Source organism: Rhyacophila brunnea, unplaced genomic scaffold (assembly GCF_057557595.1).
Source record: "Rhyacophila brunnea isolate RB1 unplaced genomic scaffold, BYU_Rbru_1.0 scaffold_44, whole genome shotgun sequence".
Lineage (NCBI taxonomy): Eukaryota > Metazoa > Arthropoda > Insecta > Trichoptera > Rhyacophilidae > Rhyacophila > Rhyacophila brunnea.
In genome coordinates, this window is record NW_028233109.1 from 956162 (window position 1) to 1028250 (window position 72089).

Below are 72089 nucleotides of genomic sequence, written 5' to 3' on the forward strand. Positions count from 1 at the left end.
ATATGCATCACTGTTCAAGAAATGATGTTTTAATTTATGATTTGAATATTGGATTTAAATAAACATTTACTTTGTCTGATACTTCAACGTGACAAATACATTTTTTAGATCAAATGTTTTTTTTAGCGATATGGATTACCGATCTTCAACAAATATTTTAAAAATATCATTTTAACCGTCTTCAAAAAAAAATTTACTTAAAAAATTTTAATTACTATTGCAAGCACAAAGAAAATTTCATATTGCAATATATTTGGCTTTATTATAGCCTGAAATAATATGTTTGAACGGTTTATTTACCCAAATTGTCAAAAAAATTTAATAGTAAAGTCTCTTTCTTTTTTTAACAAAATACTTATCTTATATTTTTTCTTAAAAAATGGGTTGCTTTATAGCAGAAAAATTTTATATTCATTATCTTTTTGTCAATATTAATACGATTATTTTTTAAAGTGGATTTTTTATATTATTTTGGCAGTAAAATTGTATATTTTGATAGTAACCAGAATAATGTGAATACAGACCCTAAAACACTAAATTATATCAAAATAAAAGGTGATTTACCCAAATATAAATGAAAATATATTTCATTTTATCTCAATGAGGATTCTAACGAGCACGAAAAATTATTTTTTACAATTTAAATGTTTCAGCAGGTTTTCTATATGAAAATATGTTTTAAAGTTATAATCTCGAACATAATTATAGTTTCTGTTTTTTCTCTCAAACATGGTTAAAATATGTTTTTAGTTGTTAAAATTTCATCTAAACATTTTTTGGTTCTAATATACTTCTATATTTTTAACTCTGCGCCCTCATTTAATATTTATTTGAAAATAGTGTATATGTTTAGTATCTTTTTTTTTGATCTAAACCTATATATTCCATGTTTTCTACTTTATTAAATTTAAACGTCCTTTTGTGATGTTTGTAAATGTTATTAAATAGTATAGTGCTACTAAACTGTCTAGATGTTTCCGTTCTTGATTCGATTTTTTATAATTATCCGAACCCATTAAAAATGTAAATGTCAAAATTTATAACTATTTGAAATCTTATAAAGTTATGTTGTATTGTTTTTTATGTTTTTATTTTAAGATTTATAATATCATTGTTTCTCATTTTATGTATATTTTTGTGTTTATGCATGGCTTTTTTTTGTATTTATAGTGATCTTTCGCTGCAGTTAACAAAATATAAAATTGTTTTAAAGGTTTATTTTTGTACAATTGTTGTTTTTTTCAAGACAATTTCTTCTTTCGCTTTTTATCTAGCTAAAGTTTAAATTGCTCTTTAGAACAGGTATGGCTAATAATTTTTCAACTGCATCCTTATTACAACTTTTTTCCAATAATTTTGAAATTCACGGTTTTTCTCGATCTTTATTTTGGTATATGCTTCCGCTGACTTGAGAACACCTTAATATAAAACATAATGTTTAAGCGACAAAAAAATATTTGTATTTAAAAAAAAATAGGGAAATACGGAATCAAATAAAAAAACATATATGAAATTAAACAACTATTAGATTTACATATAATTATAATATGTATTCTAATCTTAGAGGCATATTTTTTATCTATATGCGCCTTACAATCGTGTATCACGTTAAAATCACAATAAATTTGACTTAATAAGATTTATCATAAAATACGCGATAAAACTAGAGTTTTCGGTTTTATATAGCATATTAGGTAGTTGAGAATAATTCAAGAAAAATAAATAGTAATTAATACTTATGGATATAACAACTAGGAATATAAAATGTCTCTATGGTTAAAACCCACGTGGTAAAAAAACATATGATTATTTCAAATTTGTTTATTAGATGATTTTTTAGTTTTAACATATTAAATAAAAAATCCATAAATGTTAAGTGTTCAGATTTAAAGCACCCAATAATACGAATATTTATTTTTCATCAAGATAATGGTCTAATTAAAAATTAAATATCTAGATTACAATTTAATTTTTAAAAAAAACATTTAAATATATTGTGATATATATTTAACTGTTTTATCATTCATTTCTTGTAAAGTGTTTTCTCGTCTATTTTTTTCAGGGCCCACCATAATAAACGCTAGTGCTATCAATTGAGATTTATATGATAAATCTACACGATATCTCGTAAAATTTTTGTTGTTTCATGTTTAAGATGAAACTATATAAATTTAAAATTATAATTAAAGTTATTATAAATAAATATTCTATTTTGTAAAAAACACTTTATTTTTTATTTGAATTTCTAGATGTTTTTTTAAATCTCGTCGAAAAAACAAATTCTATGCATGAGAGAATACATGGCTGAGTGATGTAAATATTAAACAAACAGACTTCAATTTAAATGATTCAAGGTTTCAATCCTTAACACACAAGGACATTGATAGATTACCAAAATTACAATTAATACCTCGTAGCTGTAAGGGGTACAGCAAACACTTTAAGGCCGACCCTCAGTAATTAAAATATTTCGGCTTTATGAATACAATCGATTATGGCGTTTAAATAACTTGACTCAATTCTCGAATACAAGGCTAAGTATCAAAACCAGTATTGGTATGATGAGGATGTTTCCCCGTAGCGGTGACCCGATTGATTTAGTTAAACACCGTTAATTTATACATTGAGAATATTATTAAAATTTCATTTTTAAGATCCGAGAAGTTGATTTTTTCACATACTGGGGTGTCTATAAAAAAATAAAATTTAAACAGCGGAATATGTTCCTCCGAATTTTTAAATGTATGCTATTTACTAAATAGGGGATTGTATGGTTCTACAGTATCATAAAAGGCACCTGAAAGATTTTGAAGTCACGAACAAGGCGGTGCGTATATACAGACCTTAATATTGAGAAACCCCCCTTGAATTTATAGGTCCGAAAGAAGGAGAGATATTGAAGAAGGTTTCGGAGAGGAGAAGATAGCCAAAAGATTATAAACGTAGTGTGCACGGGAAATCAAGCAAGTTGGGCTGCATAAAAAAAACCAAAATGATAAATATGAATTGATCCTGTAAATAAAAAAAAATTATTTTACTTATTGGAAATATATAATTTAAAAATAGTTTGCATGACTTAAATTAAAATAAAAAAACATTTTGGCTCCATCAACCAATGAATAATAGATGAGAGACAAAAATTAAAAATAAATAACACATATTGCATTGTAATGTATAATCTAATCGATTCCAAAAAATACATTGATAATATATTAAGATTTCTTATCATTTATAAAATATCTATTCGATTAAAAGAGAATTGCTGTATCTTTTATAACAAACAAATAATATGGAAAATCTAGGAAAAACAATATAAAATTGAAAAGTATTGCGAAACTTAATAAGGCTGCATAATAATTTAAAACATAAAAATGATTAATAAATAGTTTCAATAGATATAAAAGAGCAGGCATAATTTTAGAAAACATAAAATACGAGCAATACAGTGATAAAAAATTTATGATGCGATGCTTCTGTACTTAGTTACAATAAAATAAAATATATTCCCTAATAATAAGCATAAAGATGATTATAAGCATCCCTTTTTGTTAAAATTGTTATTGGTTCAAAATACAGATCTTTGGTTATATATGCACCTATTTATATGTAATATTTGTCGATATTCCAGCTTTTAATACAGGTATACAGAATAATAGAAGTTTGGGCAATTTTTACTTCGATATAGGATTATATCGTCAGTGTTATCGAAATAAAAGTTATGATAAAATTTTGTATGCAATTATCTTTGGATATTATATTTGAGTTTACAGTAAAAAACTTAAGAAGAACAAAACCACAATATTACAAACAAAAAAGAATTGTAATTATTCTTCTTTATGTTGATTTTCTTGTTTTTTATCAACGTTTTATTTGCTATTGATTTCTCGGCTGGATTTTAGTTCAGAACAAAGAAATAATGTATACAGTTATTTTAAAAAGGATTTTTGGGCAATTACATCTAAATATTGATATATGTTTTTTTACTGTATTCACCCACATTTAGTTATTATATCAAACTTTATTTAAAGTCAATAAAAATTTAGTGGGACAAAAATCACATTCATATCAATGAATCTATTTACTTTTTTTAGAAAATTCATCTTCGGAACTATAAAATGGGTACATATTTATAAATAAATTTACTTTCCTTAATATATATAAAAATCTATATTTAAAAATATTTTAAATTTTATTTTCTTGGAAAAAAATGTAATCTTTTGGTGTATATTCACTTTATTTTGATGCTAAAATGTAACATAAAAGTGCTTTATGCATTTTAAAATATCATCATAAAATATTTAAAAGGAACTATTTTATAAAAAATATACGGTGAGACTCGCTTTTTTACAGAATCGCTTAAATATTTAGGTTTTCTTTGTTATTTTATGATAATAAATTTTAAGCCTAATTAAAATAATATAGATTAATAATAAGTCGAACTATAAAATTTAAATATATTTTTTCTATGTAATTTGGCATAAATAATTCGCTAAATATTTGTAAAAATGGCTTTAGTTACATTTAAAAATAGTAATACTGTTATTCTATTTTAGCCCCTTCTCTATAAACACATTTAATTATATCGGGAGTAAAAAAAATTTAATAGAAAATTATCGCTTTTTTAGAATAAAAATAAGTATAAAAGGAAATTTTTACTAAAATTATTTATGGTAGCTTTAAATTAAGTGTTAAAGGTTAAAATTTTATATCAAATATGTAAAAGAACTTAAATTAATAAATATATTTTTGTGATTTTCTGAACTATAGGTTCTTTTAAATGCTTTTTTCATATTGTTCGGCCTATATTAATTCCACCCACCTCTAATAAACGCCAGATTTATTATAATAAAATTTATTTACTAAGTTAGCACATTAAAAAAAAAATAGAACATTTAAAATTATATAATTAGTCATGATAAAAACGTTAAAAATAAATAGGGCTACAAAAGTAGTCAAATAAATACAGACAAAAATAGTTATATTTTAGACAAATTAAAACTAATATCTTAAGTTTATGGGTAAATTGAAGGTGAGATGGCATGCAAAAATAGAATATTATATCGAGTAATTCTAAAACAAGAACAAAGCGAAAAAACAAATAAAATTGAAATATGATATGAAAAAAGTTCAGTAAAATACTTGAAAGAATATATTCATATTATATGTATTTGAACCTCAATTTTAATTATATTTATTTCAACTCATTAAAAAAAGATTTATTTCTAGGGATCTTATGAAAAAATATTATAAATAAATTTATATGATCATTTTTGCATCTATATTCTAGGGGTTTTTATTATTTCGCATTGTCCTATATTTTTCCTTTTGGGTACTATAATGGTGAAAGATGTTGTTTCTCATGTATAGACACCAGGAAAGGGAATATTATCGGTTATATTTTTTTTTTAGATCAACCACATTTTCTCTTAGTTTACAATCAATATTTTTTCTCTTAAAAACATTTTATGGATACTAGTTAAAATTCCACATCAAAAAAACACCTGTATTATTATTTCGATTTCACAGTTAATATATTTTTTCCCGAATGAATTTTAATGCCAAATATTGGTTAATAAAAGGTAGCACGCATTTTTTTTGTGATGAGAAATCCGTAAAACTTTCAATATATTCTATAAGAACTGCAGGACTGTATGAAATTGTATTTATTCAGTAATTTGCATTTGGCTAGGATTCTGTAAGCAACTTTATCGCATTTTACACGTATTTTATTCTCTATTTTTTTATAATATCTATCACCATATCATTACACACCCTTTATTAATATGGTCTGCATGGGCAGTTATATAACATGAATCTTTAAAAGTTACTCAAAAATAAACCTATTTTCAGTTTGTATTTTTAAGCGATCTATTTGAATTACTTCATTACGGGGGAAAACATGGGTTAAAAAAAAACAAATTTATAAACATATATTGCAGTAAAATTTGTCTGCCGCTATTATTGCAAAATATTAGTTTTTTTATGTAAATTTTTAAAACCATCAATATTGTCTAATCTGAATCGACAAATATATCATATTTTCTAATCTAGTTGTTGTATAAACAGATAGATCTTATAATTCGACGCATCAATCAAGTCATTGGTTCTGGATAACCCCCTATAATACCAATTATGACTTTCCCTTGAGTATAGGTATTGATTCGGTTGATTAAGTGTCACAAGTTACTGTATCTTAGAAGCTTAGAGCATTCTTTTGTCCAGAGTCGGTCTACATTTTTGTTTTATTTCTCGTAGCTAGGCGGCATTAATTCCTTTTCAATCGATTTGATAAAATCTTTGCGTGAATATGATTTGAACTTTCAGTCATTTTAATTAAAGATTCTAGTTTGTTGTTATCAAATACGTAAACCATCATAAATATTTTTTTTTGAAATGGGAGAATAGGCATTGCTATATACATAATTAAGAATAGATATGCTCTTTATTATATACTTGCGTTTTATAAAAAAAATATGGCAAATATATCACTTTTTACCCATCAAAAGCCCTTATCGGGAAGTTTACACACACGCTCTTATATTAAGCAGTGGTTCACGTTGAGCTTAACATCCTACGAATAAATATAGAAAATATTGGAAACTTCTATAAGATACCATGATTATTAAACATTATAACGGAAATAAGACAGTTTCATAACTTTTATAAGAGGCCATGATTATTATAAATTATAACTAGAAATGAAAAGGTTTTTTAACTTTTATAAGAGACCATGAATATTAAACATTATGTCTGGTTATAAGAAGGCTTAATGTTATTTAATTGCTGTAGGTTTACGACAAAAATATTACAAGCTTTATATTATAAACCAAGGATTACCTTTGGTGATATTTTCTGAGCATAAATAAAAAAAAGAGGCTATACTCTTCATTAGACCAGAGCCAAGTAATTAAAAGTGTATAAATGATAGATTTTATTTTACTTTAACCGAATATTTCAATTTTTTTACAACAAAGCTCTAGCAGAAGTAATTCCGTGGAACATCCAGCTACAGCCTGTCCTTCGAGCTTTGACAAAACGAGGCCGAGACGAGCTTTTACCGGATCACCCAATTTTAAATTATTTATCTGGTACAAGAATTGCAAAAATCCGTATCCCATTCTAATAAAATCAGCGACAAATCCTTTAAAGCTTTTTTGGTTCACCGCAATAAAATCATCAACGACATTTTTGGGAACGATACCGATGAATTCATCTATTGATTCCAATTCTCCAACAAAAGGTGAAACACCTTGTAATATATTTAGACTTCTTCGTAAATCTCTATTACATTTTAGAAACAGATCTTTATAAAACCGTTCATCAGCAATCAACCCTTCCTTTTCACCAACATCTTTTAGATAAATATAATTTAATTCTAGACATTCAAATTTAATTTTAAATAACCTTGATTTTAATGGTCCAATTGTTTTCGATAAGTAATTAGTAATAAAAATAAATCGTGTCGTTTCACTAAAATCTTCAATAATTCTACGAAGGCATTGTTGTGCATCGCTCGTTAAATTATCACACTCATCCAATATTATTGTTTTGTTTTTATTTATTCCGGATGCAAATACCTTTATTTTGTTTCGTACTGTTGATATTCCTCGCTCATCACTTGCATTTAGTTCAAGAATTGATGTATCTTTTGCTATTATATGCGCAAAAGTCGTCTTACCAGTTCCGGGTGGACCATATAATAACAGATGCTGCTTAGATGGCTTTGATAAGAATCCTTTGATATTATCCGCTGCTTGGAATGTTTTCGGATCTTTTGGTCGGTATTTCTCGGTCCATAGGGTACTCATTTAAAATTGAAGGGAAATAAAATTATCAATAACAAGCTCGAACATATTAAGATAACATCATTATGACTCAAATTTTACAAAATAAAATTATCAACAACAAACTCGAAAATATTAAGATACTATCATTACAAAATTATGTCCCGAAATTTACAAAATAAAATTATCAATAACAAACTCGAACATATTAAGATGCAAAATTATGACTTAAACTTTATAAAAAAAATCTTCAATAACACTTCGGCGAATGCGCAAATGATGCTATCCTTACAAATTTATTAGATAATCAACATATTCCATGCATTTAAGCAATATAAATAGGAAAATTAATATGTTTGTGGGGTTTTTTTGCTCCTTTTTATAACATTGCGTTTCTTAAGTCGTTTACTCCCCAAAATAATGCCTATATAGATTTCTGTCATGATGTCGACGCAAAACAGAGCCATCGCAGCTTTTTACATCAGTCATTTGTGTATATACATACTTTATATTAGCCTGAACAGTGAGAAAACCCCCCTTCTGTAATCAAATCCCTTGATAAACTACTTCGGGTTTGTTTATTTATATTTTTATTATGGCTGAACAAAAACTACCTTGGGTGTGTTCATATATCATTTTATTATGGCTGAACAACTGATCATTATACTTAACGTATTCACACTCTATAAATTAAGTGCATTAAATAAATTCAATAATAAAAAATCACTTCTTTATAATTGAATCAAATCGCTTTCTATCAACTTTAAAAATTTAATATTCTAGTTTAGCTAGCTATGCCTTCAAAAAATTATTAATATCGCAAAAACTATTTAAATTGGTTTCTAAATTTATTTATGTAAAATCTTTTTGACTGATTTTTTTGTTGATTTAGCTCTACATTCCTGTAAATATTATTCAATTTTGTTTTCTTTCACACGAATGCCCCTATAATTATAAGTTTAGATTATTTCTTAAATATATTCTTTTTTTTCTTGTTCTATATAAAAATATTTTGACAACTGTACACATATTATTTGTTATTTATAAAAACTTGAAATTTATTTCCATAATATACATCAAAATACGAAATTCGAATGCTTAAAAATTTGAAAAATACATAAAATTAAATATAAACAGTATTTCTAATATTAGAAAATGAAAATGGACATATAATCAATTGTTTTTTATTCTCAAATATGTGATATATAAATGAATGAGAGTATATCAATATACTATGTATAATAACCATTTATTTACCAAAAATAATAAAAAAATTGCAGTTATTTTCTTATATTTATTTAAGAATAAAACACTCTATAATTATCTAGTAAAGGGTATAAAATCATTCTAAAGTGGGATGATTTTTATATATTTTTCCATGTATTTAAATTTTTTTCGGACTTAAAATGAAGGATATTTTCATTTCAATCTTCTAACAAGGCAATTTCTTTTTATATTTATTTCTTTGTACCTCTTAACTGAAAATAGGGTCTAATGTTAATTTTCACTGATTTTACCAATTTAATGCGCCATATACTTTTAGTTATCAATTATGTATGATGCTATAATTCTTATATACTTGCGGTAAATTGATTAAAGGACTTCTAATCTAAAGATGAAATTTTCATCATAAATTGCATTAGCTATTTTTGGCTAGCCCAAAAAAATTATCTTTAAATATATAAAAATTCATGATTGTTGTTAAATTTCGCTAATTTGATACATGTATAAAACATTTATTTTGACGAAAAATTAGGCCCGATTCACCCCCACAATGACCATGCATTATGACCTAGCTTATAAAAAAACATAGAATATGTCCTATTTCATGTTGAAGAAACCTTTAATATACCGTTGAATCGAATGATTAAGATAATAAGTAATTACGTTTGATAGACAGATCTGAAATTCTCCATTAGTATTAAGTATAAGCATAAAACTTATAAATACATGGGCCTAGGATGGCTAGAAATGAAGTGAATATGCATAAATAGATAAATAAACAAAGTTTGTTAGTACATAATTGATTTATATTAAAAAAGGGGGTTTTTTAGCCATAAAAAATCCTTATCTTTTTTTCTGGAATCATTTGTTATATAAAAATGAATATTTGATTTCGAATTTCTATTATCATAAGAAATATACTATAAAACTTTATAACTAAACAAATCTGATAAGAATGCTTTATTTCGAAACGAAATACTTTATTTATTTGTTAATAAATGATCATAAAAGACGATTTGTCGTATCTATAGAGAAATATGCCTAAAAATCAATAATTATAAAACATTTTGGAATCTAAATTAAAACTTCATGAGAAAATTAAGCTTTTTTTAGAAATTTCAATCGTATTTTATTAATTTAAGATATATTATAACCATTTACTTCTTGAATTCGATGTCCCTTATATTTTTTTTGCAATGTGTATAAATTGCAATATTATTCAAGATATAATTTTTTTATTAAATATCATTTGACGAATAGCCACAAGGAAACCTTTTATGCGAATGATGGTGTGTTTAATTTATCTGCAGGTTTCTTATGGTTTCAAATCACGTAAGAACAACAAAATTATATGTATTCTTTAATTTTTTATCCATATTTTATTTTTTGTGATAAATAATAGTTTAATTTTATTTTTTAGGGAACCTAGCACTGATTTGGCTAATATAAGCTGTAAAAATATTGTCATAAACAATTATAAAATAGTTATTATTGTAAATATGCTTGTCATATATATATAACTTAAATAGAATATTAAAATAATCTTGAAAAATATTAGACTAATTTTAAAAGCCGATTCACAAATAAACGCTTTTTGTGATTTTCAAAATATTATAAGTTACATAATATGATAAAAATGGTAATATAAAGCCGATATTGATACCACCAGCTGTGACAAAACTACCGTGAAACATCCAACCATAACAATTTGGCTTTGATTACTTTCATAAGAGTTTGGGAATCAATCAAGTTGTTTCGTGCCACAATCAAATGTATATTAAAAAATGAAGCTATGGTTTTACTGTGAGTCGGTCTAAAACTATTGTATGCATCTCTTGCAGCTAAGAGTCATATGTTACAAGTTTGGTTGCTTATAAATCCCTTTACCTGATGAGTATTCAAACCTTACATCATTTAAATTGGAATTTCAGGTCGAATATTTCCACCACCGAACCATCGCTACTACAATAAAAATGGATAACATTGTGCGACTGTGTTTATTACAAAAAAAAGTATAACTTAATTAAAGATATTCAAATTTCTGAAATTATAATCATCAAATTATAGCATCGATACTGTGCCTAAAAAACAAACTTTATCATTCTTTGCTACAAAATATGCCAAAGTTCATATACTTAAAGATTTGACTTAATTTTTAGTACTAAAAAAAAGGTTTATTTAGTCATCTAAATTCATATTTCTTACCTTTCTACTGCTTCTGGAAATCTACTTGATTATTTAATTAAGATGAAGCATTCAAAATATTTTTTTTGTGCTATTCTCAAGCCATTTATCACCCGGTTATATTTTTACGAAATTAATGCTAAATACAAGAAAAAGTCCAAAAAAATGCTATTTGTACATATTCCAGTCATTTATTATCCTAGTTATAATTTTACGAAATCAATGCTAAATAAAAAATTATAACATAAAACAATAAAAGATGATTCCACAAGCTTCTAACTTTCTGTTATCGATCGCATCAATTCTATAATACCAATAAAATGTAAAAAACTTGGTATTTTTTTTAAAGTATAAGTAAACATTAATATAAGAATTTCATTGAAAGTTCGAAGTATTAGAACAAGTAATATTTTATTAAAAAGATAAATATGTGCGATATCGTATATTATTCATAGAAATATGTACCATCTAGCAATATACAATTAAAATGAATATTTTATTTAGTAAAATCCGGGGTTAGACTTTAATGATCTTGCAGGTGAAGATGTCTAGGTTGTTTCATTATTTAATATAAAATTATAGGGGGATATTATTGAATTTACTAATATGGTATTCAGGGAGCAGTGGTTCTTTTAACGGCAATATTTGTTCCAAAAATCCCAGAACGAATTATTTCACTTTGTATGTATACCCGATTCAGACCCAGATCAACGTAGATCTGATTTAAATACTATTGTTCAGATATAGAAATATATTTTTTAGTATTTCCCGAATATTTTACAGAGATGCAAATCCATTTTTGTGGTTTTAATATTTTAAATTTTCCTTTCTTTTCATATCCATAGACTTCTAAAACCTTTTGAAATTTAAATATAAATTTAGAAGAAAAAGAAAGCCAATGACGTATAACAACAATCACCGAATATCCCATTATTTTATAAGTTTTTATACTTTCAGGCATAATCTAAAAGGATAGAAATTCATCATTTCATAACAAAAATCAGATCAGTTCATTATCCCTCTTTAATCTCGGGGGAGATAATAAACACATATATTATTGGATTTAAAGGATTTATAGCTCGTTAGAAAATACTGAAGACTTCAAAAATAGAATTCAATGATATCCCATAAATCTTTATATGCATATTTTATATTGTCATATAAAACAACTAAATATTATTAAGAACCCTGTAAGGATAGTATAAAAATATAGGAATCGATAAAACAGAAAATAGCACAATATAAAACCAAATATATAAGAATAAGACAACATATTAAATTATGATAAATTAAAAATCCTTTTTTAAACCTACACAAATATCACATTATATTTTTAGTTTAAAATTTAGATAGCTTCCAATCTTGAATTAATATTTAGCTGTATTTTTATGGTTAAAAGGTTCAAAAACCAATTTTTGCAACTGAAATATTTTAAAGAAATATATCGATCAAAAACAAAAGATCATTTAAGATAACACATGAAAATTTGTGAATGCCATAGAAAGTTTTTGATTTACATCTTTTCCCGATTTTTGATAATATACATTGGTTTTAACTAGTATCTTTGTATAGTGGATCTCAATTCTAGTCTATCAATTGATTCGATGCTTAAACGATTAAATTCATATTAAGTAGCTTCATAAAACAAATAATAAATTTCTAATTAAATAGTTGACTAAACACATAGTCTGCCATTTCTGGAAAAATTAAAATTAAAACCCATCTATAAATTTTCATTATTAATTGCTAAATTCCTTGATATTATGACAAGTTTCCATATTAATGCGGTTAAACTGTTAAATAGTTAAAATAAAATAATATTTTTTTATTTTTAAATGAATTTTTGGTATTGATATTTTAATAGTCAGACAAATTTTCAAGATTTATTGGCTCAATTAAATATTCAATGATCATAAAGCTAATAGCTCGATGATTAAACTGCTAAATTACTAAAATATTTCGATAATTCAATGATATACATAAAAAACCCTCACCAAAAAATATAATTTATTTATTTGATTTTTTAAAGGGAGATTACATAGCATAAACCAGAATACCATAGATATATTATTGCAATATATATTTAAATAGAAAACGCATAGCTGATATACTGGAAACCAGTAAAATAATTATTGTAATAATACCTTAAATTATAAAAAAATGTTATCTAATTAAAAAACACTTCAATATATAATATGATCTTACCTTCAAATTAATCATATAATTATTATGGTAAAAAAAATGAATTAAAAAGCATAAAATTTAAAAAACAAGGAAATATGCTAACGTGTGTATAGTAGTGGTTTTTATTTAAGCCAAAATTTAATAATTGTCGAATTAAACCCAGAAATTTTTCTTTGAGGTATTCCTTTTGTGATAGTTTTTTTTATTAGCCTAATCTTTCATGTGAAATGTCGCATGATTATTTCAGAGATGTTAAAAAGGTTCGGTGTTGATTTTTGCTACATCATGATAAGCTGTTAATTGATATAAAAAGATGCTGTTTCTATAGTAAATTTGATTATATCTATCGAATTCGTTACTATACAACATATTTTTTTTATATTTGCCAACACTTGTAATTCTTTAGCACTGCTAACTTTATTAATATTACCATTCCGATAGTATTCTTATTTTTTTTATAATTTTATATTTTTTTCAATTTCAGCATCTACTCTATTACTTAGATTCACAGGATTTCCTTCAGTTTCATTATAAAATACATTAGTCGATACACATTCATAGATGTATCACGATAAGGGAAGCTTATTTTCAGATACGTTACTTGTAATAAGTAAAGTAATTATACATTGATAAAATAAGCAATTAATATTTACTTACATTATCAGTTCTTTTTATATTTTACAAATTACTTATTTTTACATATTATAGGCTTTATAAGTCAATTAGAAAAGTACAAAATTTCGCCGATCATATTCTGTAAATAATTTTATAATTTTCTTTTCGATTTTTTGGAATTTATCTAACTATTATTGAGCGATGATAAATATATTTAAATTTGTTTATAAAAACATCAAAAATCAACTATGGTAGTATTATGTATAAATTTAGTTTATTTATTAATTATAGAAAATTACATATTCAACCAAAAAATTCATGGTGTTTATTTTTCTTATTTTTTTCCATTAATAGCAACTTTTTTTTGTGAAACGATGGATTTGAAATATAATTTATTGATTTTTTTTTTCGTATTCTATCTCGTAATTCAATATAAGACCGCCTTAGTCATGTTTTTAATGTACTTCTAATTTCATAAAAATCCATAATTAATTTTATCCACTTGATTTTATGGACGATTAAATTTAATTATAATTTTGGATAGAACACATTTCTTTTATTTTTCATCTATTCAAATATAAATTGTTGTGATTCTCTCTAGCTTCATTTATTCTCATGGAATATATGAATTATATGTCTGTTATACTCACGAAATATTATTTAAGTTTTAATTAAACATAATAGAAGCACTTAATATTTATAAATTTTATAAAATTTATCTTCATACAAATTATTTTTGAATAATAATAAATAATATGCGTTATTAAGAGGAGATCAACAAAAATTATTCCGATTATGTATGTTATGATCATTGTAATAAAATGTAAAGAATCAATATAAAGAGAATATCCAATACAATTTAACCTATTGACGAGTCTAAAAAAAATTAGGAATGATATTTTGCAATCCAAAAAAATATGCTACGAATTATTTTCTATTAAAAAAACCTTTAAATACCCTAGAAAAATCGATAAAAAAGAATAATTATATTTCATAAAATTGCATGGTGAATAATTTTAATTTTTTCAAAATAAAATAACAGTCTAGATATTTTTAAGCAATAAATATCTAACCGCCTATTTTTGGTCATAAATAATTCTTTGATTCATAATATTCATGGATTGCTGGATTCACTATGGATTTATATCACAAAGGTTGATTTTTTATTATTTATTTTGGTGAATATTTGGGGACTAAAATGGGGTAATAAATTAAATCTGGTGTACTGTTGTGCGCATGAGTGCTTAAAAAGACAACAATTAGCTGTAAAAATACCTTAAAGACATATTTTAACGATTATATTCTGGAAATTTTTGTATAGATAATTTATAAAAAAATTAATCATGGATTAATTTTTATTTATAATTGAAATAGTAGCCAAAAACTCAAAAACTCAAAAACTCAAAAACTCAAAAACTCAATAAATCAAATCATTAAATACCTTAAGTTTATGCTCCATTTTAAAAAGACATCTAATTCGTTTTTTGGTTGTTTTTTTGTATAATTACTTTGTTGGTATTTCTAAATTATCATTATTTTTTTCCACATTCGTCTTGTTTGTATTAACATTTTTATGGCCATCTCTAAAACTCTTCGGTGATTTGCATTTTTTAAACTATCAAAGTATAGTCAATACCTTTGAAACGCTTTAATTCCTCTATATTACTGATTTATTTCTTTACATTCTTTTTCTTAAATTTATGCTATAATAGCAACATCACTTTTTAGTATTAAGTAAACCTGATTTAAGGAAATTTTGTTCCGTTTCGATGAAATACTTTGCGCTATCAGTACTATATCCGCTAATGAATTTTTATTCGAAGATAGAGTCTCTCAATATTCCCTATTATACTGTATAACAATTTTTTTCTTCATTATCCACTATCCCGAACAGATTCTATGGATAAATACGCACCATTTGCTGTCTATTAGCTTCGAAAAGCCGGCAATTTCGAAGATACTTGTCATTTATGTGTTTAATATAAGCAAGTAAATGGATGCTAATAGTCGGTTTATGACAGTTTAGCCTTAAAAATATGTAATGATATTTTTAGTGCCGTTCTGAATCTACATTTATTATTATACGTCCATCCATCCCCGTGAATAGATTAATTTTGTCATTTTATGTCATTTCTTGGATCTTTTCTTATTTTAAATTACATCTTTAGAAATTAAATATTTTATTGCACTCACTGCTTCATCAAAAACATGGCTTAATCCAGTTACTTTCATAAATTTAATAGGAGAAAAATTTAACTAAATAGTTATGTTTTACAATATTTGAAATGCAATAATCAAAAAAAAAATACAAAAAAAATATTTACTAATATTTCTGATTGTGAAATACACCTTTAGTAACGTGTATAGGTATTCATATTATGAAAATAAAAAATAATTGCAAGCTTTGTTTATACCCGGCTGTATTCACTTTCGAATCGCATTTATTAACGTGATTAAGTATTCATATTCTGAAAACGAAAAAAAATGCCTTTCTAACTTTTTAGAACAAGAACGACAAACAATAGAATATCAATTATAAATTTAAATTGTTTCTTAAAAAAAATAATATTATAAATAAATATAGCACAGGGATTTTTTTCAATATAAATATTTGAATTGTGCTCTTTTCCATCTTATTTATGAAATAAAATGACAAAATAAGTCTATATTGTGTTTATTAAGGTTTTCTTATTTATAAACCAAAAAATATTTTTGAATAGAAGATTAGAATAAAGCATTAAAGAAGAACAAAAAAATTTCTTGAAATCCAAACTTTATTGCAAATAATATTCATCGAAAGTTAACAAAATAATGATCATATTTTGTTTGAGAATCACAGGGAGTCATGATAATTGCCTCATCCACAAATTCTTTGTCGAAGTTTGAAGTGAAGGAAGTATCTGGTTTAAAGACGGGTTCATACACTTTTTCTTTTATTTTCTCCCAATCTATATAATCAAAGTAAGGGTGTTTTTGAATTTGTCTGTAGTCTTCCGTACCAAATCCGATTCTTTCTTCTGGATTTCTATTTAAGAGCTTTCTTATCAAATCCTTCGCATCCTCTGGTGTTCTTTCTGTAAACTCTATTGGCGCATTTTTTATTTGACTTGAGAGCTCTTCGTTTGTCGCACCTGTAAAAGGTGGTTCTGTTTCAAACATTTCATATAAAACGACACCATATGACCACCAATCTGTGTCTTTAGTGTATCCATCTTCTCCAAGAACCTCTGGTGCTATGGTATCTGGTGTTCCACAATAGGTGTAGGTTTTTTCCAATGGCCCGAAATTGTCTTTACATAATCCAAAGTCAGCTATCTTCACATGTCCATCTCCATCCAATAAAAGATTATCTAACTTCATGTCTCGATATATTATGTTATGATCATGTAGATGCCCGAGCCCAAGCAAAATCTCACAAGCGTACAGCTTTATCTGTTCATGTGAAAAGACACTTTTAGCAGCATGATGAAATAAATCACCACCGGGTAAAAATTCTGTCCCGAAAAAGATATGTCTAGGATTCTGAAAGCAATATTCCATTTTCATTAAAAATGGATGATTTTCACGCGAAGAAAAAGCCAACACCTTTCTTTCGAGCTCAATATATGAAACTTCATTTCCATTAACCAAGCTTTCTTTTTTCAAGATTTTCATTGCAACCATTTTATCATCTTTTATATGTTTTGCAAGCATAACTTTTCCAAAGCTACCTCTTCCAATCACCTTCATGAGTTTAAATTCTTCTATTTTTATTTTTGAACGAGCAACTAAGCTTTCTGGGGGTGGGGGATTAAATGTAGACATTTTTTTGCGAAACTCTTGATCTATTCCACACGAATCAAAAAGTAAACCTTTGCAATCACCATGTACATATACACCACATTTTTTACACTTATAACTTTCGGCACCCACATCTATGCGCACACCACAATGTGAGCACCAACTTAATCCTATTGCATATTTTTTATCTAATCTATGAGGAATATTGTACCCTTTTCTGTAAAAAAATCTCTCACGCTGTGCACAGGGACAATTAAACAGAATGTGCTCACAACATCTCTTGTGACATGTAAATTTGCATAACTTGCACCTATAGGCTTGACTGAAAAATGATATCATACAATTGCATATGCAGCAATAAAAAGGAGACATAATATTAAAATCTTCAAGAACATGTCCATATCTTATAATTTGTATAATTTGGGCATTCTTTCGAAGCAACTTAGCTTCTCTTACGATTTCAACAGTAGCTATAAAATACGCATGGTTGAATTGAAACCTTTGCTTGATACCGCCATCTTGATCTAAAAAATATTGACATGGAAAAAACATAATGGATAAAATTGATTCTCTCTTACCATGCATAATTATCTCAAATTCTTTACTTCTCTGTAAACGAATATTGATCTCCCCAGTAAACTTAGTATCAATGGTTTCTTTAACGACATCATCAACAATAAATTGTATCGATCTACAGTCGAAAGCGGGAGTTACACTTATTTCACTGATATCAAATCTGACAATTCCAGTGGTGTTCTGATATTCTAGTTCAATATTTGATTTTTCGGCGTTATTTAACTCTTGATTTAAGAAAAACAGCTTATTTTCAAGCATTGAAATTCTTGATTTTAGTTCTTCATGTTGTTCTTTATCAGCAGTGCTTCCCAATATATTTTCTAGCCCTCTTTTTATTGCCTCTTCTTTGAAAATTTTATCAGTTAGTCTTCTGTACGGAACTTTCGCATTGAACATTGCTTGTTGAGAAACTTGATCCTCCGTTTCGAGTTCTTTAATTTTATATAAGAGTGCATCTTTGTCTACACCAGAGCATCTGGAAGCTACTTCTTTTAACTTTTCTATGGTTTTTTGTTTGTCATTTCCTTTCATTTCTAAAATAGAATTGTGCGTGGCCTTTTAAGAGATCGAATGACCAATAATATTCGAGAATCCAGAATAGGAGAAATATCCATTAATATGTGATCTTTAAAAAATAAATAACCAATTAATAAATTGGATTTGATTGAATTAAAAATTTTTAGTTGAATTATTTACTAATATTTTCATATTTTTCTGTACATAGAGATAATCAGAATCGCTTGGAATTATTTTCATACAAAGGAATAAAAATTTTCTAAATCCCTAATGAATTGCGATAATTAGCCAATAATTTATTCGAATTACACTTGCATTAGGGAAAATTTAAATATATTCAATAATAGATTTTGAATATTTTGGATCAAATACGTCAGATAGACCTCTTAAATATAAATGTGTTTATGGTGATTTACCTATTAAAATTAGGTTCTTTTCATGAGTTTCAAATTTTAAACCTTTTTGCGCTGCAATAAAAACCAAATTCCTTTGAATAGGGGTTCTTATTGCTTTTTTATTTACTTGAACCTAAAAATATTTGTGATTTGATTTTAAATATTAAAATACATGCTAAATGCAACGCCTTTAAATAATATAAAAATTTGATCATAGCTTTTATTAAATTATAAGATGCCTATGTTTTATATATGATATTTTTCATTGTTTTTTTATTTACTGAACACAAAAATAATTCAGTTTTTTGATTTCAAATTTTAAAATGTATGCACACTATCAAATGTATTAAAAGTTACACAATAATATAAAACACTAAGCAATTTTTTTCATTAGTTTTGCAGAAATTACAAGGAAAAGTATGCTTAAACATAAACTATAAATTAATTATTTTGTATTTATCGTACATTTAAGTATAAGCATTATGATAATAAGAAAACTTAAGTAAAAATATATAAAATATAGGGTTTAATGAACAGTCTTAGATTTATAAATGAATTATTTTATAATAATAGGAATATAAAACCGCAAGTTATTTTATGGATTTTGTTAAAAGTCGCTGACATTCAATAATTTTTTTAATTCTAATTATTTCAAAAAGCTTAAACTAGGTACATACGATTATCTCTTATTTTTATATTCAATCAAGAAGTCAAAACGCGAATTTAGTAAGATTTTGAATCAATATATTGTCTTAAAAAATCCATTTTTTACTTATCCACAATTTTTTTTGAAAATTACGTCATTACTGACCAAATACAGTTAGATCTAGGAATTAATTTTTTATTTTAAAAATTCTGGATTAAATTAAACCTTAAACAAACGAGAAATTTTTTTACAAATTATGATTTAAAAGTTACAAATACTACAATATTTTTTTAGAAATTGCATTTAAATGGCTTTATATATTTACTTTTTTTTGGGGGGGGGTTTATAGACATATCATGCTGTAAAGGATATTCGGGTTAAAAGGTAAAATAATTTTGCACAAAAGAGTTTAAAAAAGGTAGTAAAAATGCTTCCATGACAATATGTTTCACAAAAAACTTATTTTGATTTATTGTGCTGTTATTATATACTTAGTTGATAAGACAAAGAAAAAAAACTTTGGATATAATAAAGTGTCTGGTATTTTAGATAAAAATACAAAATTTTAAATATTTTTGATTAAGTTACGTAATTTAATTTATTTATGGGCTAATTTGATTTCCAGCTATCAATCTTGTTCAAGCAAAACTTTATATTACTCTTTAGAACATGTTTGAATATTAGGTACTTCCACAACCACTTCTTTTAAAATTCCTACGTGCATGCTCTTCTTTCCAGAATTATTAATTCGAGGGTCTTCCACAATTCTATTGTTTGTGTGTATTATCTGCTTCTGTTGTAATTTCTAACTCCTTAATATACGACTTATGGTATTTTTTAACTAGTTCATCCGAAATTATGCTGTAAATAATAAATATAATTAATTTATGGCTAATTCTTATTTATTTTTTATTTTTGGGCTAAATTTATAGTTGTAATTTTAGTTTTTGTTCTCAGGCATAGTTTGCTTGATTCTCTGTGCGCACAGCGTATTTATAATTTCGGCTATCTTCTCCTCTCCAAAGTCTTCTTAATTACCCCACTTTTTTCTAGACATATTAATTAAAGGGTTTTTCTCAATCCCAAGTGAGTAATTCTTATATTATTATTTCAGTTTCAACCCAGTAAATCAATAGATGGCTCAATACATACATACAATATTTAAGGTTATTTCAAGCATATATTTTCTTTTTGGCATAATTATAAGCGTGTCTTCCGCAAGCAGAAGCTTGAGCGCACGTAACAGCTTTGGTTTTATTCATAGCTTCTTAATATACGACTTATGGCACTTTGTGTTCACAATAGAAACAATAAATATGAATTTATATCTAAATAACACATAAGCAGGGGAAAAGTAAAAGAACATTTTGTGAAGAAAATACAGTATTTTAATATTTAATTTCAGGATGAAATCCGATGCCTTCACAAATATCATATACAGCCTGAGCAACATTAACACAGAGAGCATCACATTCATCAGATCTTTTCCCTTCTGTAAAAACTCGCACAAGATCTTCGGTTCCACTTGGTCTTACGAAGGCCCTTCCTTTATATTTATTGCAAAGCTGTACAATCTTTTGCTGCAACTCTTTCGGTTCAACAACTTCGATTCCATTTTCGATTTGAATAATATTTTTGTCTTTAATTTTGACAGCTAACATTCTAGTAGGAAGTTTTTCATACATTTCAAGCATTTTTTTGTATGTCTCACGTTCAAAAAGCGTTTCAAATACAAGGAAATTAGCGATTGCGTCACCTACACAGGGATCAAAAAGACAGGACATGGTTTTTAATATTGAAGCAGCTTGAAAAGTTTCTTCATCTGTTTTTGAAATATTAGCAATCCGATCAAGCTCATTAATGATATGAGGCGAGAATGTAACTGATCCGTGACCATTTGGTTCAAAAAATACACCAATATCGAATTTTCGACTGAGCGCAATAAAATTTTTGACACCTGTTTGTGAAAGAACAACCTTTACTTTTTCCTTTAGTGCATTTACGGCTGCGGAATTCGAATAATGGCTAAGAACTGCACCAATGCATGCCGAATTAAGAATTTTACTAGAAACGTTGATGGTTATCTTTTTTAAAAGATCAAAAATAAAATTTGCTATGAACACTGCCATTCTGTCACCATCAATTATTGAAAATATGGGATCTGTAGAAAAATAAATGATTCGATCAGCATCTCCGTCAAAAGATGCACACCTTTTAATTTTATTTGATTCTACAGTAATATTTTCTGGTGGTCTTTCTTTGGTAACAATAAAATCGGTTCCGCATCTCACATTTAATAAATTCTGATCGGGTGCAAATTCGTTGTCGTCCTTTCTGTCATCGACCAAACTTGCCTCATTAATAATTAATATCTCTTTCCTTTCCAAATTCTTTCTTATTTCGTTTATTACTATTCCTCCAACACCGTGTGCACAATCTATATAAACAGGTAATTCTTCTTTTTTTCTTAACTGTATCAGTTTTTTGTAGTTATGAACGAGATGCTCTATATACTCTTCTTTTTGAACACATTTTCCATTCCTATTACCTTTTCTGACAATAAAGTGAAGTTGCGGTGTTGTCACAACTCCATACGTTATAACTGTGCAGGGTAATCTCTGTAATATATCATTTATTTCTCTCTCAAAGCTTTCACCACTTTCGCGCGTATCTCTTCCGATCGCAACAACACCAAGCGCCCCATCACCAAAATCCCTCATATTTCCCATTTTTCTATGTATCCTTGACAAAGTCTTAAGAAGATCCTTAGCAGGACAATTAACGATTTCATCACAGTACTTTTCTAGGGTCTTTTCAATATATTCCCCATTATGGTCAATTATTTTAATTCCATTATCAGATTTCGGATTATGTGAAGCTGTTATCATTATACCAATTGTTTTCCCACAAAATGTAGCCGATCGGATGTATGCTAGAAGTGATGCCCTACATATACAGTTCATCAGCGATGATGCTGTATCACGGTAACCAGCCGTTCCAAAGTAATATTTCTTTGGTGGATCGTTTAGGGTTTCAGGGAGAGATTCAAACATTTTACATATTTCGCGTTTCATTACGAGGGTATTGAAAATTATATTAATGGATCATTTGTTTACGTCATAACTTGGGATGGGGTGGTTATAAAATGCCATAACTTGTATATTAAGGAGTTAGGAATGCCAACCGAGGCAGAAGCATTTGGACAAACAATGGTATTTAGGAAGACAATTGAAGTAAGAAGTCTTGAGAGAATAAATTGTAAAGATGATGAGGTAGAAAGAAGTATCAGCCAAATCTGTTCTATAGAGCAATTTAAAGTCTTGTTAGAACAGATTTAAGTAGCTGAAAATCAATTTAACCTATTAGTAAGTATTTTAAATCCCATAAATAAATTTATTTATTTTGGCTAAGCGTACGAAATTAAATTATTCTTCACAACCAAGAAACAAAAAAAAATATTTTTGAGTTTTATTAGTCTCTTTATATACTATTAACAAAAGATTATAATACTGAGTAATATATATATAAATGATATTTTAAAGAGGAGCTATTCTGGACAGAGCAAGCAATATATTATTCTAACAACATTTTTTAAATCTATGAATATCATATTTTAATTTTTCATTCCAAGTTGGGAATTATAAAATTAAAAAAATGAATTTTTTTAATTATTTCAATGCAAAAACAGTGTGTTAATGTAATTAAATCAATATTTTATAGATCCAAGATATGCTATAATAGCCGAAAATTAAATAAATAAGATTTCATCATAAATTTCAATATGTCTAAAAAATTTTATGCGGGGATAAAAACATAAATTTCAGTTAATTATTTTTTTGTACCATAGGGTTATTTCTGTGTTGGTGTTTATATGTGAATAAATCGCTTTAGCACTAAAATCCCCATCAATAAACCATCATACAAAGTAGAAAAAGTATGAGTGTGGTGATTTGAAAAAAATTGCACATATCAAGGAAAAATTAATAAAATATAAATAGAGATCATAGATATTTATTAAGACTGTTTCACCCTAAAATGATTATGTTAATAGTTTTTCTAGATTTAATAATAAATGTTTAATGGTTTATTTTAGTAAAACCTTCGGAAAAAACACTTCTTGACTTTTTCATAAATTATATGTAAATTTATTTATATTTTAATAATATTTAAATATAGAGTCTGTTGTTTATCGGCTAAATTTCTTTGATTGAATAATCTACCTCACTAAGATGTGGTTTACCATCTAAAAAATATTTGAAAACATTATAATGAATCTTTGAACACTTCCTGGCTTTCACTTTAAAACAGCCCTTCTTCTCTCAAGGCATATTTGTTCAAATGTCTTGCGATATCTTAGAGATGCTTTTATGCCTCTACAACATATGTTTTTTTTCTAAATATTTTTAAAAGCATAATTTTAATGATTTATTATAGAAAATTTTATATACTATTCAATACACAATACATATGTACACTGCTGATTACAAGAAAATAAAATAAATTTAATTATACAAAAGCTTTATAAAGCCAAAAAAATTAAAAAAAAACGTAAGTAATTAATCTTTCCATATAAATGTTGGCATACGAACCAAATAATAGATGCTGCCATCACATCTTATTTTTATAAAATAAAAAACCTTCATATCTATAAATAATTTTAAAATATTTACTAAAGTTATTTTTAGGTTTTTATTCTACTTTTAGAGATCTTATAAAAATTAAAAAATAGACATAATCATAAATATTATTATCAAATTTACTTACGAAGAATGCGAAATAATTTGATGCTTATTATTTATCATTTCATTTAGCGGTTTTATAATCTAGTATTTAGCATAATTACGCCAAAAAACACTTGTTTTATGGGTATTAATAGGGCAAGTGCAAGGCTAAATTATTTGAAATTAAATTTTAGAATCTTAACTACAAAGACACATTTCTGAATTAAAATATCTCAGGGTACACGGAAAATTTTATAATAAATAGGTTTTTTCGTATCAAACATATAGGAGTCAATTTTTACCCATTTTTCAAAATAAAAATAATAATACGGAAAATTATCTTATTATTCAGAATATATTTATCTTCCATATTTTTTAATTCGATTTAATTGCTGGCTTTTTTTGTAGTTTATTCTAAAACTTCTTTTTTTATTTATGAATCACATATCTATGTTAAAAGTCAAACATGAACTATAGAAAGCCTGATTGGAAAGACCATGCTTATAAATTGCATATTTCTTATCTGTAGTTTTTATTTGATGTAAAACATTGTTTTATTCAGGTTTTCTCTTTATTAATCATATAGCAATAATTATATACATTGAATCCGGTTAAAATTTTTTGATAAACATTTTCTCATCTATTGCATAAAATATAGCAGGAAAATCTTTTTAGGTATATCTAGATAAGTTTATTGTGGTGTGTGTATGTTCTTTCGTATATCTAACACGATATAAAATACACATATTTTCTCATCTATTGCGTAAAATATAGTTTGAAAGGTTTTTTAGATATATTTAGATAAGTTAATTGTGTTTTAAAGATTTTCTTGTGTGGTTCTAACACAATATAAAATATAATAGTATTCATTATCAGCTATATCAAATCCACAAATTCATTTTGACTGTGCAAATACGCAACAAAAGCATTTAAATAATAAAAAAAGATAATAAATCGAAATTTTTCTAAAAAAAATGGAGGATTACAATTTTTTATTTTTGTTATGCAAATAAATTTTTGAATATTTATCAAGTTTTCATAGAGAGAATTTGGTACCATAGTAAAAAGATTGTCAAGTTTTCAAACATATATCAAACATTAGAATATTTAAAATATTATATTACACCATAAGCAAAAAAAAAGATTGAATTTATAATTATATATAGAATACTTGCATGGTGATCAAAATCACACTATAATTCTTTTCAGCGTCAATAACAGAATATTGGTTTTTATTTAAAATCCACTTACTAAATTTTGCTTTATCTACAATGATTTAAATTTAAATTTTATATCATATTTAAAAACATATATTTTATTGTTTAGATTTTTGTATTGTCTTTAATTTACATATAGAGTTATTGATCATTATGTATTCTCTCAAATTATGTTTATATTCGCATATATATTTCATATATCAACTTAATATTGTTTTGTCATATTAAATTACATAATCATGTTTGTTTTCTATCTAACACCAATAGTTATCACTTTACATCCTTAAAAATTTTATTTTATTTACGATCGCTTAACTTAATAGGTTTCTCGGTACATTAAGATTTTTTTTTATTATTTAAAGCGCTTGGGTTATACGATCTAAATTTATGTATTCTAGTTTAAGAGAAATAATAAAAGTAACTAAAAAAAATCTATATCGTTTATTGCTTTTGATAAAAAATTATCAGTAAAATTAAATTTTATTTTTTTTAGAAAGAAAGCAATGTCTTTTAAAGTCAAACTTTGGTTTTTTATACAAAAACAAAACGATATCAATATAATATACATTTGATATATAGAATAAAATTTCGAATATTTTTGACAATAAGAAACAAAATTTAGTGCTCAAAGAGATAGTTTATTATATTCTATATTTTTTAAAACGTTTTTTGCATTCTTTTTGAAGAATCAATTTTTTTATAGGAAATTTTAAAATATATGCTCAAACTCTTTCTATTATTGATAAAGATTGATATATAACTTTGATGTAACAAAAATCGGAACTAAACCAATCATGAATTCATTGATCTAGTTCGAAAGTTGTAAAATATTAACGTCAAATGTTCTACCCGAAAGTAAATACATTGGCTCTGGATTGTTTTAATGGCATGAAACCGAGTCTTTAAATCGTATTATATTCAAAAAAATATAAATTTTTTATTATAAAAATGTGATGCATCTTCCTGCAATCTAATTTTACATTTCTTGACATAATATAGGCTATTCAATATTTTTTCGATGTCAATGAAAAATACAATTTTCAAATCATAAAATTCCTCTCTCCCACATACGATTTTATGCGGAAAAAATATAAATTCTTGCATTTTTTTTGTTATATCTTTAGGACTTTATCTTATTTAAATATCAAAATATAGGATTAAGAGAAACGTAAATTTATGGTTTCTAGCTTTTCTAGAAAAAATAAAAGTCGGATTTATTCACACTTACGCTACATAAGATTAGTGATTTAACTTTAATTTATTTCTTAGCACGTGTTTTTAAAATATTAAGCGGCTGTAATATCAATTTGACAGAATTAAAAAATCGAACTGCCCTCTATATATTTATATATGATTTAATTTAGTTTATTGAAATCATAATAAATATTGCATTTTACATAGTTTCAAGACTCAAAAATGGTTTATTCTAATGTATTTTGCTTGTACGTTACGGGCGTTTGAGTATGGGATTATTAAATAAAATAGCTTTTATATAAGAATATTAAAATAGTGGAGTATTCTATTAACTACTTGCAAAATAATTAGATTATAACATAATAAAGATGGGTTTTTCTTTTTAATTTGCGTTATTTATGATGAAAATCACTCTTTTAAATTGCTGGATATTTTAAATATATAATAAAATATAAACGTTTACAGATGAAGCAAACCATTTTTTTGACTTATTAGTTGGCAAATATTTAAAGAATTTATTGGTTTTTACAAAAAAATGGGTCTAAATTTAATGGAACCTTTTTGGATTCTTATCTATCATATTTCAATGCAACTAGTATATCTTTGAAAAGTATATCTCGATACATAAATGGAAATTAAAAATAATATTATATCTTTCTTTTACCAAAAGAACTTACTAGGCATGTCGATGTTCTCGATAAAAGACAAATGTTTTATTTTATCAGCAGATTCTCCAGATACAAATGATTGCGATACATTAAAATCTGTGTGTTATAAAATGAATATCGATCAGATACTACTATCACTGGATACCCCACGTGATAAATATTTATTGCTCAAAAATATGGAATTAGAGATGACCCTGATCGAAAAAAAACTATACAGAAAAAGAAAGAATGATTCATCATGTTCAAATATGTTAAATTTATCCTTAATATGCTTCAATGCTCTTTTATCGTATTTAAATTCTACATACACAGAGTTCTTAGATATTAATAATCGTGAAATTTTATTGATTAAAATCGATGAACAGATGCTTAAAAGTGCATTTAAAAATATTGGTTGTATTTCGGGATTTCCAGTCGCTCTTATGGATCTAAATACGTGCATGTGTTTGGATATTGAAACTATTAAAAGCTTAAACCTTATTTGTAACAAAAATCACCCCAATCTAGCCATAAAAATGAATTCAAATGATGAAAGTATACTAAAATTGCTTGATAATTGTCAAACATCTTTTGGATCACGCAGGTTAAAAAGCTGGTTATTATTTCCGCTTAAGGATATAAATGAAATAGAAAAAAGAAGAAAAATAGTTAAAAACATTTTAGAGAATGACATCACCGCTAAAATAACCCCTCTTTTGAAAAAATGTAAAAATTTGGATATTTTAGCACGTGATCTGCCGATAAAAAACATAAAAACATATTTTCTAAATCTTTGCGCTTTTATTGAAAATGGATTGAAGGTTACGTCCTATTTTTGTGGCAATACTGATAGCGATCCGACAATGGAGACTTATAATGATATAAAATCGAAAGTTGATTTTTCCACCCTAAAATGGTTTCTGATAAAAGAAGGTGTTGATAGTGAATTAGATGAATTAAAAAAGTTATATGAAAAACTGCCTAGCTATCTCGATGAAGTTGCTGAAAGAACAAGTAAAGAATATAAAATCAAAACCACTATTGTTTATTACCCACAACTAGGATATTTGATAGAAACAAGTGCCCAAGTAAACGGGTTGGATCTTAAATTTACTCTAGATGATAAAAAATATTATAAAAATGATTTTATGAATTCTTTAGATATTACTATGGGTGATTTAGTGGGGCGTATAAATGATAGTGAATCAAATATAATAGATGGTATTAAGAGTCGTATAAATGAGCAAATGGAGGATATAAATCAGCTTATTAAACATATAGAAAATATAGATTGTCTAAATTCCTTAGCAATAGCAGCTAGAAAACATAATATGAAAGATGTTAATATACTTAAATCTATTGATTCGGAAATAAGAATAGATGGATTTAGAAATATTCTTTATGAATCTAAATTTAATAATTATCGATCAAATAATATCATAATCAGTAAAAATACTGTAATAACGGGTTCTAACGGTTGTGGTAAATCGACATTTCTAAAGGAAATAGGCGTTGCTGTTGTTCTAAACCAAATAGGATCGTATTTACCATGTAAAATGGCAAAAATGTCCATCTTCGACAATATATTTACAAGAATAATGTCAACGGAGTCAATAGAAAACAATAAAAGTGCGTTTCTTTCTGATGTAATTCAGATTAGCAAATTATTTCGATTTTCAACTGATCGTTCATTGTTTTTGTGTGATGAATTCGGAAAGGGAACAAATATTTTGGATGGTTCATCTCTGCTATTATCTATTATCGAATACTTAAGGCATCCTTTGTGCATTTATGTAACACATTATGAATTCTTTATCCAGATATTTCAAAATACCGAAATTTTAAAGAATATTAACTATATGACATTTTCCAATTTCAAAGTACATGACGGAATAAATGAAAATAGTAAAGTTACAAATCTATTAGTCGATCTTAAATATGATGAAGAATATATACAAATGTTTACAGAATTAAAAGAAAAAATACAAAATAAAAAGAAGACACCAGTAAAGGAAAGAAATGATGAATGGGCAATAAAAATAATCAGTGAATTCTTATCTGAATATAGGTAAATAAAAACTAAATTAGAAGATATACATATTCTACAAAACCTAAAACCTGTTCTTTATCTGTAGGCTATTCCAACCAATAAGAGTTACAGATCGTAATGAATACTATTTATATATTTTATAGTTTGTTTTTATGCTCGAAGTATTAATACATCTTTTTAATAATTTGACGAATATAATTTAAAAAAAAAATATTTTCGACCCGTGAATAGTAAGTAATTTATTTAAGCAAAAATAAAACATCAAAATATTAGACAAGATTCATTATCTCTGAAAATCTTGGGAGTAAAATACAAGTATACACCATCAAAATGAACGGTAATATAATTTCGTCATGTGAATTTATGTGTTGGTGTGTTTTAAAGGAATAAGGAAGTCTGTAACAAAAATTATATAAATCCCTGTTATTTTCCCGGTGCATATGATAATTTGACCATCAAGTGATTTATAATTCGGCTTTTATGTTGTAAAAAGAAAAAACATTTTTTTATAGAATTACAAAATCAAAACTATGGAAAATAAGGCTTTATTGCGTTTAATATAACAAAAAAAACATTTAAATCTTTTACTAACATCAAAGATAAGGATTAAAAGATTTATGCATTTTTTAATTTTATTTGTATCACTTTAAGCTCTATTGATCTCTTCTAACAACGAATTATATTTTTAATTAACTAAATATCTTACTATAAATTGTGCTTATATACCTAACGTTTAAATTAACGTTCTAGCGCATTATTATTGAAAAGCTAGGGCTTCAAAAGTTAAGAATTACATTTTCAGATGCTGCTATATGCAGAAAATACTTATCCATGATATATTGCATAAATGATTTTATATTTAGCGATTCGTTGATTAGAAAAAGATAAAAAATCCTTATAACTTTGAAACACACTTATATGAATATATTTAAGGCCCTATATAACTCAAGTTTTTCAGTTTGGTTATATGAATGGCAACAGCTCGATTCAATATATTGAAAATTGGGATATCTAATATACCCAGCTTAGATATATATGTTTGAATTCTGCAAATTTTAATGCATAATAGTAGATATAAAACCCAAAGGGTTTCTCTTGGGGGATTCCGCAAATTTCCTGTAAAGAAAATTATAAAAAGGCTTTTTATTTTTTGTATCCGCGCTGTAAAGCTCACAATTATCAAAATAAATTCAAACTTTGCATATTTATGTTTGAAATTAACAAATACAGTTGAACTTTGATTATATTCCTGAAGTAATTGCGTAAGTACCTTTTTTTGATTTAGAAAGTTGCACAATAAAAGCAAGATTTTGATAAAGCATATAATAATTTTTTTGTGATGTGGCTTGATTCAACGGTGTAATTAAATAAAGCACGGATAAATATTTGTTATATAATAAGGAGTAAAGAATAATTTCTGCGATGAATAAGAAAAAAAATTATCTTTTTAAATAATCAAATGAAATACAGGCAGGTAAAAATAATTTTTTTACAGTTTTCTACGCCAAAATATTCTCAAGATCATCAATTAAAATGTAAAAAAGGTCCGTTCTTGATTTAATCATTACACAATATTTTTTTTTAATTATAGCATATTAATAATTTTTTTGAAATAAATTTAACTTACATTTAAATCAAATTGGTACAATATAGTATCCACGAGGTTTTGACAGGCTTCTGTTATTTCATCATTGTTTGCGCAAAAATTATAGATAAAGGGAATCAAATTAGAAATTCATAATTTTATCAATTCAAGGAATATACTAATTCACCCTCAAAATCGTTAATAACTAATTTGTAATTTTAATCTTTTTAAAATGCGGGTTTAGAAAGGGACTAAACACATAAATTAAAATTTGAATAAAATTAAAAAATTCCACATTTATTATGCTTTTTTTTATATATCAACAAAAACAGATCAATTATACCTTTTTTCAGTTCCGAACAGCCATTCTTGCTCTATTCCGACCCAGTTTGCTTGAATAATATTTGTAAGCACAGCAGTTTTGCAATCAACTAAATCAACAAAGTAATTTACAGTCATATGATCTGCAAAATTATTTCTGAAACACATAATTCTTTTCAATCGACATGATTAAATTTTTGAATATTTATGTGCATATTCCTTTAAAATCACAATTAAAATGCTAAAAGTTCTGCTAGACCTGAAAATTGTAATAATTCTTGAGCTCTAAATCTTTCATTGTACTAAGAACCCCAAAACTATCTAAAAAATGCCCCTATTATATCTAAGTTTCTTAATTATTTGTCTCATCACTTACAACGGCAATTTCTGGTCCTCTATAATATCTAATATGTTATTATTTTGCTATTTTATGCTGCTCATACATTATTAAGAATATTAGTAATAAAGTTATAGACACACCAAAAGGTGAACTAATCAAATATTCTATTGCAAGAAAAATCTAAATTCGTAAAAATTTAAGAACTAGAATCTAATTTATCTTGACTCATTCTAAAACTGTATTATTAACAAATTTTCTTCTTGCCTCAATTGTGATCATCTGTATATTTTTAAATATCTACCTTGTTTTAAGCGAATAGAAAATTTTTGTAACAACGATTGAACTGTCAATAAATAATCTGTCGGAATCTTTCAAACACGCATTTTTAAAGATTTAAAGTATTTAAAATTGACTGTTTTCAATTTTTGGTAGAATAGCGGATTACCCGTAAATTTTATAAAAGGCTTCAATCTTTATTTTCTTTTTAATCATTACATCATTATAAGAACAATTTAATAAAATAAAGGATATTTATTATCTGGTATTTCCGAATAATTATGAAATTAGTAGACATTTATTCGCTATATTTAATAAAAAATCAATAAAATTTGCATATGCTCATTAATATAATAATATTAGGGTCAAAAGTCATTATGGGAATACTGTCGTGTTTTTATGATTAAAATTGCTCTATGATGATATTTATGTCTGTAAAATGTATATTTTTGTGTTTAAAATATAGAAAATTTAAATAGAAGATCAATTTTATGCTATATTTGACCCTATTAACTTTATAAACGTTTTTAAACTGCTTTTAAACTAAAAAATTTAGATTTTATATATAGAGTCAACATAACCCATATAAAGATTTTTTACACAATTAAAAATTATATGTATTTCTTATATGGGCTAAATTTTCTATAAGCCTCGGTTAAAAAAGCTCTTCTCGGCACAATAACCATCAAATTCTTAAATCATTCTGAAAAAAAAATATTTTCGGTTATATGGCTCGTTCATAATAGTACTGGGTTTTCAGAAAGATTTTTAAATAAATTACAAAAAAATTATAATCGGATTCAAGTGGTTTTTTTGTCCATATAAGTTTTACTGAAAGTATAGATATGAAATGCAAATTCTTTTTTTACAAAAGATCATTTTAAAATTTTTTTATTATTTTATAAATTACTATAATTATAGCTAGAAATTCCACGTTCACTTTTCGAAAAGTTAAATTGAAAAAAAAATTCTTTTAAATAATTAAATATTCATATTAATTATTTGTGTGGCAAATTCAAATTCAACTTGTCTAAAAGTGGCTTATAGAATTTTAATTCCATTTAAATTATAAATTCAATCGCAAATTGCATTTTTATAGAGGAATGATTCGATTCTAAAAAATAATGATGTCAAAAACATGCATGAAATACAGAGCAGAAAAATTTAAAATCTAATAATTAAATTTTTTTTTGATCTAAACAAAATTATAATATAAATGATATTTTATTTTAAGGGTTGCCTACAAAAGCTCGGTAGTTTTGAACCGAACATTGGAGAGCATCTCCTTGGAATTCAGAAGTTATAATATTGCAGGTGACGAAAGCTGGATGGTGAGAGTTGATGAAGCACTAGAAAAATATAAAAAGAAAGTGAAAAGGCTGAATATGTCATTCTTAACGAAGAAAAATAAGTTTAAGTGTAGAAAAGAATCACTTTCATTAATAAATAAATTGATTCTTATTTAAGGGTTAATTTTGTATTATAATTATAGGTTTTCTCTGAAAACTTAACTTGATTGATTTCCCATGAACATATCATATTTATAATCTTATATATATCCTCTTCTCTTACATATTTTTCGATGCCTCTCCTCTTTTCAAGATCTATTAGCTCAAGGGGTTACCTCAATCCTAAGTTTGAATTATGTTTTGTTTTATTTGTGATAATCAAGAATGAATTAAATAATTTAATTAAACGAAAAAAATCAGACACATCAAAAATAATCCTTTAATAGAAAAAGAACCCAATAAGTTCTTTCACACGGAATAGCTCCGTTTTAAACTTAAAATATTTATTTATGGGTTAATTTTCTTTTTATCGATTTTATCTATTTAGATGTAGTCAGCGTGTTGGGAATATTGCACAACTCCTTGATGCATCTTTTAACACCTTCCCCTGATCTATCTTCATCAACTGCTCTTCTTCTCTCAAATGAGATGAGTTCAAGTGTCTTGCAGAGTGTGAGAGCTTGCATGTATGCTTCTACTTCGTCCGGGATTTTTAACTCCTTAACATACTTTTTATGATCCGTTTTAAATATATATATTTAATTAAAAATCAGTAACATCAAAATAATAATTTTAAAACATTAAGGCTAATTTTTTTTGTTTAACATCGAATAACTACATTTTATGTATATTTATATATGGATTGTTATTCTCTTTATACTTTCTTGATTTTAATCCTGCCATTTTCTTCAAAACCAACCTTTTCCTCGATAACAACAGGCTTTCGATTTATGTAACTTCCAAATTCACTCATCTCATGGGGCAATACTTTAATTTTAGAATCTAAAAGATGATTGTAAATTGATAATCGCCCAGATTTACCACCTAAAAAGAGACATTGCCATATTTCTTTCATTATTTTTATTTTCCGATCCCCGATTGATTCTTCTGATGGAACATTAAAAATATATCTTATACTATAGTTTTTTCGTAATACAATATCGAAGGCATCAAATGGTTTCTTACCAACATCTTTTGGATCAATTAAAATTAGAGAGCATTTTTTGTAGTATTTAGAATAGTCGGTCATGTATTTAATTTAAAGGGCATTGGAAAATACATGATATTTTTTATTTGTGGGTTAAGTTTCTTTCTATCAATTCCATATATTGAGACGTAGTCATCCCATTGGGAATGCTGCACAACTCCTTGATACATCTTTTGACACCTTCCCTCATCTATCTTCATCAACTATTCTTCTCCTCTCGCATGAGCTGAGTTCAAGTGTCTATCGTATGCTACACATATAGTTAATGTTCTATAAAATATGATATCATTGTAGTGAGTTCAAATAGGCAGATGTGATATTTCAGTTTTTTGTATCTTATTGAAAAGAGTCAAGCGACTCTGAATAATTCAATGGATATATTTATTTAGATTTCAGATTTAGTTAATAATGCATTTCTATATGCGTTAAGTTTCTTTTTATCAATTTTATCTATTTTGATGCAGGCATCCCATTGAGAATATTGCACAAATCCTTGATGCATCTTTTGACACCTTCCTTGATCTATCTTCATCAAAAGCTCTTCTTCTCTCAAAGGAGATGAGCTCAAGTGTATTGCGTAAACTACACACATAATTAATGTCTATAAAATTTGATATCGTTTAAGCGTGTTTAAATGGGTAGATGTGAGATCACAGTTTTTTGTATCTTAATGAAAAGCGTCAAGTGACCCTGTCTAATTCAATGGGTTATCCCATAGATTTCATATTTATTTAAATTTATAATTAAGCACGTGTAATATATACCGATAAGACCTGCATACATCTATATATTTTTTTATAAGATAAATACAGTCTCCTTTGTAGCATATGAAAACTTGAATTTTTGAATCTATTATAAAAACATTTGAGAGAGTGGCGATAGTTAAAGGTGTAAATATTTGACTTAGAATCTTCAATAGAAGGATGTAAGCTTCGAATCCACTTCACCCAAGGGTATTGATAAGTTACCATATTTTAATTATTGCTTCTAGCTGCAGGGGTACTAAAAGCCTTGTTAGGCACCCACAACAAAAGTAGAGCTTTCGCATTTGATCTAAACTTATTTAAGCAAATAACTACTTGACTTCATTACAGAACGCAAGTGCAAGTAAATAAGCCAGGAATTTAGTATTATAGAGATATTTCCTGGTAGCGATGTCCTGATCAGCGTGCCAATATTGTTATTCCTATATAATATTTGTAATATTTAACTACTTTATTTTATTACTACCAGAAAAGAGCCAAAAGTATGGATAAAATAGGCACACTTGAAACCAATCAGATATTTTGAATAAAAAATATCTATAATAAAATTACAAAATTAACCCATAAATAAGATAAATTAAAAATTTAATCGAATTTACCCTCTTTATTTATGTTTTACTTCTATTACTTTTAAGAAGTTCGCTTTTTATTAATAGGAACCATTACTTAACTGCTGCGTCTCTCTGTGGAACCCCCCCCCCAGCACTTCTTGTCACCAGTAATCGTCGTATATTGGGCCCTTTCTAATAGGCGGTATTTATTTTGTGGAGGGAATGAGATTCTGTCTACTGTTCATCGCTAAGGTATACGAGCTACAACCACACTTACCTATATCCTTGCTGAACGGTGTGGGATCCTTTTCCATACTGAAGGCACAGTTCAACAGCTTACACAGCAACCACCTATTTCACATGGATTATCACTGCTTTATCTTTTATTTATCACTGGCCGCCCCCTTGGGTATTTTTCTTTAAAGTAAATTCGTAAGGAAATTAGTGGGGTAGGTAAAAGTGGAACCCGCGACCCCTCACGGGGGTCCGATTTGTAAACCACTCAACCATACCACCAAGATACATTAATATTAACATTTAATTTTATTAAAATTGTTTAACAATAGCTATAAACTTTGATTTACATAATTTTTGTTTAAATAAAATCTACAAAGTTTTATAACACCAAATATTGCGACTAATTTATGCTCTAAAACAATTATCACATAAAAAAGCTTTATCAAAAAGATGTTACTTTTTTTGATATTAATTACAAAATGTTACTTCATACATCTCTTATCAACATTTGTCATAATATACAGCGCAGTAATTCTTGCGTCGTCATATAAATAGCCAGTAAGTTATTTTATGGCCTGTATAGTTTTTATTCGGTGGATTTAGAAATATAGAAAGGTAGAAATATCTTGCTTACTTTATAAAATTAAACGAAACAGATGTTTCACACATTATTTTAATGGTAAGAAGGATATTATTTTCTATCATAAATATTTTTACGAATATGCATAAGACTGAAATTCATAAAAGCTTTTGTTTTTTATATGTTTATTGCATTGGGTAAATAAAATAGCTTATTATGTTATAATTCTTCATCTAGCCATAAAAGCTATTTAAAATATTGAAAACTTCTTATTTATATATTTTGATTTTATAAATGTAGGGCAAAGGAAAACCACAAATCTTTTGTTGAAATATAACACTTTAAAAACTTAAAAGATACAAACTCAAATGTATTTCTAAAAGACTTCTAATTTTTCAGCGCCAAACTGTATATTCACGATTATAGAAGGTGCAGGCGATCTACATTATAGAAAAAAAGTTTCTATTATATTTTACATAATAAGTACACTATTTTAAATTCATGATTGATTGTAACAATTATACATTGGTGAAATCAAATTTATATAACGATTATGCTGTTGAAAAAAAACACAAAAATTTGATTATTTATATTCTTTGTAAAAATAGTTCAATATTATCATAAACTTGATCGAATTTAAAGAATGAATGTCTCTATGAAAAATTGCACTGCAAAACTCTAATAATTATTGTGCTTGAATATCAAATTAGAACAATATTACAATAAAAGTCATCAATAGTTGCTAATTATTAACTTTTTAAAAAACTAAAGATCGAAAATTTGATTATTTTTAGGCTTGAATATAAGAGCCAAATATAAGCCATGAAATTTTGGAGTAATAATTTATTAATCCCCAACTAAAAAGAAAATGACTCGTCGTTTCACAATAACCACAACAGCAATATCATCATCGGAACGTCAACTCTTACAATCACTTCTTCCATCATATATTTCTATAGAAGATACATTATCAACAACGATATCGTACTTAGTCACCTTTAGATGTGTATTCACCGATAAGTACATACAAGCTTTGAAATGGGGAATCCCAATCGTTAGTGTAGACTATATATATCAGACATTTTGTTGTGAAAATGCAGGAAATACTTTGATGGATCAGAATGAGAAATCAATAGACGATGAGTATAGTCCATTTGCCAATGACAAAAATTATACCGATACTATATCTTGTGCTAGTCAAAATGACAATCAAAATTATATGAAGTCAAATTGCAATTCTTTTAATGAAACAAGCTTTATTGATAATAAAGATTGTAAAGATTTTAATATAGAAAACAATGATTCAAAAATCAAAGTAAAAAGAAATTTACACAACAATAGACACAATTTTATTGATACAAATAGTTTTAATACAAACGTTGGTATGTATATGTTCAATAATGTTCCCTTTCTTGGGTCTTCATTCTCGACTTCTGGCATCAGTAATTCAGCATTTAAAAATTACCTTGTTCTTCTTGGATCACGATATTCAGAAGATTTGGATCGCAGTGTTGACTTTCTCGTGTATAACATTTCGGATAATCATAATGAGGAGCATTCGACCCAACCTATTTCTGTTGCTACAAAGGATCCCAATCCTAGTGATAAGACTTTTTCAAACGAAAAGAATACGATAAAAGTTAGTAATAATAAAGTTTTCTATAATTCATTCGACCCGGTCGATAGAAATTTTTCAGAAATACCTATTGGGGGTAATGATTCCATGGTCGGCTCTAAAAGCGTAAAACAAGAGCTTATAAACCGAAAAATGTACCCTTCCATGTTAAATCCTCAAACATCCGAAAAGGTCGGATTTGCACTTAAAAATAATATTCCAATTATCGATCCTAGAGACATTTTCGACAATAACTTTTTTCTTTTTAGACGAGAATACCAGTTCGATGCATTTAAATCACCACAAAACCTTATAACCAACGAATCACAACAAAAAAGTACAAAAGATACATCCATTACGCAATCAGAAATATTTAACGATATAACTTTTTACATTGATTCAACCATTCATTTGAAGCTATTTAATACCCTCAAAAGATCAATCATAACAAATGGTGGCGTAAGAGTTTCTTGTTTAAAAACTGCCACATACATTTTATCTACCATTCATCGCTCCATAAAAAATATAAAGGACCCTAAAAACTTAGATAATAGAAATCCTATAAAAAATATACTACATAGAAATAAAGCAGGAAAAATCAACTTAGTGAATCGAAGTGAAGAAATAAACATACAGAGTTCTCAGGATATCAATAATAGCTGCACAGAAAGCAGAATTTTGCATTACCAATACATTTTTGACTGTATCGAGTGTCAAGCTCTACTTTTACCTAATTTCTATCAAATAACTATCCAAAAAAGAGATCTTATGTTTAACCGCAGCTATATATTCTGTATAGACAAAGACCTCAAAGAAATAAAGCCCCAGCTTACCAATAAAATAAAGGCTATGGGAGGTATTGTAAAGAATAGTCCGGAAAGCGGAATAACACATCTCGTAGTAAAATCGAAACACACTAACAAGTCAAACATAATTTATCACAGTCAACTCAATAAACTAAATTGTTCATTGCCATACAAAATCGTTGAATATGCTTGGATCGAAACATGTCTTTTTGGAAATCGACTGGTCAAAGAAGAAAGGTATCTTTCAAAAAAACCCTCGCTTATCAATTGTATGTACAAAGATAATACAAAAAAAACATTAACGAAAGTAAATTCACATAAAAATACTTTAAATTTGAAGGAAAATATTAATAACCAAAAAAGTAATGTCGATTATAAATGTGAAAATGAAATTGTGTATCAATTTACAGGACTAGCTACATCAATCAAGAAAAGAGCAATAGAGGTTTTTGAAAAAAGTGGCATAAAGTATAGCGATAACGAGCATTTCGAAGAATCCACTCATCTCATCATGGGGACAGTCAACACATCCGAAAAATTCATGTGTGCTCTTGCTAGAGGAAATTGGATACTTGTTCCTGATATAATCGAAAAAATAAATGCGAATGAAAACCCTTTTTTCGAAAAGTACGAATGGAAAAATCAGGAAAATAATTATGATAGTTGTAGTTTAACACAAAATAGTGGTGATAACAGGAGAAAAGGCATTAATGAAGATCAGAAAAAAGTTATTAGAGCTATTTCTTTTTGGAGAAATTATGTTAGTGAGACTAAAAGGTTTGCATTTGATGGGTGGGTTGTGAAATTATATTGCGAGGAGCCAAAGAGAGAAAATCTTCTGAGAGTTTTAAGGGCTGGTGGTGCTAAAATAATTGAAAATAATTTGGATATGAGTAAAAGTTACACTCATGTATTTGTTTCAAGAAAATTCATCGGAAAAATCGAAGAAGAAAAGTTTTACAGTGTGAATTATATCTTTTCTTACTTATTCTCACATAAAAATATGCAATAAATCATTTAAAATCGCTTTTTTATGAATCTAATTAAACATTATTTTATATCACAATTAAATTACAGTTATATTTTTGGATCAACCAAATTTTTATCCTTACAATTATTATCCAAGAAGTAACGTTTATAATGCAAACAAACCTAATAATACAAATTAAAATTTTAAACAAGATATTTCCACATATACTTCCAAGTAATAGATTTTTTATCCCCTTCTAGTGGAACTTTAAACTATAAATTTTATTTCTGATTAAATACTTTTCAATACAGTCTGAAAATAGACTATATACAGATTTATACCTTTGAATAAAGTCTTTACAAAGATCTGTCAAATGTATGGAAAGTTAAATAACTTATTAAATACCAATTAAGCAATAAATTTCCAAGGTTGCAATATTCGAATTTATTATAAATATAAATTACATATCATGATTTTTGGAAGTAAACTAACGCTGCAGACATATTAAAACAAAAAATGCAATAGTATCCTTGTAATTTTTTTATGAACCAAAAGAATGCTATATTTCAATAAATGATCAATTTGCACATAAAGTAAAAACCAAATCATTCACTTTAACAGAAAACATGCAAATATAAAATTTGATAATTCGTATAATCAGAAATAAACCAAATTTGACCCTATTTGATAATCCAAACACAAAGATTTTATATGAAAAAGTGGAAATATCTGTATTTTCTTGGCATCCGCATCCTACATGACAAAAAAAAATTTACAAATTAATTATTTTTATTTTTTGAACATTTTTTTAGTCCAAGGCGACTTTTAGAAACCATATAATTAAATAAAAACAAGTTTTTATAAAAAAAATATCTCGATAAATGTCGGAATAACATATTATATGAAAAGATCAATAAGACCGCGAAGTTATTTGTATGTTTATTAAACACATATCATTTATTTGCAACATATCATGGGAAATCGAAATCCAATTGAACTATAAGAAGACTAAGTATTTACATGATTCTTTTATAAATATTCTAGTGAAAGATGGTGCGGAATTGTAATATATACATAAGATGTTCCGATCCATGTCAGGAATATTAATGATATATGCAGTAAAATCGATTCTACAATAAGAAAGTTTTATTTGATCTGAAATGTAGTTCGCATCACGGAAATAATGATGCCAATAAAATTTAAAAATACTATAGGCAAGGCATTAAACGGAAGAATTCGATGGGTATTTAACTGAATACAAATACCTTTTTATTTTTTATTAGGGCTGCGGTGGCGCAGATATTTGAGAAACTCTTTGGCAAGTAGCGTGGTTCCAACCACAACGTACATCTGGATTCATCTGAATGTACCCAAAACGAAAATACCAACATGGAGATGGTCTGTTTAAAATAGAAAGTAAAACAATATTAATACTGATAATTCGAGAATATTTTTAGGTTGCTTTGTAAGACGCCGGAATGGCACCATATTTTGAATGAAACCTTCTCCGTTATCAAAAGATATGGCTAAGTGTAAGAGGTGCTAGAAAAATAACAGCAGCGAAAAGTAGATGAAATCCGGTCATCACTCATTATTAAAAAAACACATGGTACAACAGGTCTAATCCCCGAGATCATTTTAGTAACAGATAATGTGAAAATCCATACGCGGGTGTGCATCAGATAAGCACAAGTTTTTAATAGGTACAAATGTATTACCCAAAAGAAGATATATACGCGTAAATAAATAAATAAAAAGTGAATTCGTTTCAAATTTTTCTTGTAATTTTATGCAGAAAAAGTATTTTTATCTATATTATAATAAGTAAAGGCGTTGAAAAAAACAGATGAATCAGAAGAATACATGCAGGTATCACACTTTACAAGACACTTGAACTCATTATATTTGAGAGAAGAAGAGCAGTTTACGAAGATAGATCAGGTGAAGGTATCAAAAGATTCATCAAGAAGTTGTGTAATATTACACATAGGCCATCTACATCTCAGTAGATAGAGTTTTTGCAAAAAAGAAACTTAACTAATAAATAAAAATCATCTTATCTATAGTATAGGTTGGTGCTAAAAATTCACGTAAAAGAACCTATCCAAGTATAAAAAATATATGACAATTATAGCATGGGTTTGTTCAAAATATACAGAGCTATTGTCTATACCAGGAGTGGGTAAACTTTTTTGACCCGTAAGACCACTTTCTTGTTTTGGAGATGGTCATGAATCCCCATTTAAAGATTTTTTTTATCAAAAAATATATATAAATTAGTTTTAACATATAAAAAATATATGTCATTTTATGAGAGCGTTTAATTTAATGGGATTTTTGTTATTGCTTTTATTTGACCAATAGTTCATATTCTGGCCCAAAAACAATGACTTTTAATCTTAATTGATCTTCTAAATGAATATCTGTCAACTGTTTTCGTAGTTGTTTTTAAATATAAGTAATGTGGAAAAGGGTAAACTCGCATCAATAAATACTTATAAAACATGACAATATACGACGTGCATTCTGTTGTAATTTAGGAACTCTATTGCATTTTTCATATATATAATGGATCTGTATTATTGTTAAAGAGTGATTTAGTAATATCATTCTCAGATAAATCATATAGATTCATTTGAAGCTCACTAGGTACCGGTATTGTGTTCACAAGATGGAGTTTAAACACGAGCTGCATATAAATTTCATGTTCTTCAAAATTTTGAAATCTTTCATCATATTCAATGATCAGGGATCCTAATACTTCAGAATATGTTTCCATCACCGCTATTTCAGTAATATTCTGAAGTAATAGGATCTTATGCAATTGTTGAAAATGTATTTCTTCAATATTTCACACAGAAATAAGATCTCTAAAAAAACATCATTTTTTTCCTTAAAGGCTTTATATTTTTTCTACATAAAAAACACATTTTTACTCTTTCCTTGTAACGAAAAATTGAGCTCATTCTTTTTATTTGTAATAAAACATATAAAAGCAAGGTTGTGACAAAATTATTAATCTTCAAATCGACAGGGCTAAGCCAAATTAATAAAGAAAAGATAAAATTTGTTCTTTAAGCTCAAGGAATTTTCTTAACATGCGCTATTTTGAGAGCCACAAACTACGGAATGTTAGCTGTGAATGATTTTGCTGGTTCTTCATGTTAAATCGGCAAATTTAATAAAGAACGATGTCTTTTTGCGCTTATTCTGTTTTTATTTCGTTTGAAATACGTTTTCAATAGTATCAATCTAATTAGTAATCTTACCCAAAGAATTTTGTTGATGCAAAGGTTATAGAATCTAAACAGATTATTTAGATTGAGATTCTCTTTTTTAGCAATGTAATCTATCTTTCTTGTTTGACTTTCATTGCAGGTGCTCCATCGGTAAATATAATTACTATATTATTTAAATTAACATTTTATAATATACATTTTTCAGTGAAGTCTATCAATAAATCAATCTCTCGTGTTTTACACTTTAATGTTCCTAAAGCCAATAAATCTTCAAAATAGGAAAGGCCTTTAGTAATCAAGCGAATAAAATAGAGGACCTGAACAGAATCTGTTTTATCAGTCGATTCAGCGACAGTAATAGAATAAACGACTTCATCATTTTGCTAAATCAGAACCAATTCTTTTCTAAGATTAACTGACAATTCATGCTGTCTTCTATAGAACCTCTTGATAGTGATAGAGAACCATATTTCGCAACTATATCTGGATTATTGCATTTCACTGTTTTTATTATGCCTTCTATGATTAGCTCAATATCGCTATATGGTTTACTCCGTCATCCTAATAATTAGCTAGCCTGTAAGTTGCCTCTGGAGCATTTTTATCCTATTAAACAAAGTTTATTAATAGCTTTTTACACTTTTTTTAGTCCTAATCGTATTCTAACAGCTTCTGTTTACGTGCTTCTCCTACTAATTTGTAGTATTTATGTTTTAATGGGAAGCATAATGTATATTTGCATTATGGTTCTTCAAAGACGCGAAAATACTACCACAAATCAAACAGACCATCATATCTTTTGCTGAAACATTTAGAATAGCAAGTTCTTAAACAATATTGAAATTCCTTTTTTATGAATTCACAGTATAAGGGCAGTTAATTTTATTTTAAATTTAAATGAAGCAATTCAAAATAAATATGTACATGAGGCCACATAAATTGCCTCTGAGGCCATTTGTGGCCTAATGTCACAGGTTGACCACCTCGGTCTATAGAATACAATCACCTGGATAATTTTAATAAAAAAACCACAAAATCATACACAAAATAGGCCAGAAGTAGGGATAAACACAAAAAAATACCCTCATTAATAAGATATTTCAATGATAGAAAGCAAGCAGAAGGTTTATTTCCAAACCAATGTATTATTTAAGTGGTTAACAAAATATAAGTGTTTACATTATTTATTGTGAATTTAACTATATAAAATAAAAAATTACACTTCAGGCTTATTTTTAAATAAAAGCGTTTATATATAAGAAAAAGAATAAATTATTTTAATTTGTTTATAGCTTTAGAATTATGTCTTCATATATTTTTAGAAAATTATTTCATAAATTATCGAATATATTTTCCTAAATTTTTCACAAATAACAGAATAATAAAATAGTGAAAAAAAATATATAAGATCATCGTCATAAGCCTATTATATCTAGCAAGATTATGACAAAAAAAAATTTTTTTTTAAATTAAAGATATAGATTTATAAAAACACACTTTCGTTTGTTGTGTAAAATGACCAATAATAGATATGTAAAAACTGATCTTATTTATATAATAAGGAGAAGACTTGTATTTATATATATTCACATATCATTTATTAATAAATATACTATCTAGTTCGGAAATTATTGCATTTCGTGTGTCAAATATTTGAATATGCCAGATAAGTGTTGTTTATAAAATACTGGAAGAAACTACAACTAGCATCATATTCAATATAAAAAAAGTATAGGTCATTATTATTTCTAGCACAATATTTTTTATATGATAAAACCCCCATTACACATAATTTTAAATTTGTTTATAGCATTGTTTAAATTTTGTTTTATAATTTAGATATATCTTACGGCGGTAAAACTGAATTTCCAGAAAATATACAAAACATTGTTAGAATTATAGGAAAAAATATTTTTTTTGCATTTATATAATTCTCCATTATTGAGGACCACTTTAGACGTAAAACCAAATCGATTTTTTGTTTCTAGTATTTTCATTTTTATATTTTTTTTAAAAATTTCTGGTATTAATATAATTTACCTCAGAAACTGTATATTATGGAAACTCAATCCTGTCATATGCTTTTGTCTTTTTTTTATTTCATATATATTATCTGACTTATGAAGTATTGGTATTTTTCAGCAGCATTACGAAGTATTTTATTTGAAACACCATAAATATTTTCCTAAATTATGTACGAAGCATTTTCTATAAATCATTAAAATTAAATATATAATTTATCATAGATTTTATTCATATCCGAGACTTAGATTCGATTGACACATATTGCATATATATCTATTATAAGTATATTCATTAAATTTAATATAAAATATTTATTTTAAATTAATATGGAATAATAAATACAAATTTAATATTTTAATTTAAAAATTAAACGATTGTTTTTTAATATTAAATAAACTATAAAGCGTAATTATCAGCCTTTAAAAGCACTATAATTTCATCTAATCTCCCAATTAAATCATCAAAATTAGAGGCTTGATGATTCTTAAAAATCGAAATAGCATTTTCATTCATACCTAGTTTTTTCTCATGAAACTTAAGAAGAGTTAAGGACATGTAAAGCATATTATTTAAAAACTTCGGATACTTTTTGCATAATTCGTTTGTTTTATTCGAAAAATTAAACATATCTATCGAGAATGCAAACTCCAAAAGAAATTCCATTGTATTCATGAAACTCTCTATATAATGAAACCTTGTCAAAATAGCTGTAGAATTGAAAAAAATACATATAAATTCCAGGAGGGGCTCGACCTTTGAATTATATATATTTTCTCCTATTATTTCGAATCTTTCAATGAGAACGGCATTGCAAATCAATAAAAAATCATTGAGCATCAAAAAGTGCGTTATGTAGTTATCAGTGACAGTTTTAAAAATGTTAGTACTGAGTTGGTATATCAGAAATATTATCTGGTGCTTTTCTTTCGTGTTATTTTTTATAGATGAACAATGTACAGGACTTATTTCTTCTTTTTGTTCTTGGTGTAATAAACCGATCAAATCTCGTATCAACAGATAAAAAAGACACTTTTTAGATTGATAATACACTTTACGAACTGGGTCATAATTTCTATGTTTATTTTTTTCGGCGTTATATAGCATAATTTTGGTCGCAAAAGGCAAACAGAAAAATCCTTCCGCTTCAAATAATTTTTTTTTCGTCATTTCTAGCAAATAGTTATCTTCCTTGATTTTTTTTTTGACTAAGGAAAACATATAATTTGAAAGCATATCCCTTGCGATTGTTTTTATCTTTTTTTGATCCATAGAATGTTCTTTAATCAATGAAAGATAATGTTCTCTTAAAAAGAAAAATTCATCGCAATTTATTGGTATTTTTAATTTCTCTTTTGTCTTTTTTTTTAAATCTTCGGACTGGAATCCATAAAAAACATTAAAATAAAGGTTTTCGTCAATGTTGTCGCATACATAAATTTTTGAATACAATAAATATAATTTAAAAAAATCATCGCTTTTTTCCTTATGATTAGTTATATATTCTTTTCTGGCTTGTTTTTTTCTGGATTTTTTTAATTCTTCATTATTGGACGCTTTTTTTATTCCGTTTTTTTCTTTGAGTTTTTCATGAAATTCGAAGTTGATATTATTGCTCTTTGAGCAAGAAGCCGATAAATCATTTAGAATATATCCATGGACCGTACTATAATCTGTCTTTTTTTTCCTCAAAAAAATTGTGCTTCCCATGGAACTCTGCTTAATGTTTTTTTTGGTATATAACAGCTTTTTTCTTTTTGAATCTGTATTTCTCTGTTTTTTATGTTCAAAATTAGCATCTTGAAATATTATTTCAGATTTTATATTATTTTCGATTGGAAGATCGGCATTTTTTTCTTTTCCATTAGATTCAAAAATGTTTTGAGATTCTGTCTTTTTTAGCCTACTACAGTGCGAAATTTGTTTCTTATATAAAAACATTGAGTCCAAAACATCTTCATAGTCTAAACTCAAAGATCCTACATTTTTTTTTTCAGCATTTGCGACATTTCGGGAAATAAAATTAGTATTTCGATCATCTTTGGTTGTTTGTTGTAAATAATCTAATTCATTAGCCTTTGCTCTAAGCGTATTTATCGAATAATCAAGGGGTTCACATTGATCATTTCTTCTTTCATTATTTCCACATATGAAATTATTTTCACTAGCATTAGCTGACATAGATTCACTAAAATTGTCAAATAAAGCGCATAAGACAAAATAAACCATCAAAAAATTTCGATTAAACACTCGAATAAAATTAAATGGCATAAAATATTTTTTCTATGAATCTAATCGAAACTTATACATATATACCATAACATCAAAACTATCAATTATTTCGTTGCGAAAATTTTCTAAAAAAGATTTAAAATTTGACAGAGTAAAATAAGTAGTGAAATTAAATTTAGTGATAGTTACTTAATTTAGAGGAATTATTTACTAGAATATCAATTTTAAATTTTATTCAAAATATCAGCAGCTCATCATCACACCAATATAAATCGATTGGTTGAATATGTTTTACCATGTAACAGAAAAAGCTATAAAATTTTCAGTTTAGTATCAGTTAAAATATTTTATACTTAATATTCTCATCATTTTGATATGGTGACAAATTTAAAATGAATAGTTAGGTTTTATTATCCAAAAAGATCAGCCGAAAATATGATCCAGAGAAAAAACCAAAAATGGAGGATGATTTTATTTTAAAGATGTCAAAAATACATATAAATTAGAAGAATAAAATCAAGTCAATTATATCATAATATTTGCAAAGAAAAGAATATAAAGATAAATTATAGTCAACTGATTATAAATAAATAGTATCTATTTTCTCACAAATATTCTTTATATAAAAATTATAAGATTAAATTCAACTTCGAAAATAAAAAATAAAATTATTAGTAGTAAGAATATTTTTTTTATAAAGATAAATCAAAATTAAATTAACCGAGAGAAAACTTAGAATTTTTATTCGTAGTTAAGTTATCCAAATAATTGTTTTATATCTACTGTGATGTATACAGCCCATTAGGAAAATTACAAAACACCTAAATGCTTCCTTTGAACCTTCCTCTGATCTATCTTAGTCAACTGCTCTTCTTATATCAAATGATATGAGTTCGAGTGTCTTGCATAGTATGGAGTTTGCATCTATACTCTACTTCATCTGTGATTTTAGATATCTTTACATATTTTCATGTAATTTTGTAACTACATATTCAATTCGAAAAAAAAGAGTAAAAATATGCATTATTCTTTATTATATCAGTTAATTATGTTTTAGTCATTTAATGATTTTTCAAGTAAAACAGTAGATGGCTCTATTGAACAGATTTGGCTATTACTTTGTCCCGCCTCATCATCTTTACAATTTTTCTCAATGCATCTTATTCTCTCAAGACTGATTGGTTAAAGTGTCTTTCCAATCTTATGTTTTAGCTTACGCTTTAGTTGGCATTTTTATATGAAATATACTATTAATAAATACATTAATTTAATTTTTAGTTTTTTATAGTTGTTCAGGCAAAAAACAGTAAATATGTAAAACCTTTATAATATATGATCTATTATCAACTAAAGCCCAAACTAAGAACATAATAATATTTTAAATACCATGAAAACAATATTTAAATGCGATATGATACTTAAAATTCTTGCATGAAAAATATATAAAATATGAGATTACTAAAATAGAAAACTTCAAATAGTATGACATTTGGGCTTTTAAATGTCAATCCTGTCACACACTGCGGGTAAACATCTCAACCATACCAATAATGTCCTTTATAGCTTACATTTGCGTTTTATAATAGAGTCAAGTTGTTTGTTGCACTAAGCTTCAAGTCTATGTTTTCAGCTATGGCTTTATTTTACTATAGATCGGTCTAACTGTATTTTCTGTATTCTTTGCAGCTAGGCAGTATTAATTACTGTTTGATAATTTAAAAATGGTCTCGCGTGAAGAGGAATCGAACTTTAATTATTTAAATTGAAGATTCTATAGCGTTATTGACACCGAAAAACATCTTCACTCTTTTAGTTTATATAGAAATGTATATTGTTTTAAAAATACTTTAATTCATATAATTTAGTATTTAATGTTTGCCCTAAAAAGATAAATAGTTAGCTAAATTATTCTAATCATATTCTTGCTATTTGAAAACGGATTGTTTTGGGTGATTTAATTCATTAATATACCGCACAAACAAACTCTTAATATATTAACTAAGTGTATCCTGCTTTAGATAAATAAAGAGTAAAACCAAAAAAAAAATTTCGGTTTATAAAATATTTTCTCAAGTAAAACCTGCTTTATCGAGCTAAATATTTATTGAAACTAATAAAACTTCTTCTGAAATGAAAAAATTAGTTCTACAAGTCCATACATTGATTTAATGTTTTTTTAAATGTACAAAAATTAAATTTTAATAAATACACAATCCTAAAAGATAATTATAAATAAATTGCTTTAAAATTTTGAGCATATACAATCTAGATTTATACCCTTTGAGAGCCCTTGAGAAAGTTTATTGTAAAAAATAATAAATTTTGAAGCATTAAAAACAAACACATGATCAATTCAAACATTTTCTTTAACTTTTTGAATAAAATGATTTAAATTTTTAATTTCATCAATAACCCTATATTTAAGAATTTATAGGTTTTCGAACAAACTTTTATGTTTATATAAAAACTATAATTGATTTACTACCTAAGAATAAGACAAGATATTAATATACAAAATCGAGAGATAAAAATATATTTTTTATATGCTTTAAATAAAAAAATAACCACTCTCTTTGCCAATGCCTCTTTTTTTTGTTGCGTATCATGCCCCTTTATTAGCATTTTTTTCATATTTTTGGCTTTAGATGTCTTTGTGGCATTTAGGCGCAGTTTAATAATATCTATAGTATATTTAGTTATTACTTTTGTTACTAAGCACACTTTCGGATGTATTTCATTCAGAGTAATCTTTCTAATCGAAGTCAATTGACCGTTTAGATCAATTTAAGGAAGTATTGAAAAAACATGCAAATAAAAATATTTTTTTGGATGCATATGATCATGTTATAAAATCATTATATTTTATCACTAAAATGCAATTATAAAAAGGGTTTGTTCGTTAAAAAATCGACAAGTTGCTTAAAAAATTAATCATACTATACTTTATGTGTTTTATTTCTAAGAAAAAATCTTACATATGTACAAATTATCATCAATTTCTGAAAAATTTTTTTCACAAAAATTATTATAAGTAAATTTACCAAATGACGTCTTTTAAAGCATAAAAATGAAAAATAAGCATTCCAACATTATATAAGGTTTGCAAATATCAGACTGCAGTAGAATATTTATATTAATATACTAATATCATGCTTTTTGTATTTTAATATTCATTCCTTTGCTTTACTAGAAATTAAATTATCTAGATTTAATATTAAGATGAAATTTTTGATTTTATTTTTTAAAAACAACTACCTATTGCGTTCATAATAGCATTTTTTTCTCATCATATTTTATTAGAATGCATAATATCATTTTTTCATTATTGAATAATTATGATTTATCTTGACTTTAATCTTGTGATTATTTTTTAATCCTTCTTTTATTAAAATTTTCTGTATTAAAAATAACCAAAATTCATCCTTATAGTTTAATACCACTGAAATATAATAAATTTCGTTCTATCGTGCATTGTTTTTATTTTGATGATTATTTAATCTTCATACACTTTGATATTTTTGCTCTGTATACAACATGGATTGCATATATGGTATACAAGATGGGAGTATATAATATCTCAAATTATTATTTCAATCATATCACACATTCGATAGGTTAGTTATGAGTTAATTGCGCATATTTTTTTTAAATCTAATAAAAATAAAATAGTTGAGGTTACTTATGACATTATGTATTTTGTTGCTTCAATTGAGGTGTTATAATTGTAATTTATAGTAATAAATAATGCGTGAAATTTTCAGTAAAGAATATTTATTCGTCATAAAATAAATATAAATGATATAAATCAATTAGGTTGTACTCTAAACGTAGCAAAAAACTACGTTCATTTATTATAAACTACAGATTCTTTTAGAGCATTGGAATATTTGAAAAATAAAACAAAATATTTAGAAAAAAAATTGTGAAAAAATTTCTTACATACAAAAAGAATCCGTACTTTGACTTTAATATCCAAGGAAGTAAACATGTTGCACAAAAAATGATACAAAATTTATACATATAATATACGAAAATTATAAAAAATTTGGGTATAAACCAAAGTAAAATATTTAAAAAGGTAAATAACTTTAACATAAAATCAATAGAAATATGTATTTATCTATCTTTATTTTATAATATTTACAAAATCTAGCGCATGATAATTAGTCATAGAGTAAAAAGTTGTTTAATGCAGTAGCAATTACAAAAAAGTTATATATAAGCGCGCTAGTTTTTATCAAGATCAAACACAAAAAAATTACAAAAAAAGGTTTATTTTACGATTTTAAATATAAAATACAATAATGAATAAACCAGCGAAGAATATTTTTTATGTCATTTTTTTAAATTACAATAAATTTTTTCTAAAAGCTTATGCGATAAAGAAAATTTAACTCAAACATATGACATCGCACTAAAAAAGCCATGATATACAATGAATATTTCGTGGTTTTATACATATATTTAAACAAAAAAAAATATAAATAATGTTATAAAATGCTAAAAATATTTATATTGCATAGCTTCTAGTTGAGTTTCAATAGAATGAGCACGAATATTAATATCCACCGAAATCCCCCGCTTTTTATGTGCTATTTTTATATAAATATTCTATAAAATTTAATGAATATATATAAAAAAGATTTTTAGGTGAAGGTTTCTTGGCTGAATGATTTTTGATCGATATAATATAGGCAATATTTTTTTTTTATTTAAAAATAAAATATAAAACATATATGATCTCCATAATATTCGATAAGAAAATTTTTATTGCGTTGATTAAATAGGCAAAGCTAGACTTTACAAATTAATAGAAGTTGATGATGAGAAATATAGGAAACACGTCATCTTTTCAAATGAGCTTGGTCTAATATACAAATGCGAACATAAATACTACCCTATGTTATGACATAGGATGAGGGGGTTATAAAATTTCACAAAGAATATATTATGGAGTCGAAAATCATAAATACAGTAGAAGCATATATGGAGGCTCCAACAATTTGCAAGACACTCGAACTCATATTATTTGACAGAAAAAGAGCAATTGACGTGAATAATTGGAGAAAGTTTCATAAAAGCATTAAGGTGTTTTGCAATATCTAATGGCTTGTTTACATCACAGTAGATGTAATTTATAATCCAAAGAAACTTAGCCCATGAAACAAAAAATTGATTAAATCAATATAATTCTGATGCTATTACCGTTTTTTACGGAATTAGAGCCTCTATATAAAATATTCTTTTTTTGTTGAAAATAAATGTTTCCTCTTATTTTTACACCACTTCCTGGTAATTTCTATAAATCATATAAAAAGGCTTTTATTGGTCTTTATGTATCCAGAGTTTTCGTATATGTGCACATTTTTTTATTCCGAATTTCCTTGTAATCTTCTTTAACATTGAGAAAATCGTATCCATCTGATTTTAGATATAATTATAACATAATTTTGATTGAGGTTGTCTCCTTATCTCAACCTTAAAGTGACAGATTGACTATTTAGACCATAATTACAAAGAAAATTGTAATATACGATTGAATAAAATAAAAATGTGCTTGACTTTTTTGTGTAATGGCTCGGCTTACTAAATTCAATTTTAATTTTTAGACGTGTAGATTCTATAGCACAAAAGAATTTTAAATTACCAAAAAGTATAATTATGCCGCCTAGAGTCAGGGGATAAGCAAACACAAAGTAGCCGAATAGCTTTATGATAAAAATATGGATAAGCTTTGTTTTGGCGTTGAGCTTGACTTCTACTGATTCTTGGCGGCAAAGGTAAGTTATCAAGTCTTGATGGTAATGATTGTTATTTTTTCGGAAGCATTTATGGGTTGATGCTGTTAATCTAAACTCTAGATTCTTTCCGTAAATATTTACAATTTTTATTCTATTAAACGCTTGCACGATAGTTATTTAACATAAAGCTCCAATTAGTAATTTTATTTATAGGTTAATTTTGAAATTGTAAATATATATTTTTTCCTTTAGCTTAACCAAATTTATTTTCCGTGGACAAAATATATGTATACACTTGACTATATTCTCTTATCTTAAATCTTTTCGATACTTAATCTCTTCAACCCTATATATCCTGGGTTTTCTTGATCCTATAGTTGGAGTATATGCCTCTATTCGGTTTGTGACTTCGAGTTCGTTCTGGTCTTTTATGATTTTGGGTTATCACTTCATTCCATGTTACAACATATGGTAAAAACTTTATCTTACACGTTAGATAAATTGTAATTCAGATGCTAGTAAATCGTATTTTATTACGGTTTATAAAAGGCAGAGTTATTATTTATTTCCAAACCAAAATCTCAAAATTAATGAAAATCTAGTTCCTTTCAGTTATTAGAAGGAAAACACAAAGAAACACACTTATTATGATTACAATTGTATTTATCTATGGATTAAACATCTTTTGTAAATTCTAGCACCTTTTTTTTGGCTAAAATGTGGTTTCTATGATACAATAATTCAATTTCTGCAAGTTTTTGAAGTGATTAGAAAATACAGTATTTATTTAATTGCCACAAGCCCAACTTTAATATATACTATTACATAAAATACTCAAGAGCGTATTTTTTTGATCATGAAGAGCTTCCCCATTTTGTGCGAATTATTTACTCTTTGGTGTATCTAACACGATAACTTATACGATTTTTATATTTATTTTGGTTTATTAATGATTGAATTTATATGTGAATTTTAATTACGAAATTTTATAATAAATTTATATAACATCTAATCTCCTATATATAAATATATATAAAGTTAAATAGTGATAATGTTATATTAAAAAAAAAATTATATAATAATGTGACAGTGTGGTGATACGATATCACAGAAGGTACCAGAAGGAACTAGATGCCACGAACCAGGTTGAGGCATATATTCCAACCTTGGGATTGAGAAAAACCCTTGAATTAATAAGTCTCGAAAGAAGGAGGGGTATTGAAGAAGACAATAGAGAGGAGAAGATAGCCGAAAGTATAAATACACTGTGTTTACAGAGAATCAAGCAAGCTGTGCCCGAGAACAAAAACTAAAATTACGACTATAAATATAGCCCTTAAATAAAAAATACAATTTGACAAGTTTAAGCATTATAAAAAGCATTCATATTTTTCTATGATATACAGCATTAAATGAATTTTAGTATTAGAAGATGATGGTCAACATTAAAAAAAATTTCACGCTTTAATACGTGTTATATGACCGACAAAAATTTTTTATATACACAAGGCTGTTTGCTAAAATTTTATTGTTTTCGGTGTCTTTTTTTTGAATTTATACGAATAATAATTGATATTGACGATCAAAATGAATCACGTCTATGTATTTGGCTTGTATTATACGATGTTTAAAATATTTTACTTTATGGGTTAAGTTTCTTCTTTACAAACAACATCTATTGAGATGGAGGCATTAAATTAATAATATTGCACAACTCCTTGATATATCTTTCGACACCACCCCCTGATTCATCTCCATCAACTGTTATCTCAAATTTAAATGCGATATGTTCAAGTTTCTTAAGTAAACTACACATATAATCATTTCGTTAAAATATAATATCGTTTAAGCGTGTTCAAATAAGCAGAGTGTGAGATCACAGTTTTTTGTATCTACAGGAAAAGGGTCAAGCAACTCCTGTAAAATTCAATGGTTATCCCATAGACTACAGATTAATATAAATTTATAATTAAACATGTGTAATATAAACCGATAAGACCTGCATACATCTATATATTTTTTTATAAGATAAATACAGTCTCCTTTGTAGCATATGAAAACTTGAATTTTTGAATTTATTATAAAAACATTTGAGAGAGAGGCGATAGTTAAGTGGTGTAAATATTTGACTCGGAATCCACAATAGAAAGATGTAAGCTTCGAATCCACCTCACATAAGTGCATTGATAAGTTATAATATTGTAATTAATGTCGCCTAGCTGAAGGGGTGCTAAAAGCCTTGTTAGGCACCCACAGCTTAAAGTAGAGCTTCCACATTTGACCGTAACTTTATTATAGTAAAAAACTAATCGATTCTTTTCCAGAACACATGTGTAAGTAAATAAGCCAGGTATTTAGTATTATAGAGATATTTCTTAGTATCGATGACCCAATCAGCGTGTCAATATTGTCATTTTTATATAAAATTTGTGATATTATACTAATTTATTTTATTACCATCAGGAAAGAGCCAAAAGTATAGATAAAATGGCACACATGAAATTAATCAAGATATTTCGAATAAAAAATATAAAAATAAAATTAAAAAATTGATGCATAGATAAGATACATTATTATTGTTATAAAATTTTATGTAAATTGTTTAACATCAGCTATAAACTTTGATTTACATAATTTTTGTTTAAATAGAATCGACAAAGTTTTCTAAAACAAAATATTGCGGCTAATTTATGCACTAAAACAATTATCACATAAAAGAGCTTTATCAAAAAGATGTTACTTTTTATGATATTAATTACCAAATGTTACTTCATACATATCTTATCAATATTTATCATAATGCACTGCGTAGTAATTTCTTGCATCGTCATATAAATAGTCAGTAAGTTATTTTATTGCCTGTATAGTTTTATTCGGTGGATTTAGAACATATAGAAAGGTAGAAACCTCTCGTTTAATCTTTAAAATTTAACAAACATAAGTTTCTCACTTTATCTTAATTCTAAAAGGGATATTATTTTCTTCTAAAATCATTTTTACGAAAATACATAAGACTGAAATTTATAAAAGCTTTTGTTTTTTATATGTTTGTTGCATGGGGAAAAAAAGTAGCCTATTATTATGAAAACTTTTATCTAACCATAAAAGCTATTTAAAATATTGAAAACGTATTAATTTATATATTTTGATTTTAAAGATGTAGGGCAAAGGATAACCACGAATTTTTGTTGAAATATAACACTTTAAAGATTTAAAAAATACAAACTTAAATGTATTTCTAAGAGACTTCTAATTTTTAAGTGCCAAACTGTATATTCACGATTAAAAGTGTAGAAACCGTATATTATGGAAAAACTGTTTCTGTTATATTTTACATGATAAGTACACTATTTTAAATTCATGATAAATTGTAACAATTATACATTAGTGACATTAAATTTATATAACGATTATGTGTTGAAAAAAAAACACAAAAATTTGATTATTTATATTATTTGTAAAAATAGTTCAATATTTCATAAACTTTCCGATTTTATAGAATGAATAATTTTATGAAAAATAGCTCTTCAAAATTCTAATTATTGTATAGCTTGAATATCAAATTAGTACAATATTACCATAAAAGTCATCAATTATTTACAATTAATAATTTTAATAAATAACTGAATTTCAATTATTTGATTATCTTTAAGCTTGAATATAAGAGCCAAATATAAGCCATGAAATTTTAGAGCAATAATTTATCAATCCCCAAATAAAAATAAAATGAAACGTCGTTCCACAATAACCAAAACAGTAATATCATCAGCAAAACTTCAACGCTTACAATCACTTCTTCCATCATAAGTTGATATAAGAGGATAAATTATCAACAACGATATCTTACTTAGTCACTTTTAGATGTGTATTCACTGATAAGTACATACAAGCTTTGAAACAGGGAATTCCAATCGTTAGTGGTGATCATATACATCACACATTTTGTTGTGGAAATGCAGGAAATAATCTGATGCATCAGAAATGGAAATCAGCAGAAAATGTGTATAGTACATTTGCCAATGACAAAAATTATACCGATACAATATCTTTTACTAGTAAAAAATACAATCAAAATTATATTAAGTCAAATTGCAATTCTTTTAATGAAACAAGCTTTATTGATAATAATGAGTGTAAAGATTTTAATATAAAAAAAAAGATTCAAAAATCAAAGTAGAAAGAAATTTACAAAACAATAAACACAAACATATTAATAAAAATAGTTGAAATACAAAATTTAGTATGTTTATATCCAATTAAGTTCCTTTTCTTGGGGTCTTCATTTTCGACTTCTGGGATTAGTAAATCGGCTTTTAAAAATTACCTTGTTCTTCTTGAATAACGATATTCCGAAGATTTAGATCGCAGTGTTGACTTTCATGTTGTAACATTTCGGATAATCATAATGAGGAATATTCGACCCAACCCTTTTCTGTTGCTACAAAATATCCTAACCCTAGTGATAATACTATTTCAAACTAAAAGAATATTATAAATATTGGTAACAATAAAGTTGTATATAATTCTTTAGACTCGGTCAATAAATATTTTTCTGATGTGGCTATTGGGGGTAATTATTCCATGGTCAGCTCTTAAAGTGTAAAACAAGAGTTTATATACTAAGAAATGAGCCTATCCATGTTATATTCTCAAAAACGTCAAAAAGTTGGATTCGCACTTAAAAATAATATTCCAATTATCGATCATAGAGACATTTTCGACAATAACTTTTTTCTTTTTCGGCGTGAATACCAGTTCGATGCATTTAAATCACCACAAAACCTTATAACCAACGAATCACAATAAAAAATTACAAAAGATACATCCATTACGCAATCAGAAATATTTAACGATATAACTTTTTATATTGCTTTAACCATTCATTTGAGGCTATTTAATGCTCTCAAAAGATCAATCATAACAAATGGTGGTGTAAGAGTTTCTTGTTTAAAAAAAGCCACATACATTTTATCTACCATTCATTCGCCCACAAGGCATACAAAAGACCCTAAAAACTTAGATAATAGAAATCCTATAAAAAATATACTACATAGAAATAGAGCAGTAAAAATAAATTTAGTTAATCGAAGTGAAGAAATGGACGAACAAAGCTTTCATGATATCAAATATAGCTGCACGGAAAGCAGAATTCTACATTACCAATACATATTTGACTGTATCGAGTGTCAAGCTCTACTTTTACCTAATTTCTATCAAATAAATATCCAAAAAAGAGATCTTATGTTTAACCGCAGCTATATATTCTGTATAGAGAAAGACTTCAAAGAAATAAAGCCCCAGCTCACCAATAAAATAAAGGCTATGGGAGGCATTCTAAGGAATAGTCCGGAAAGCGGAATAACACATCTCGTAGTAAAATCGAAACACACAAGTAAATCAAACATAATTTATCACTGTCAACTCAATAAACTGAATTGTTCATTGCCATACAAAATCGTTGAATATGCTTGGATCGAAACATGTCTTTTTAGAAATCGACTGGTCAAAGAAGAAAGGTATCTTTCAAAAAAACCCTCGCTTATCAATTGTATGTACAAAGATAATGCAAAAAAAACATTAACACAAGCAAATTCATATAAAAATACTTAAAATTCGAAGGAAAATTTTTAATAACCAAAAAAGTAATTTCGCCATAAATGTGAAAATGAAATTGTTTACCAATTTACAGGACTAGCTACATCAATCAAGAAAAGAGCAATAGAGGTTTTTGAAAAAAGTGGTATAAAGTATAGCGATAACGAGCATTTTGAAGAATCCACTCATCTCATCATGGGTACAGTAAACACATCCGAAAAATTCATTTGTGCTCTTACTAGAGCAAACTGGTCTTCGTTCCTGATATAATCGAAAAAATAAATGCAAATAAAAAGACTTTTTTCGAAAAGCCCAAATGGAAAAATCATGAAAATAATTATGATAGATGTAGTTTAGACACAAATAGTGGTGATAACAGGAGAAAATGCTTTAATGAAATTCACAAAAAAGTTATATGAGCTATTTTTTTGGAGAAATTACGTTAGCGAGACTAAAATGTTTGCTTTTGATGGGTGGGTTGTGAAATTATATTACGAGGAGCCAAAGAGAGAAAATCTTCTGAGAGTTTTAAGGGCTGGTGGTGCTAAAATAATTGAAAATAATTTGGATATGAGTAAAAGTTACACTCATGTATTTGTTTCAAGAAAATTCATCGGAAAAATCGAAGAAGAAAAGTTTTACAGTGTGAATTATGTCTTTTCTTACTTATTCTCACATAAAAATATGCAATAAATCATTGTAAAACAGCTTTCTTATTTATTTAATTAGACATTTGTTTTTTCTCGCGATTAAAAACAATTATATTTTTTGATCAACCAAATTTTTATCCTTACACTTCTTAGCCAAAGAAGTAACCTCTTTATGCAAAAAACACCTAATAATACAAATTAAAATTTTACACTATGATATTTACACATATACTTCTAAGTAATAGATTTTTTATGCCCTTCTAGTGGAACTTTAAACTATATATTCTATTGCTTATTAAATACTACTCAATACATCCTGAAAATTGACTATATACAGATTTATATTCAATAATAAAGTCTACAAAATTCTCTTTCAAATGTATAGGAAGTTAAATAACTTTATTAAATACGAATTAAGCAATAAATTTCCAAGGTTGCAATATCCAAATTTATTATAAATATAAATTACATATCATGATTTTTGGAAGTAAACTAACGCTGCAGACATATTAAAACAAAAAATGCAATAATATCCTTGCAATTTTTTTATGAACCAAAAGAATGCTATATTTCAATAAATGATCGATTTATATATAAAGTAAGATATTTATCGTTCTCTTTAATGCAAAAATGTAAAAAAAATTATTATATTCGAAAAAATTTGTAAATACAAAATTTAACCCCATTTGATAATCTAAACACAAGATTATATATGAAACAGTGGCAATATCTGTGTTTTCTTGGCATCCGCATCCTACATGTCAAAAAAAAATTTCCAAATTAATTATTTTTATTATTTGAACATCTTTTTAGTCCGAGACGACTTTTAGAAACCATATAGTATAATAAAAACAAGTTTTTATAAAAAAAATATCTCGATAATTGTCGGAATAACATATTATATGAAAAGATCAATAAGACCGCGGAGTTATATGTATGTTTATTCAACACATATCATTTATTTGCAACATATCATGGGAAATCGAAATCCAATTCTGCTATACGAAGACTAAATATTTACATGGTTCTTTTATAAATATTCTAGTGAAAGATGGCGCGGAATCGGAATATATACATAAGATGTTCCGATTAATTTCAGGAATATTAATGATATATGCAGTAAAATCAATTCCACAATAAGAAAGTTTTATTTGATCTGAAATGTAGTTCGCATCACGAAAATAATGATGCCAATAAAATTTAAAAATACTACAGGCAAGGCATTAAACGGAAGAATTCGATGGGTATTTAACTGAATACAAATATTCTTTTATTTTTTAAAAGGGCTGCGGTGGCGCAGATATTTTAGAAACACTTTGGCAAGTAGCGTGGTTCCAACCGCAACGTACATCTGGATTCATCTGAATGTACCTAAAACGAAAATACAAACATGGAGATGGCCTGTTTAAAATAGAAAGTAAAACAATATTTATACTGATAATTCGAGAATATTAGGAGGTTGGTGTGTAAGACGCCGGTAATGGCACCATATTTTGAATTAAACCTTCCCCTTAACAAAAGATATGGGTAAGTTTAAGTGGTGGTGTATAATCTGCCAGCTGCGAAATGTAGATAAAATTACATCATCCCTCTATATCTACCAACAAATGGTACAACAGGTCTAATTCAGGAGATCAAACTATTAGCATTTAGTGTAAAATCCACACGCGGGTGTACATCTGATGGGCAAAAGTTTTAATAGATATAAATGATATTCTCAAAAGAAGATATACGAGTAAAAAAATAGAAAATATGTAAATTTGTTTCGAATTTTTCTTCTATTTTGCATAGACAAGAAAAATTTAATCTATATTATAATGGTTAAGGAGTTAAAAATCTCAGATGAAGCAGAAGCATACATACAACCTCCGCACTATGCAAGACACTTGAACTTATCATATTTGAGAGAAGAAGAGCAGTCAAATTGATAGATTAGGGGAAGGTATTAAAAGATGCATTAAGAAGCTGTGCAATATTCCTAATAGGCCATCTACATCTCAGTAGATGAAAATTTGTGCAAAAAGAAACTTAGCATATATATAAATTTCATCTTATCTATAGTATAGGTTGGAGCTAAAAATTTACGAAAAGAATCATACAACAAAAAAAATATATGACAATGATAGCCATGGGTTAGTCCAAAATATATAGGTCTATTGTCTATAACACCGGTAGGTAACCTTTTTGACCCGTGAGACTACTTTCTTATTTTGGAGATGGTCATGAGGCCCCATTTAAAGATTTTTTTTACCAAAAAATATATATAAATTAGTTTTAACAGACAAAAATATATGACATTTTCTAAAAGCGTTAAATTTAATGTGATTTTTTTTTATTGCTTTTCTTTAACTAATAGTTCATATTCTGGCCCAAACACACTGACTTTTAATCTTAATTGATCTTCTAAATAAATATCTATAAATTGTGTTCTTAGTTGATTTGTAATATAAGTAAGGTGGAAAAGGGTAGACTCACACCGATACATACTTATAAAATATGAAAACGTATAACATGTATTCTATTGAAATTAAGACTACACTTTTCCATTTTCAATTAGAATAGAAGATCTGTATTATTGTTAAAGAGTGATTTAGTAATATCATCATCTGCTAAACCTAATAGAACCACTTGAAGCTCTCTAGGTACCGGTATTGTGTTCACAAGATATGGTTTAAACACGAGCTGCATATTAATTTTATGCTCTTCAAAATTTTGAAATCTTTCATCATATTCAATGATCAGGGATCCTAATACTTCAGAATATGTTTTCATCACCGCTATTTCTGTAATATTCTGAAGTAATAGGATCTTATGCAATTGTCGAAAATGTATTTCTTCAATATTTCACACAGAAATAAGATCTCTATAAAATCATTATTTCAACCTGTAAGAATTTATATTTTTTCTACATGAAGAACACATTTTTATTCTTTCTTTGTAGTGAAAAATTTAGCTCAATCTGTTTATGTATAATATCACATAAAAAAGCAAGGTTGGCGAAAATTATTAATCTTCAAATCGACAGGGCCGAGCCATTTTAATAAAAAAAGATAAAATGAGTTCTTTAAGCCCAAAGGCTTTTGTTAACATACACCATTTCTAGAGCCAAAGAACTTGCGAATAATATATAAGAACAATATTAAAGACATCTAAGTTTGAAATCAGCCAATTTGTTTTACGATCCATATCTGGTTGCGCTTATTCCGATATAATCACGATTTTTACTGCGTCTTCAATGATATCATTAAAATTAGTATTCTTAGCCTAAAAAATTTGTTGATGTAAAATGTATTGGAATTCAAACGTATTATTTAGATTGGGATTTTTTTTAGCAATGCAATCTATCTTTCTTGTTTGACTTTCATTGCAGGTGCTCCATCGGTACATATACATACTATATTATTTAAATTAACATTTTATAATATACATTTTTCAGTGAAGTCTATCAATAAATCGATCCCTCGTGCTCTACACTTAAATATTCTTAAGGCCAATAAATATTCATAAAAGGAAAAGTCTTTAGTAATCAAGCGAAGGAAATACAGAACCTGAGCAGAAGCTTTTTTATCAGTCGATTCATCGACAGTAATAGAAAAAACGGGAGTAACTTTTTGTCAAATCAGAACCAATTGTTTTTTAAGATTAATAGACAATTTATTTTGTCTTTCGGTACCTTTTAATAGTGAAAGAGAAACATATTCTTAACTGAATTTGGATATATGAAATCTACAGTTTTTATTATGCAGACCTTTTATGCCTAATCCTCTATATGGTTTACTCCTTCATCCTAATTATCAGCTAGCCAGTAAGTTGCCTCTGGTGCATTTTTATCATATTAAACATAGTTCATTAATGGATTGGTTTACTTTTTTTTGTCCTACCTGTATTCTAACAGCTTCTGTTTACGTGCTTCTTTTACTAATTTGTGGTATTTATGTTTTCTATGGGAAGCATAGTGTATATTTGCATTATGGTTCTTCAATGACGCGAAAATAATACTACATATCAAACAGACCATCATATCTTTTGTTGCAACGAGGAAAATAGAAAGTTCCCAAACAACATTGAAATTTCTTTTCTTTTGAATTCATTGTATAATGGCTGTCTTTTTTTTTAATTTAGATGAAGTAATTCAAAATAAATAAGCACATGTGGCCTCATGAAATTGCCTCTGAGGCCATTCGTGGATTAAAGATCTCAGGTTGCCTACCTCGGTCTTTATAATACAATCACCTGGGTATATTTCAAAAAAAACCACAAAATCATACATCAAAATAGGCTAGAAGTAGGGATAAACACAAGAAAATTCCCACATTAATAAAATATTTCAATGATCGAAAGCAAGCAGAAGATTTATATATAAAACAAAAAACATGATTTAGTGGCTAAATAAATATATTTTAATACATTATTTATTGTATAGTGAACTATATAAACTTCCAAATTACATTTCAGGCTTATTTTTAAATACTGGCGTATTTTTATAGTAAAAAGAATAAATAATACAAATTCAAAATATAGCTTAAGAATTTTGCCTTTATTTCTTTTTAGAAAATTATTTCATAAAGTATGGAATCTATTTTACGAATTTTTTCATAAAAAACAGACCTTAAAATATTAAAAAAGATGGATTTGCGAACACATATATAAGATCATCATCATATAACTATTTTATACCTACAAGAATTGACAACAAGTTTTTTTTTACAATTTAAAGTTCCAGATTTTGAAAAACACGCTTTCTTTTGTGGTGTAAAATGACCAATAATCAATATATAGAAACCAAAATTATCAATTTTTAAGAAGTAGACCTGTATATATTTGCTATCTATAATATAAAGTAACATCTTGTACGGAAATTATTTAATTTCACGTGTCAAATATATAAATATTCCAAAAAAAATTTGTTTTAACAAATACAGGAATAATACTCCAAATATAGCGTTCAGTATCGAAAAAATTATAGATTATTATATTTTCTAGCGCACTATTTTTTCTATATTTAGACCCCCATTACACACAAATCTTACGTGTTTTTATAATATTGTTTAATTTGTGTTTTTGTAATAAAGATGTATTATACGGCGGTTAAACTATATTTTATAAATATTATGCAAAATATTGTTAGAATTATAGGAAAGATTTTTTTTTTCATATATATAACTCTATTATTGAAATACAACTTTATGCGTATGATGAAATCGATTATTTACTTCTAATATTTCCATTTTTAGATATTTTCAATCCATTTCGGGTATTTATCAGATTCACACAGAAATCGTAAATTTTTGGAAAAGATATCCTGTCATATGCTTTTGACTTTTTTTTCACTTATTAATATAATCTGACTTTCAAAGTTTTGATATAATTCTGTAGCATTACGATGAAATTTATTTGAAACACCATAAATATTTTTCTAGATTATGTACGAAGCTTTTTCTATATATCAATAAATATACTATATAATTTATCAAAAAATTTTATTCATATCTGAGACTTAGATATGATTGACACATATTACATATATTAAGTATATACCAGCCAGCGTTCTTTAATTTAATATAAATCATATGTTTTAAAATTACCATGGATCTTCAATGTGCATAAAAACTCAATGCTTGAAATATTAGGATTCTCAAAGTGGCTACAATATAAAAATATCAGGCTATCAGAAGAATCAAGGTTCTGTTTTATTCAGAATAGAAACATATTCTTTGGATAAATATCAAGATGTCGCACTGTAACGACTCTTTTAAAACTTTTGACCATCTAGCAGGCAGATGTAAAATAATGCTTGGTCATGACTATACAAGAAGATGCAACATGATTGTAAGATGCCTTCACTGCATGTTCGCTTAAAAAAAAATTAAATATAAAAAACACAAAAAACCGCAGACACTCTGTACAAGAAAAAATGGAGAACAAATTCGCGGAGATCAAAGTAGAGACAGGATGAAAAAAAGACATAAAGTATTCACATGACAGACCTGGTATTTTCGTATATGACAGAAAGAAGAACTGCATCACTCTGATCTAAATTGGCGTGAAAAATATTGACAATATAAACATAGTTGAAAAAGAAAAATTACAAAAATATGACACGCTAGCTCCTAAGCTGTCATTAATAGACAAGTGCAAAACAAAATTATCCCATATGTTATAACATGGGACTTTGTGGTGACACTATATCATAAAAAGTACCAGAAGGAACTAAATATCACGAATCAAGTTATGGCATATATATAAACCTTACGATTTCGAAAAACCTGAAAATGTATAGGTCTCGAAAGAAGATGGAGTATTGAGACGAAATTGGAGAGGAGAAGCAAGCCTGAAGTATTAATACGCTATGCGACAAAAGAATCAAGCAAGCTAAGCCATACAAGAAAAACCTAAATTACAACTATTCCATGATCCCATAAAAAACATTTTTAATTACAATGGATAAATACATACACATTTCATATTTTAATTTAAAAATAAAACGATTGTTGTTTAAAAATTGTATTAAACAAAATGATCGTGATGAACAGTCTGTAAAAGCGAAATAATTATATCTAATCTCCCAATTAAATCCTCGAAATTAGATGCTTGATTCTTAAAAATTGAAATATCATTTTCATTCATTCCTAGTTTTCTCTCATGAATCTTAATTAGAGTGTAGGACATTGTATTCATATTTTCTATAAACTTCGGATATTTTGTGCATAATACGTCCGTTTTTTTAGAAAAATTAAACATGTCTATCGAGAATGCAAACTCCAAAAGAAATTCCATTGTATTCATGAAACTTTCTATATCCCAAGACCTACCTGAAATGGCTGAAGAAGTACATAAAACTCCTATAACTTCTATGAGGGGCTCGACTTTTGAATTATATATATTTTCTCCTATCATTTCAAATCTTTCAATTAGAACGGCATTGCAAATCAATAAAAAATCATTAAGTAACAAAAAATGCGTTGTGTAATATTCAGTTACAGTCTTATAAATGTTTGTACTGAGTTGGTATATTAGAAACAATATCTGGTGCTTTTCTTTCGTGTTATTTTTTATAGATGAACAATTTGCATAATATATTTCGCCTTTTTGTTCTTGGTGTAATAAATCGATCAAATCTCGTATCAACAGATAAAAAAGACATTTTTTGGAATGAAAGTACACTTTACGAGCTGGTTTATGACTTCTAATTAATATTTTTTCCGCGTTATATAGCATAATTTTGGTCGCAAAAGGCAAACAGAAAAATTCATTCGATTCAAATAATCTTTTTTTCGTAGCTTCTAACAAATCATTATCTTTCTTGATTTTTTTTTTAACTAAGGAAAACATATAATTTGAAAGCATATCCCTCGCGAACATTTTTATCTTTTTTTGATCCATATAATGTTCTTTAAATAATGAAAGATAATGTTCTCTTAAAAAGAAAAATTCATCGCAACCTTTCGGCATTTTAAATTTTTCTTCTGTCTTTTTTTTTAAGTCTTTTAACTGGAATGCATAAAAAACATTAAAATAAAAGTTTTCGTCAATGTTGTCGCATGCATAAATTTTTATATAAAGTTGATACAATGCCAAAAAATCAAAGCTTTTATCCGTATGAACAGTCTTATATTTCTTTTTGGCTTGTTTTTTTCTGGATTTTTTAATATTTTCGTTTATGGACGCCTTTTTTGCAATCCCTTTTTTTTCTTTAAGTTCTTCATGAAACTTGGGGTAAAAATATGTGCTTTTTGTGCAAGAAGCCGCTACGTCATCTGGATTATAGCCATTGACTGAACTATAGTCTGTCTTTTTTTTACTCAACAATTTTATGCTTCCATTGTTAAGTTCCGTGGAACTCTGCTTAATGTTTTTTTTGGTATATAACAACGCTTTTCTTTTTGAAACTGCTGATTTCTGTTCCTTTTCTTTAATAGTAGTATCTGGATATATTATTTCTATTTTTACATTTTTTTCGATTGGGAGATCGGCATTTTTTTCTTTTCCATTAGATTCAAAAATTATTTGAGATTCTGTCTTTTTTTGCCTACTACATGGCGAAATTTGTTTCTTATATAAAATTATTGATTCCAAAACATCGTCATAGTCTAAACGCAAAGACCCTACATTTTTTAATTCAGCTTTTGCGACATCTCGGGACATAAAATTAGTATTTTGATCATCTTTGGTTGTTTCTTGTAAATAATTTGATTGATTATTCTTTGCTCTGGGTGTTTTAATCGAATATTCAAGTGGCTCACATTGATCATTTCTTCTTTCATTATTTCCACATATGAAATTATTTTCACTAGCATTAGCTGACATAGATTCATCAAAATTGTCAAATAAAGCGCATAATACAGAATTAACCATCAAAATTTTTTGATTAAAGACTCGTTTGAAATTAAATGGCATCAAATATTTTTTCTATGAATCCAATCGAAACTTATACATATATACCATAGCATCAAAACTGTCATTATTTTGGTGAGAAAATTTTCTTTAAAAGATATAAAATTTGACAGATAAAATAAGAAGTAAAATCAAATTTAGTTATAGTTACTTAATGCAGTGGAATTATTTTAAAGAATATCAATTATAAATTTTTTCAAAATATCAGCAGCTCAATATCACACTAATATAAATCAATTGGTTGAATAGGTTTTACCATGTGATGACAAAAGCTAAAAAATTTCAGTTTAGTATTAGTTCATAGATTTTACACTATTTATTCTCTACATTTTCATATGGTGATATATTTAAAAAAATAATTGGAGTTTTATTATCCAAAAAGACCAGTCTAAAATATGATCCAGAAAAAAAACAAATATAGAACATGATTTTATTTTAAAGATGACAAAAATGCATGTAAAATGGAAGAATTAAGTCAATTATATCATAATATTTGCAAAAAAAATTCAAATATAAATTTAACTTAAAAAATATAAAATTAAATATTTTATACCAGGAATATTTTTTTTATAAAAATTACAATGAAAAATTCAACTTCGAAACTATAAAATGAAATAACTACTTGCAAGAATATTTTTTTTATAAAGAATAATCAAAAATAAATGAACCGAGAGAAAACTTAGAATTTTTATTTGTAGTTAAGTTTAACAAATATTTGTTTTATATCTTCTGTGATGTATACAGCCCATTAGGAATATTACAAATCTCCTTAATATTTCTTTTGAACCTTCCTCTGATCTATCTTAGTCAACTGCTCTTCTTATATCAAATGATATGAGTTCGAGTGTCTAGCATAATGTGGAGCTTGTATGTATGCTTCTACTTCATCTGAGATTTTTAACATCTTATCACCTTTTTATGTAATTTTATAATCACCCATTCAATTCGAAAAAAAAGAGTAAAAATATGCATTGATCTTTATTATATCAGTTAATTATGTTATAGGCATATAATGATTTTTCAAGTAAAACAGTAGATGGCTCTATAGAACATATTGGATGATACTTTTTTCCACTTCATCATCTTTACAATATTCCTCAATACTTCTTATTTTATAAAGACTGATTGGTTAATGTGTCTTTCCAATCCTAACGTTTAGCTTACGCATTAGTTGGTATTTTTATTTGAGATATACTATTAATAAATGCATTAATTTGATTTTTAGTTTTTTATAGTTTTTCAAGCAAAAAAACAGTAAAATGTAAGACCTTTATTATATATAATCTATTATCAACTAAAGCCCAAACTAAGAACATAATAATATTTTAAATACCATGAAAAAAATATTTAAATGCGACATGATACTTAAAATTCTTGCATGAAAAAATATATAAAATATTAGACACTAAAATAGAAAACTTCAAAAAGTATGACGGTTTGGGCTTTTAAATGTCAATCCTGTCACGCACTGCGGGTAAACATCTCAATCATACAAATAATGTCCTTTATAGCTTACTATTGCGCTTTACAATAGAGTCAAGTTATTTTTTACACCAAGCTTAAAGTGTATTACGCAACTAAATCTTTATTTTACTAATGATCGGTCTAACTGTATTTGCTGTATTCTTTGCTGCTAGACAGTATATATTACTGTTTGATAATTTATAAATTATCTCGCGTGAAGAGGAATCGAACTTTAATTATTTAAATTGAAGATTCTATATCGTTTATTTACACCAAAAAACATCTTCAACTTTTATGTTTATATAGAAAGGTATATTTTTTTAAAAATACTTTAATTCATATAATTTAGTGTTTAATGCTTGCCCTAAAAAGATAAATAGTTAGCTAAATAATTCCAATCATATTCTTGCTATTTGAAAACAGATATTTTGGGGTGATTTAATTCATTAACATACCGCACAAAATAAATCTTAATATATTATTAAAGTATATCCGGCTTTTAGATAAATAAAGAGTAGAACCAAGAAAAAATCTTTTTCGGTTTATAAAATATTTTTAGAGTAAATCTGCTTAATCGAACTAAATATTATTGAAACTAATAAACCTATAATAGAAATGAAAAAATTGGTTCAAAAACCACATATATTGCTTAAAAGAAATTGTTAAATGTACAAAAACAAAATTTTTATAACTATTAGATCCTAGAACATAATTATAATATGAATAGCTTTAAAAATTTTGCGCATATTAAATCTAGATTTATAATCTTTATAAACACTTGTGAAAGTTTTGAGTGAAATATAATAATTTTGAAGCAGTAAAAAATAAACATTTAAAGCATTAAAACGCTTTATTTTACCTTTCGAATAAAATGATTTAAGTTTTTGATTTTATCAATAACCCTATATTTAAGAATATATAGGTTTTCGAACAAACCTTTATGTTTATATTAAAACTATAACTGATTTAGGCATAAGAAAAATAAAAAAAAAATTTTACATACGAAAATTCTGGAAGATCATATATGTTCTATATGCTTAAAATAAATAAATAAACATTTTCTTATACAAAGCCTCTCATTATTTTATTGCTTATCACTTTAATATACCTTTTTTGAAATATTTTTAGTTTTGAGATGTCTTTGTGACAAATTAGCGCATTTTGATGATATACATAGCAAGTATGATTATTTTTTTTGTTGCGAAGCAAGCTATGGGATGTATTATATTTAAGGTAATCACTCTTATCGAAGTCAATTGACCGTTTAGATAAATTTAAGGAAGTATTGAAAAAAATAATGCAAAACAAAATATTTTTTGATACATATGATCATTATTATAAAATCATTATATTTTATCAATATAATGCAATTATAGAAAGGGTTTGATCGTTAGCAAATCCATAAAATGCTTAAAAAATTAATCATACTATACTGAATGTGTTTTTTTTCTTAAAAAAAGAAAAAATAGAACATATGTACAAAATATCATCAATTTATGAAAAACGCCTTTCACGAAAATTTTTATAAGTATATTTACTAAATGTTGTCTTTTAAAGCATAAAAATGAAAAATAAAGCATTCCATTATTATAACTGGTTCTAGAATATCACACTGCAGTAGAATATTTATATTTATATACTATAATTATATATTTTGTATTTTATAATTCATTCCTTTGCTTCACTCGTCAAATAAATATCTAGATATAATATTAGAATAATTTTATATTTTATTCTTAAAAACTATACGTCGATGATAATATTTAATTATTATCATATTTTATTCGAATTTAAAATCTGGTTTTTTCATGATTGAATAATCATGATTTTATGCAAATAAAATCTTGCAATTGTTTTTTGGTCTTTTTTTTATAAACATTTTCCTTATTAAAAATAGCCAAAATTAATCCTGTTAGCTTAACACCACTGAAATATAAGAAAATTATATTATATCATGTAATATTTTGATTTTAATCATTATTTACTTTTCATATACTTCGATATATTTGCTCTGCATATAACAAATATGGTATATAAGATGGAAGCATATAATATCTTAAATTATTCTTTCAATCATATCACTCATTCGATAGGTTAGTTATGAATTAATTGCGCTTATTTTTTTAAATCTAATAAAAATAAAATGATAGAGGTTGTGACATAAAATATTTTGTTCCTTCAATTGGGTTATTGTGATTGTAATTCATAATAATAAAACAATACGTGTAATATTCAGTAAAGTATATTTATTCGTCATAAAATAAATATAAATGATAGAAATCAAGTGGGTTTAACGCTAAACGTAGAATAAAAGCAGGGTTCATTTATTAAAAACTACAGATTCTTTTCGAGTATTGGATCCCATTTGAAAAATGAAACAAAATATTGTAGGCAAAGCTCGTGAAAATATTCTTACATCAAAAAGAATGTGCTTTTTAACTTTAATATCCAAGGTATCAACATGTTTCTCAAAAAATT